This window comes from Myxocyprinus asiaticus, chromosome 22 (assembly GCF_019703515.2).
Source record: "Myxocyprinus asiaticus isolate MX2 ecotype Aquarium Trade chromosome 22, UBuf_Myxa_2, whole genome shotgun sequence".
Taxonomy (NCBI): domain Eukaryota; kingdom Metazoa; phylum Chordata; class Actinopteri; order Cypriniformes; family Catostomidae; genus Myxocyprinus; species Myxocyprinus asiaticus.
The window spans coordinates 6275020-6347108 of record NC_059365.1 but is presented as its reverse complement, the minus strand read 5'-3'; the positions used below and the strand labels follow the sequence as shown (position 1 = coordinate 6347108).

Sequence of the window (72089 nt, the reverse complement as noted above, 5' to 3'; positions counted from 1 at the left end):
TAAAGTGCTAAGGTGAAGAGGTTACTCACTTAGTGTGCTGGTCGGCTGTAATTTAAAACAACTAGCCCCTGGATTTCTGCCTGCTTTTTCCCCAACCTTCAAGGGCCTCCCTGAGCGAAAGTTTTCAGCAGGACATTACACACTAGAGCAGGCAGCAGATTGTGTGAGATTACGACAACATCCTAGGAGCAGTGTTGCCTCTGTAATATCTCCATGTTTGCAGTCATGGCCTGTCACCCCAGCTGACCAGTGGGGACGCCCGGTGGGTCGCGGCCATTCCTCAATCAACTTCAAGTGTTATTAAATAGTGACCTCCATGAAGAAAGGCACAATGTAATGATGGCTTAAACAAACACAATTTATCATCCTCCTCACGCTGACATTACTTTACCCTACCAAAGCCAGCCAAGCAGGCACAGTTCACTTGGCTGGGTGGCCAGGCTCTGACCCCAAAAGAGGCTCCCATAATCCTCTGTCAACAAAGAGTGATATTCAGCTCCAACAGAAACAAGCATTTCTATATATAGATAGATAGATAGATAGATAGATAGATAGATAGATAATTAATTTTTTAATTATTTGAATGATTTCAAAGTATATTACACATATGAAATGTGAGGGTCAAATTATTTCCAGGCACGTGAGCTTTTTTTGTTTGTTTTCCAGTAAAAATATCTAAACAAGATGAATTTATTTGTGAGGCAAAAACTTGTTTTGTATATTATGAATTTTTTATTTTGATAATTGTTATATATATATATATCTTGAAATACAAATATATTAAATATAATTGATGATTCAACAGTGCATGTAGTATTTGTAGATTTTTTTTCTTGTTTAAAGCATAAACCTCACTAATTTAAAATTGGTTAAATTTATGCTTAGAACCAGAAACACACACACACACACACACACACACACACACACATATATATATACACAGTGCATCCGGAAAGTATTCACAGCGCTTCACTTTTTCCACATTTTGTTATGTTACAGCCTTATTCCAAAACTGATTAAATTCATTATTTTCCTCAAAATTCTACAAACAATACCCCATAATGACAACGTGAAAGAAGTTTGTTTGAAATCTTTGCAAATTTATTAAAAAAAAAAGAAAAAAAATCACATGAACATAAGTATTCACAGCCTTTGCCATGACACTCAAAATTGAGCTCAGGTGCATCCTGTTTCCACTGATCATCCTTGAGATGTTTCTACAACTTGATTGGAGTCCACCTGTGGTAAATTCAGTTGATTGGACATGATTTGGAAAGGCACACACCTGTCTATATAAGGTCCCACAGTTAACAGTGCATGTCAGAGCACAAACCAAGCCATGAAGTCCAAGGAATTGTCTGTAGACCTCCGAGACAGGATTGTATCGAGGCACAGATCTGGGGAAGGGTACAGAAAAATGTCTGCAGCATTGAAGGTCCCAATGAGCACAGTGGCCTCCATCATCCGTAAATGGAAGAAGTTTGGAACCACCAGGACTCTTCCTAGAGCTGGCCGCCTGGCCAAACTGAGTGATCGGGGGAGAAGGGCCTTAGTCAGGGAGGTGACCAAGAACACGATCGTCACTCTGACAGAGCTCCAGCGTTTCTCTGTGGAGAGAGGAGAACCTTCCAGAAGAACAACCATCTCTGCAGCACTCCACCAATCAGGCCTGTATGGTAGAGTGGCCATACGGAAGCCACTCCTCAGTAAAAGGCACATGACAGCCCGCCTGGAGTTTGCCAAAAGGCACCTGAAGGACTCTCGGACCATGAGAAACAAAGATTGAACTCTTTGGCCTCAATGGCAAGCGTCATGTCTGGAGGAAACCAAGCACCGCTCATCACCTGGCCAATACCATCCCTACAGTGAAGCATGGTGGTGGCAGCATCATGCTGTGGGGATGTTTTTCAGCGGCAGGAACTGGGAGACTAGTCAGGATCGAGGGAAAGATGAATGCAGCAATATACAGAGACATCCTTGATGAAAACCTGCTCCAGAGCGCTCTGGACCTCAGACTGGGGTGAAGGTTCATCTTCCAACAGGACAACGACCCTAAGCACACAGCCAAGATAACAAAGGAGTGGCTCCGGGACAACTCTGTGAATGTCCTTGAGTGGCCCAGCCAGAGCCCAGACTTGAACCCGATTGAACATCTCTGGAGAGATCTGAAAATGGCTGTGCACCGACGAATTTAGGAAAATAATGAATTTAATCCATTTTGGAATAAGGCTGTAACATAACAAAATGTGGAAAAAGTGAAGCTCTGTGAATACTTTCCGGATGCACTGTGTATATAATATGCCAGTAGGATAAAACACAAACTTAATTTGACATATTGTACTGAATTTTGTCTTTGTATCTTATGCAATTTTGCTTCTCAAATAAATGTATCTTTTTTTAAGTAGGATAAATATTGTAAGACTGGTTTAAGATTTTTTTTTCTTTCTAGAAATCGATTTTGAAATATTACATTTTGATATGGTCTAATTTGGCCATAATCCCACACAGAATAATTACTCAAATCTGAATAACTAAAATTGAAGTGGTAAAATCCCACAGGAAAAGGGTTTATATTTCATAGCTCAGGAGACCAAATGGAGTTCTTAGATATGTTTCATTTAAGTATGAAATCTGTTTCATTAAATTACAGAGAAGAGATAAAAATACACTATGATTTACGCATTTTAATTTCATAGCAAAATTCCAGCAAATTGAATTAAGCAATCTTTAATAAAATACAAATTTTAAAACCTAAATATTTTGTTTTATTAATTTAATTTTGTTAAACATTACCCAACTCAATCTGATAGAATTTTACTATGAAATTACTATGAATTTTTTTTAGTGTAGCTCTAAAATTTTGCCTATTTTTAAGATTTACGCATTTTAATTTCATAGCAAAATTCCAGCAAATTGCATTGAGCTATCTTTAAAATAAAAAAAAATACATATTTTACATTTTATTTTGTTAAAAATTACCCAATTAAATTTGATAGAATTTTGTTATACAATTGAAATTGTAATACATATATATATATATATATACACACATATATTATTATTATTATTTTTTTTTTTATGTTGCTAAAACATTTATGTGAAATGCATGGATCAGATTACTTGGTCTTGGAGGAATTTGATGAGAAATGTTGAGTTCATATTAAAATCTCTGACTTTTGATTGCAGACTTGGTATATTTGCAAATTTGAGACATTGTCAAGATCTCTTCTAAAACTCTTCAGGATATAAATGTGAAATTACTCAAGAGAAACATTGAAGGAAGAAGGAAAAAGCTAAATCTCTATTTGTTCTCCATTTCATCTCATTGCTGTCAAGAAGAGTACGAGTACGTGGTCCTTTTGTGCGAGGAACGGCAGCTGGTGGAGTTTCTGGTGCCCCCCTAGGGTAAAATGGTGCCCCCGTAGGGAGTAGGTGCACTACCCAGACTGCGTTATATGCGTATAGAGAGCAGTAGTACTGGTCAGTAATACCACATTGAAGATGAATAATACCAAGAAATGTATTCAGATGGTTTCTTACCGCACCCTTCACAGTATTAGCATGTTTCAGCAAAATGTGTGGACTTTTCAGATGACCCCTAACACACCGTATGAAAAATGTCCAACTTATATCAATGTTAAATTAACAATCTGGAACAATTTTGCCATGACGCCATCTGACCAGCTTTACGGGACAAATCGTATCCCATATTGATTTGATACGGGATGCATTATTTCATATTTAAATACAGGTCGATCCCGTATTTTACGGGACGGGTGACAACCAAGGAGCGCTAAAATACCAGTGGCAACTCTACCTGGAGGTCTAATACATCCTCATGAGCAAAGTGTGGATGCAGAAAATCGTGAGTTTATCTGGAGAAATTGTAAATTGGGAGTACAGCGGGAGGAGGGATGGAAAAACAGGAAAAACCCTGTTTTGTGTTGGCAGGTATGCCCCAAAACCCAACCCTAAACCTAACAGTCAGTGAAGTAAAAATTTTATCTTAGAAGGAAAATGGAATCTCCGAATCACGGTCGTCACTGATTATGCAAACGCAATTACTTCCTGGTTTCAACGTGGGATGAGAACCCGAGTCTCCCACGATGCTGATGCAACATTCTTAAATTAAACACACGAGATGGCGCTTGTCAGTAACCCGGCATAATGGGGCCAAAATCAGGGTACTGGAACATTTGGAAGCAACATTCCGAGTTCCCGTGTGATCAAGTTGCAATATGTCATACACTATTGCTAGATCAATTTGTATTCATTTTATATCATTATTAAATTGACTTCAAAAGCAACTTATAGTGCATTCAATGGGACTCAAACCCACAGCCATGCCAGCGCTATGCTCTACCATTCAAGCTACAGAAACTCTACACTACGAAGTGTAGAGAAAATATAATTTCCAAAACACAACCAACCTGGCTTCTAGACAGCCTAAGGTTTGCCATAGTCCCTACACGAGATGAAGCACAACATTTGGCAAACACACACACAATTTGTTGACCATGACTCCTCTGCTAATAATACAATCTTTGCTACTTCCACAGTGTAGCCAAAGGTTTTAAGACTTTGCAGCCATAATCACTGCAAGTATAAAAAGTTTGCTTTATCAGTTAACCAATAAATGCATTGTATTGGTCAGACCCATCAAACAGGTCATTCGGGAAATTATGTGCCAAGTGGATCTTTATGACTGTATTTTCCAATGTAGTATACGCTGCGGGTCAATGCTAAGCCTGAAGTTGCCTGACACTTCATTCATGGTGCTATGATTTTTTATAAACACTATTGACTTGGCCTTTATTGATTGGAGTGAATGTATCACACAAATCATTTTGCACCAAATCAATAAAGAAATCTTGTGGAAAATTTATATTAAAAGACCTTTGTTTGCCTAAGTGACTTTCAGACAGGGTCTATAGAATGCTTTGCTGATTAATTGAATTTGTTTAAATTTGGGCATGGCAAGCCCATTAAACAATGCATTCTTAAATCATCCACTGCCACTTATGATTGAAATGAGATTTTCAACGCAGTGAGTGAGCTGTTAAATAAATCAGATATGCATTTTACACAGTAAAATAAAGGGAGCATAAATCTTATGAAGCAACATCTTTCAGTCTTACTTACTGATGGGCATATGCCTGCAAGTAGAGCCAAATGCTTTTCTCTTATGAATATTTGAAGTTTCAGACAAATATAAAGCACAAAAAATGTATCAGTATAGTCAGTGCAGGGAAAAATATAGAATGCTATAGAATGCGGTAAATTTAATTACTACAACTCTGCGTGATAATTTGTGCAATAGAAAAGCATGTACAATGCAAGGGGAAAAAATTTCAAATTCAATGAATGCAATATATATATTAAGAAACTCTGAAACATTAAATGTGAAGTGTAATGGTTTCGATGTTTTGAAAGTTTGTGGTTCAAACTAAAGGAAAATTAAAGGCTTAAAACTTCTTCAACTCTGAAGCATTTTTGGGATGCCAGAAGCAATTTTTCACACTCAAATTCAAAAGCTTACCATTTACACATGCTGTGGACAAACTGACAAAAATTGGTCTAATTTTTTTTTCAGAAACCCTCCACCCCAAATTTAAATAAGAGTTTAAAATATTCATAAATAATATTGTATATGTTTACAATGTTATGATGAATAGAATTTAAAAAAAAAACTTTTGTTGTTGTTGTTATCCTAAATTTGTAAACATGTAATTCTGCTTCTGTTCACCCCGTCTCACTCCAAATAGTCTTATTTTATTCCACTAGATGGCAAGAAGTACTAGAATTTGTTTTTTTCCTCTATCACCTTCCATCACAAAATGCCAATCTGAAATGTAGATGGTGCTATAACGCATTTTAGCCCTCGCAGTTGAGTTCGTCCATTGACATTCAGTCTAATTTTCTTGCGGCACCTTTTTTTTCATAGCATATCTCGGCCTCTGAGTGGACTAAAAGCTCAATCTAGGTGTCATTAGAAAGATGAGATCCTCCCTTTTATCATTAAGAGTTGATAACATATTTCTGATGATTTGTTTGGCATGCTTTTCCTATGGGTCTGCATCAGCAGCAGTTATCGGTGCAAAAAGAGACATTTGTATTTGATGTCTTACAAATATCACATTTCCCTTTGTGATTCTTTTGAAAATCTTTTAAACTTTGGAATTAGTGCAAGAAAATAAACTGAACAGTCACATTTATGAGAATAAGAGATTTCATTTGATATATGATTTATCTATTAAAGTGCTATTTTAAAGACTTTTATATTCATTTTAATATTTCTACCACATAACCACTAGGTGGCACTTATTTGCGATGCAGATGTTTTAAGGTCTTATTTTGTTATTTTACGTAACATAAATTCAAACGATACCACATATGCCTGACTTACAGTGCATTCAGAAAGTATTCAGACCCCTTAATTTTTTTCACATTTTGTTGCAGCCTTAAGCTAAAATGCTTTAAATTATTTTTTTCACATCAATCTTAACTTCGACGCTTGAAACTCAGGTGCATCCCATTTCTCTAGATCATCTTTGAGATGTTTCTACACTTTGATTGGAGTCCCCCTGTGGCAAATTCAATTGATTGGACATGATTTGGAAGGGCACACACCAGTCTCACACCTGAAAAATGCATATCAGAGCAAAAACCAAGCCATGAGGTCAAAGGAACTGCCTGCAGAGCTCAGAGACAGGATTGTGTCGAGACACAGATCTTAAGATGGCTAAAAAAAAATTTTTTGGCTGCATTGAAGTTTCCCAAGAGCACAGCAGCCTCCATAATTCTTAAATGGAAGAAGTTTGGAACAACCAGGACTCTTCCTAGAGCTGGCCGCCCGGCCAAACTGAGCAATCGGGGGAGAAGGGCCTTGGTAAGAGAGGTGACAATAACCTGATGGCCACTCTGGTTGAGCTCCAGAGATCACTTGTGGAGATGGGAGAAACTTGCAGAAGGACAACCATCACTGAAACACTCCACCGATCTGGGCTTTATGGCAGAGTGGCCAGATGGAAGCCTCTCCTCAGTGCAAGACACATAAAAAAAGCACCTAAAGGACTCTCAGACTGTGAGAAACAAGATTCTCTGGTCTGATGAAATGAAGATTGAATTGTTTGGCCTCAATTCCAAGCATCAATTCTGGAGGAAACCAGGCACCGCTCATCACCTGCGCAATGTTGGTGGTAGCATCATGCTGTGGGGGTGTTTTTCAATGGCAGGGACTGGGGGACTGGTCAAGGCTGAAGCAAAGCTGAACACAGCAAAATACAGAGATATCCTTAATGAAAACCTGGTCTAGAGCACTTAGGACCTCAGACAGGTCAACAGGACAATGACCCTAAGTGCACAGCCAAGACAACACAAGAGTGGCTTAGGGCAGTGTTTCCCAACCACTGTGCCATGGCACACTAGTGTGCCGTGAAAGATTGTAAAATGTGCCGTGGAAAATGATCAGATTCCACAAAATAAATCAGGGCTCTGGACTGAGAATAATTTTTCAACAATTTTTCCTAACAGTGCGATTAAACTTTGCAAGAGGTCGCATTAGTGCGACTATAAAGTTGGCTGACTCTCTGATTGTGCTCTGTCATTTTTTGTTCCATATGAGAAATATCAAACGGCAAACGTTCCAAACGCGAAAGGAAACAGCTTTACCCGGATCAGTCAGCGCTGCTCAATGGACAGATCAGCGCAGAGATGTGCATTTACACATGGACTGGTCTCGAGTGCTCAGCCACGCAGATCATCATAAACAGAGCTGCAAGAAGCACGGGCTGGGTCATGAATTCGGCATTGATTATTTGTTTAAAACCTCTATGAAAGTCCATAATGTGGGCCACAAAGTAATATTTTTCATGACTTATTTTCAACATTTTTATCAGGCATGAGCATTATTCAGCAAGCCGCACTTCAGCTCCCTGCGGTATGAATAAATTATGCAAATGACTATGTACTGGTCATAGCTTTACTGTTTTCAGATTTTACGCTGCTGTTATTGTAGTTGTTTTAACTTGCAGTTATTTGTCATTTTGTGATTGTTCAGAGCTCATCTTATACTTAATATGTTGTCTTTGGTTGTCACCATTATTGTGATTTGTATGTCAAATAAGGTATGAAGTTATGGTGTAAAAAACAAAGTCATTTCAAATTTCAAAATAAAAACCATTGTATTGGCTTTACCATACAGAGTATTTTGAGTGTTCACTCTGTAATAGGGTCCGCACGGACATGTTGGAGCCCAGGGTGGCCAGCAATATTGCCTGTAGGATGGACCAGTACTTTCGCAGCAAGGGGCCAGCCCAAATTACCCAACAGACCACCAGAAAAATGCCCGGTGCTTCCGATGGCCAGTCCACCCCTGGCTTGAGAGTATCTGCTGAGAAGAATGGCAGAAAATCCCCAAATCCAGATGAGCAAAGCTTGTCGAATCATACCCAAAAAGACTTGAGGCTGTAATCACTGCCAAAGGTGCTTCAACTTAGTGCTGATTTAAGGGTCTGAATACGTCAATGAAAATCTGTTTTTTGCTTTGTCATTATGGGGTATGGAGTGTAGATTGATGTGAATTTTTTTTTATTTTTTTATTTAAAGCATTTTAGCATAAGGATGCAACATAACAATATGTGAAAAAAATGAAGGGGTCTGAATACTTTCCGAATGCACTGTATGTATATGGGGACTTGAGCATTTTAAGCGTAACATTTTTTCGCAGTATAGTGCCCCTTTTGGACCAGCTGGCGGGTTCACAGAGTTGAAGAGGTTAAAGGAATGTTCCTAGTTCAATACAAGTTTAGCTCAATCGACAGCCTTTTTGTCTCAGACTTTATTTTGACTCATCCCTTTTTTATTTAAAAAAGACAAAAGTCGCAGTTACAGTAAGGCACTTACAATGGAAGTTAATGGGGATAGACCATAAAATCTAAATTTATACATTTTTAAAAGTATAGCCACAAGATGTAAACATGATACATGTTAACATGATTTATTGTGCTAAAGTCAGGGATTTGCCTGCGTTGCAGTAGGGTTTATCAGTCTTATGTCATCATGACAACGAAGTTGTAATATTGGATATAACCTTACACAGATAAGGTTAGTACGCGATTTTATCACACTAAAATCATGTTAAGACATACAATGTTTCTGTTTTGTTGCTATATTTTTGAAATAGTGTGCATTTTAATGTTTAAGGCCTGGCCCCATTTATTACCAATGCCTTAATGCAATCACAATTTTTGCTTCTTTTTCATAAACGAGGGAATGCTCAATTTTTTTCTGTTTTAATCAACATTATGCCACAAATGCCGTCAATTGAGCTTAACTTCTATTGAACCTGGAACATTCCTTTAAAAGTCCTGTTTTGTGAGAAAAAGTAAATTAGTAATTAGTAAAAATAGTCCAAATTAGCCGATTGATCTTTCATTCAGTCATTTAAAAGGAGATGTTTCGCTTCAATGGCACTGAAGGACTGTTGAAGGGGCCACTTTTATTTTTTTATAACTATCAGTTGATCGTTGCTGTTTAATTATGTCGGGTGGATTTTGGAGTAGATAACATGCTGTTATCTCCCGGTGAGAAGGCTAGAAAGGATATCAAAAAGATAAGTCCAATGCCAGTGCACACGGCTATACCGTTCAAATATTGTAATGTTCTTTTATCTTTTAAGATATATAATCTGCTGCCAAATGAATGCTGAAGAACATACAAAGAGAGTTAGAAAAATGTGAGCTATTTAATATATGTTTGTGAATCTAATAACTGCATTTACCCTTTAAACAGATAAAGCCAATAATGAAATAATTACAAGAGAGAGCGAGCAAGAGTGAGAGAGATGGGTAGAGGAGAGGCTCATGGCAATAATAATAGCCCAGAGGGATTAAAAGTTCACATGAGTCAAGAGGTGTGTTAAACGGCATAAAATGCAGAAATGATTAAGCTAGATATACCATGTGCAGTACAAAACGAGATACTGGGCAAAGACGTGCACTCTAGCTATAATATGATTTTCGGTACAGGGTTCATATCTGTTATGCAGTACATTTTCAACTACATATGTAAAATTACAAATAAATATGTTTGTGTTGTTATTTAAGGAAATTTTAAAAGGATATACAAGACTTTTGATAAATCTGGTCAAGCTCAGGGACTTTTTTATTAATAATAACTTGATTATATACACAATTGCAAGAAAATGAACGAGATGGAACCTAACAGGATAGAAATAAAGAGCTAAAGTCAGCCGCTGGGAGTTTGCTTACATGTAAAAGTAGTCAACGTTTTTAAAAGGATAGTTCACCCAAAAATTAAAGTTATCTCATTATTTCCTCAACCTCATGATATCCCAGATGTGTATGACTTTCTTCTTTTGCTGAACACAAATGAAGATTTTTAGAAGAATATTTCCGTTCTGTAGGTCCATATAATGCAAGTGAATGGTGGCCAGAACTTAGAAGCTACAAAAAGCATATAAAGTCAGCATAAAAGTAATCCATATGACTCCAGTGGTTAAATCCATATCTTCAGAAGCCATATGATAGGTGTGGGTGAGAAATAGATCAATATTTAAGTCCTTCTTAACTGTAAATCTCCACTTCCAATTTCTTCTTTTGTTTGTGGCGATTCACATTATCTGTGTATATCGCCACCTACTGGACAAGGAGGAGAATTTATAGAGCTGAAAGATTCTTCTAAAAAATCTTCGTTTGTGTTCTGCAGAAGAAACAAAGTCAGTCACATCTGGGATGGCATGAGTGTGAGTAAAAGATGAGAGAATTTTCATTTTTGGGTGAACTATTCCTTTAGCTATATTCTGATATTTTGACATCATCAAACCGATTTCTGTAATTTTATCAAACAAGATAGAATGTTGTTTTCGGTAAGACAAACCAACTAATAACACAAAACTTCATAGAATTGATAAAATCCATTGCTAAAACTTACTGATGTTTTTGCTGTTGTTTTCCCCCCAAAATGATGTCACTTTTCTGGAGGATGATGTCATTAAGGAACCACCTTTTGTTTTTAAAGGGATATTACAAAGATTAACAGGATGGAAAGTGAAATTGAGGACAGAGGAAAAACCTATAAATTCATTATCAATTTGGGAGAAAAGGGGATAATATATATATATACCCCATTATTATAACTTCAGAACAAACAGTAAACAATAAAGCATTTTATGACTCACCTGTAAACTTTTGCAGCCAGGAATTCATCAACTGCAGAGTGTTAGATATACAGTCACATTATGGCTAATCTATAAAAGAAACATTGGTTTGTTAGTGTGCATGTTAAAAACTGCCAAAATAGCCTAGATGTCACCAGTCAAACATACACGAATGAAGCAACTGTAAACATTTTCACTGTATACTACATATGCAAACTGCGAGAGAGACCAAGAAGAGAGAAAACACATTTGCTATTGAAGGGAAATCGGATGCTCCATTAGAAGTGGATTTATTCAATTAAGCCAGTTCACCTCTTAATTAAAAGAACTAATTATGCTATCGAAAGACTTCTCGGGTGGTGGCTCCAAAAGTGGGCTGGCTGGCACACCGTCCCCCTCTTACCTCGCCGAAGGTGATGACCTTGTGATAACCCGTGTGTTCATCAGTCAAATTACTGTCCCCGGTAATGGTAATGTCAAAGCACTGGAAAACTGGGGCCAACTAATCTGTATTCAAATGACATGCCACCAAACAGTAAGGTGTGCTCTGTGGCCATAACTCTCAACAATGTGCTCAACAATGGCCACGGCCCCCTCCCTGCCAATCACACATTATCATACATTTCCCAGGTGTGCGACAGGCCTTCTGGGGAGCGAATGATATTGGAAAAATTAATCATAGGTCTCACTCGCAGCCTTAATGGTCAATTTAAATTAATTAATTGTGAGGGGATGGGACGGATCAGTCTATACTGCACTCCAAGGTAAGTTTGGATGTAGGTGGCAAGTGATATTGTACCTTGGGTACAATATTATGCTTTGTATGTATCTGGACTGGTGTTTCAAAGAGAAGAATAGTTATTTCAGCTGTTTAAAGGGCTTGTGTTTGGGTTCAACACTTTATAAAAATGTTCATTAATAGCATTTATAAACATTATGACATTATGTAATGCTTAACAGATAGAAATCTCATGCAACAAAATGAAATATATCTTGTATGCATTCTTTATTGAATGCACATGAACTACTGATATGATTAGCATTTATAATGTTTATCAATGACTTATCAGGTATAATGAAAGTGTTATCTGAAACATTATAATGAAGTGTTGCATACCAAATGCATATCAAAATATTTGTAATTCCACACAAAAGGTCAACACATTGCTGTGAATCCTTTACACCAGAAATAAATTCACTAGCTACATTTATTTTAAGATGATATCTTCATAGGTCGCAAGCAAAGGGTTATTAAGGAAAGAGAAACGGAACTGAAATAAATCAATAAACATATAAACAATGCATTCTCCCTGAGCTCAACATTTCTTTCACAATGGTTACACACGTTGGCATTTTTGAAAGTTGATATCCTTGGTTGGATTTTAAATTGGATTATATATACTATAATTTTATTTTTAATTTATAAACTTAAAGTTGCTTATTTGGGGTCCTAGATCTCGATTATTCCAGTGTTTTTCTTTTATAGACAAACATCAAAGATTACCACTCAAAAAGTCCACTAGAAGGTGTGTACTTTTAAATAATCAGCGGTATTGATTAGAAATGATGATGACACGATGCTCTTGTTTTGACATTTTGACGTGTTTAATTCATGATGTTTTGTTGCCATCCTTCGGTCAGGCGCGGCATTGCGCTCACCAAATGCGAAAACACTTGCAGACTAAACATGAATGTTAAATATATATAAAAATATTTTATATATGTAATGTTAAACTAACCGTCATTCTGTGCTCTGACATACCAGAAAGTGGTGATTATTTATTAATCTTAATCCTCCAACCTCATCTCCTACTAGTATTCAACTCTTATTTTCAGACGAAGTTGAAGTCAGAAGTTTACACACACTTAGGTTGTAGTCATTAAAACTCATTTTTTAACCACTCCACAGATTTCATATTAGCAAACTATAGTTTTGGCAAATCGTTGAGGACACCTACTTTGTGCATGACACAAGTAATTTTTTCCAACAATTATTTACAGAAAGATTGTTTCACTTTTAATTGACTATATCACAATTCCAGTGGGTTAGAAGTTTACATACACTAAGTTTACTGTGCCTTGAAGCATCTCGGAAAATTCTGGAAAATGATGTCAAGCCTTTAGACAGTTAGCCAATTAGCTTCTGATAGGAGGTGTACTGAACTGGAGGTGTACCTGTGAATGTATTTTAAGGCCTAGTTTCAAACTCATGACATCATGGGAAAATCAAAAGAAATCAGCCAAAATTGTGGACCTCCACAAGTCTGGTTCATCCTTGGGAGCAATTTCCAAATGCCTGAAGGTACCACGTTCATCTGTACAAGCAATATTACGCAAGTATAAACACCATGGGACCACGCAGGATCATACTGCTCAGGAAGGAGACACATTCTGTCTCCTAGAGATGAACATAGTTTGGTGCGAAAAGTGCAAGTCAATCCCAGAACAACAGCAAAGGACCTTGTGAAGATGCTGGAGGAAACAGGTAGACAAGTATCTATATCCACAGTAAAACGAGTCCTATATCGACAAAACCCGAAAGGCTGCTCAGCAAAGAAGCCACTGCTCCAAAACCACCATAAAAAGCCAGACTACAGTTCGCAAGTGCACATGGGGACAAAGATCTTACTTTTGGAGAAATTTCCTCTGGTCTGATGAAACAAAAAAATTTACTATTTTGCCGTAATGACCATCGTTATGTTTGGAGAAAAAAAGGTGAGGCTTGCAAGCCAAAGAACACCATCCCAACCGTGAAGCATGGGGGTGGCAGCATCATGTTGTGGGAGTGCTTTGCTGCAGGAGGGACTGGTGCACTTTACAAAATAGATGGCATCATGAGGAAGGAAAATTATGTGGATATATTGAAGCAACATCTCAAGACATCAGCCAGGAAGTTAAAGCTCGGTCGCAAATGGGTTTTCCAAATGGACAATGACCCCAAGTATACCTCCAAAGTGTGAGTGGCCATCACAAAGCCCTGACCTCAATCCGATTGAAAATTTGTGGGCAGAACTGAAAAAGCGTGTGTGAGCAAGGAGGCCTACAAAACTGACTCAGTTACACCAGTTCTGTCTGGAGGAATGGGCCAAAATTCCAGCAACTTATTGTGAGAAGCTTGTGGAAGGCTGCCCAAAATGTTTGACCCAAATTAAACAATTTAAAGGCAATGCTACCACATACTAACAAAGTATATGTAAACTTCTGACCCACTGGGAATGTGATGAAAGAAAGAAAAGCTGAAATAAATCATTCTCTCTACTATTATTCTGACATTTCACATTCTTAAAATAAAGTAGTGATCTTAACTGACCTAAGACAGAGAATGTTTTCTAAAATTAAATGTCAGGAACTGTGAAAAACTGAGTTTAAATGTATCTGGCTAAGGTGTATGTTAACTTCTGACTTCAGCTGAACATGTGTTATCATTAACAGTCATTTAAAATTTTGCATTACAGTAATTTCCTGGGCTTGTTCCTTCATATGCAAAATTCACAGTATAAAAGTCTCTATTGGGTCATTATCAAAATATGACTTGAAAATGTAAAATAGTCAAGAAACACCATTTAAAAGGCATCTTTCTATAACCTAACCTTTTATCAAATAAAATGAAATAGTTTGACACTATAGTTTTACACATTTTTTAGAAAATATGTTTGAATTTGTCAATTGCTAGAAAAAGCCAATGTCCCCCTCATTTGGTACACAACTTATAAGATATTTAAATTTATATATGTATTTATTTTTTACTCATTTTGTTTTCTCATGTGAAGAATTAGTGCAAGGTCTAACAAGTGTGCAAAAAAGCAAAACAAATAAGTAATTAAGCATTTAAATAATTTAAAAAGAATGTTTTTCCCTTGATTTCATGTCATTAGTGTTATACATATTAAAAACTTTTTTGTTTCTGAAAATTCAAAAGTTGTCAAAAATAACTTCCAAGGTCAAAGTTCAGAGGAAGAAGAGGTGGCTCAAATGTGCATATAATGGTTTTCACACCATGTTGAAAAAGCTATAAATGTACATTTTAACTGAATTTTTTTAACATGGGTAATAATTTAAATATGTCATTGGTGTTACATTGTTTAATGTTCATGTGGAAGATTTTTATTGAAAAAAAAAAATATTTAATGGCATTAAATTGTGATGTAATTTACACCATCTTAGAAATGTAATCTTTTGAGAGAATTTGTCACTTGTGTAAAAACACTTGCTTCATTCGTGAAACATAATAAAATAATACAATGAAGAACAACAGTTGTAAAATGTAAAATGTAAAATGTAAGATGTAAAAATTTGTTTACCCTTTATTGGCGAAAACTGAACTGAATTGAAAATTGAAATTGAAAAAAGTCAGAAAGTCAATATTTAAAAAACTTACAACAAATAAATGCTAAATGATTATTTTAGGATAAGTGCTAAATCGCAATTAAAAATGTTTATAAAAAAAGAAAATTTGAAAAAATATATACATATACATATGAAACATTTTATTATTTTCACTGGTTTTTTGGGGTTTTTTTTTTTTCATAAAGACATTAACAATGACAATGTACAGTGGATATAAAAAGTCTACACACCCCTGATAAAACAGCAGGTTTTTGTGATGTAAAAAATTAAACAAAGATAAATCATAACAGATTTTTGCACCTTTAATGTAAAAATTACAACCTATGCAATGCCACTGAAAACCAAAGTGACACATTTCAGAGAAAAAATAAATAAATAGAATAACTTAACTGCATAAATGTGCACACCCTTTTATAATTGGGTATGTGGCTGTGTTCAGAATCAACCAATCATCAAGCTCATGTGAAATAGTACACACCTGTCTTCACCTGAAATGACTCCAAATAAATCTCAGCTGTTCTTGTAGGATTTTTCTGACATCTTCTTGGTTGCATGCTACTACAACAGCCATAGGCCACAAAGAGCTTACAAAGCATCAATGGGATCTCACTGTTGAAAGGTATCGCTCAGGTGAGGGCTACAAAACATTTCCAAGGCATTAGATAAACCATGGAACACAGTGAAGACAGTCATCAACAAGTGGAGAAAGTATGGCATAGCAGTGACATTATCAAGAACAGGATGTCCCTACAAAATTGATGACAAGAGAAAACTGGTCAGGGAGGCTGTCAAGAGGCCTACAGCAACATTAAAGGAGCTGCAGCTCTTTCTGGCAAGTACTGGTTGCTCCCTACATGTGACGGCTATCTTCAGTATTCTTCATCTGTCTGGGCTATGGGGCAGGGTGGCAAGATGCAAGCCTTTTCTGATGAAAAAAAAAACATCCAAGCCTGGCTAAACTTTGCAAAAACCTATATCCAGTCTAAACCATGTGGAAAAATATGCTATGGTCTGATGAGACCAAGATTGAACCTTTTGCTCAAAATTGTAAAAGGTATGTTTGGCGCAAAAACAACACAGCACATCAGCAAAAGAACACCATACCCACGTTGAAGCATGGTGGTGGCAGCATCGTGCTTTGGGGCTGCTTTTCTTCAGCTAGAACTGGGGCTTCAGTGACAGTGGAGGGAATCATGAATAGCTCCAAGTACCAGTCAATTTTGGCACAGAACCTTCTGGCATCTGCTAGAAACCTGAAAATTAAGAGATCTTTCATCTTTTAGCATGACAATGATCCAAAGCACACATCCAAATCAACAAAAGAATGGCTTCAGCAAAAAAAGATTAATGTTTTGAAATGGCCCAGCCAGAGCCCAGACCTGAATCCTGTAGAAAATCTGTGAGCTCTCAGCTTGGGTCAAGGCCTGCTGGCATGCTGCCTGTGTGTCCATACTCTCCAGGTTATTCAGACTGCCTGCTGCCTGATCAATAACCTGAACACCGTTTGGACCTGAGAGAACACAACACATGGGGATTAGAACAGGACTGCTGCCGTCTATTCCTCTGGTTAATTCAGCACAATTATTCAGTTACAAAGTGGATTGCTCATAGTTTCTGATCGCTCTACCTTGCATATAATTCCACAAACATAACTGCAATTTTGCAAACATTTTGTTGCTCATCTTTATTACAGTATGTATGCAACAGTAGTTATTTTAGTCATGTGACAAAGCACCAACTTTCACAATGCAAGGCCTGGTGCCCTGTTGTTAATTTTGTAAGACTTCACAATGTTTTGATTTCAAATACTCTGATGGGGAGCCAATTAGCTTAAATAGTCCAAGAACCACCGTTTTCCTCCTTGAAATGCCTTTTTGATGCACTTTGTTAGTATATTTTCTATTACATTTACATTTACATTTATGCATTTGGCAGATGCTTTTATCCAAAGCAATTTACAGTGCCCTTATTACAGGGACAATCCCCCCAGAGCAACCTGGAGTTAAGTGCCTTGCTCAAGGACACAATGGTGGTGGCTGTGGGGATTACATCCAGGCTCAGAAATTTCTGTTGAGTTGAAGTGCATACAGACAAACCAAGTGATACATTACTGCCACCTAATGGTGTAGAGCTTAATAACTATTGCTGGATTTTTCTACTTGCAGTCTCATAAATGATGCTGTAGATGTTTAATACACCAGATTAGAAGGTTTAAAAAATTTTGGAAGACACAAGCTCTGTTCCAAACACTAGTGAGCCACCTACAGTACCTAGACAACATTTTAAGGCATCATAGGCGCGTTCCCAACACAAAGCCAGTGATGGCTTAACCAGCAGTGTTTTTGTATGAATGACCTCTACCTTTTATAGGGATAGTTCACCCAAAAATGAAAATTCTCTTATCATTTACTCACCCTCATGCCATTCCAGATGTGTTTGACTTTCTTCCTTCTGCTGAACACACATGAAGATTTTTACAAGAATATTTCAGCTCTGTAGGTCCCTACAGTGCAAGTGAATGGTGGGCAGACCTTTCAAGCTCCAAACATCACACAAAGGCAGCATAAAAGTAATCCATAACTGGAGTCATATGGATTACTTTTATGCTGCCTTTATGTGTTTCACTTGCATTGTAGGGACCTACTTTTTAACTACAGCAAAACCAGTGTGATACATGTGAAGACATCTTTTTGATCAACATTTCTGTGAAATTTTATGTAAATATAATATACAATGTATATTAACATTTAATGTGAGAATTACTAGTAATTTGAAAGTATTTCCTATTACTCATAACTGCTCAATACAACTTGGTGGTCAAAAGTTATGAAACCAACATATAATTTTTTTTTTACTAAAAATAATCAAAACATCTGTACAAGTCAAGTATACAACATTAATACTTCTTTACTATGTTTTTAAGCAAAATCTATTCTATTTACTTGCGTGACCTGCCGAATGTTGATGCATGAGTATGCTGTCTGTAAGATGTTTTGGCATCAGATGGCTGCAGAGTAAAATGTGAACAATTTCCACTTTCAATTTATACTAATGTGTGCATGAACTTTTGCTCTCCTCACACCCTTTAGACAATAGAACCTTTGATTTTATTTGTTATAATTGTTACATCTGTCATGTCCGTTTTGTACGGGAATGTGTGTATGTTTGTAAACAAGATGCTGTTCCAGTTAGAGACAAAAAAAGTGTGCGAGAGATTATGGAAAAGAGGCTAAATGTAAGTGAAGAGTTTATAAGAAAAAAATCTAATTCATAAATGTACAAAAAAAAAAATCTACATAATATCACGTGTAAAGCCACAATTGATGCCCGGGTCAAAATTGACCCGCAAACGCAAAATAAAAAATTAAGTGGTTATATCTATTAAACAATTAGATTAAATAATACAGTGCATCCGGAAAGTATTCACAGCGCTTCACTTTTTCCACATTTTGTTATGTTACAGCCTTATTCCAAAATGGATTAAATTCATGATTTTCCTCAATTCTACAAACAATACCCCATAATGACAACGTGAAAGAAGTTTGTTTGAAATCTTTGCAAATTTATTAAAAATAAAAAACGAAAAATAATCACATGTACATAAGTATTCACAGCCTTTGCTCAATACTTTGTTGAAGCACCTTTGGCACCAATTACAGCCTCAAGTCTTTTTGAGTATGATGCTACAAGCTTGGCACACCTATTTTTGGGCAGTTTCTCCCATTCTTCTTTGCAGGACCTCTCAAGCTCCATCAGGTTGGATGGGGAGCGTCGGTGCACAGCCATTTTAAGATCTCTCCAGAGATGTTCAATCGGGTTCAAGTCTGGGTTCTGGCTGGGCCACTCAAGGACATTCACAGAGTTGTCCCGGAGCCACTCCTTTGTTATCTTGGCTGTGTGCTTAGGGTTGTTGTCCTGTTGGAAGATGAACCTTCGCCCCAGTCTGAGGTCCAGAGTGCTCTGGAGCAGGTTTTCATCAAGGATGTCTCTGTACATTGCTGCATTCATCTTTCCCTCGATCCTGACTAGTCTCCCAGTTCCTGCCGCTGAAAAACATCCCCACAGCATGATGCTGCCACCACCATGCTTCACTGTAGGGATGGTATTGGCCAGGTGATGAGCGGTGCCTGGTTTCCTCCAGACATGATGCTTGCCTCCAGACATGATGAGGCCAAAGAGTTCAATATTTGTTTCATCAGACCAGAGAATTTTGTTTCTCATGGTCTGACAGTCCTTCAGGTGCCTTTTGGCAAACTCCAGGCGGGCTGTCATGTGCCTTTTACTGAGGAGTGGCTTCCATCTGGCCACTCTACCATACAGGCCTGATTGGTGGAGTGCTGCAGAGATGGTTGTTCTTCTGGAAGGTTCTCCTCTCTCCACAGAGAAACGCTGGAGCTCTGTCAGAGTGACCATCGGGTTCTTGGTCACCTCCCTGACTAAGGCCCTTCTCCCCCGATCGCTCAGTTCGGCCGGGCGGCCAGCTCTAGGAAGAGTCCTGGTGGTTCCAAACTTCTTCCATTTACGGATGATGGAGGCCACTGTGCTCATTGGGACCTTCAATGCTGCAGACATTTTTCTGTACCCTTCCCCAGATCTGTGCCTCGATACAATCCTGTCTCGGAGGTCTACAGACAATTCCTTGGACTTCATGGCTTGGTTTGTGCTCTGGCATACACTGTTAACTGTGGGACCTTATATAGACAGGTGTGTGCCTTTCCAAATCATGTCCAATCAACTGAATTTACCACAGGTGGACTCCAATCAAGTTGTAGAAACATCTCAAGGATGATCAGTGGAAACAGGATGCACCTGAGCTCAATTTTGAGTGTCATGGCAAAGGCTGTGGATACTTATGTACATGTGATTTTTTTTTCATTTTTTATTTTTAATAAATTTGCAAAGATTTCAAACAAACTTCTTTCACGTTGTCATTATGGGGTATTGTTTGTAGAATTTTGAGGAAAATAATGAATTTAATCCATTTTGGAATAAGGCTGTAACATAACAAAATGTGGAAAAAGTGAAGCGCTGTGAATACTTTCCAGATGCACTGTATGTGCATTTTGATAGTCTTGAAAAAGTCATAAAGTTTGGTTCCTGTACTAAAAACGATGTGGTATTTAAAAATTATTATCTACCTCTCCCCGGTCAAAAATTACCCAAACACACTTAAGAGGGTTAAATCCTCTTAAAAGCACATGCAGGGAGAAAAAAAACGTAAGAGTGGCCATGGCCAGGTCCCCTAGATTTGCCTCAAGCCCCCCCCCCTTCTGATGCCCCCACCCTGACTGATAGCGAAGCGATAAAGGGGCACCCTGCCCCCGAACTGACACCGAAACAATCAACTTTCCCCCCCCTTAAACATCCCCCCTCAAACATCCAATCATTTAAGATGATTCGCTTATGTTTTCCTCTTTTGTAAGTCGCTTTGGATAAAAGCGTCTGCCAAATGAATAAATGTAAATGTAAATGAAAGTGCCCCACCAAAGATTGTAATCTTGTAACAGCCCTTAGTGTGGCCCTGAAACGCAACTGTCATTGTGTTCCACCACCAGACAACAAATCCAATTAAACTTCCCGTTGCCTTTGAAGGAATGCAATGTGAAGGTTGTAGCATTTATCTTTAACAATGCTATCAAAGAGGATAGCAGGAACAACAACGCTGCTACAAAATGGGCCAACGTCTTGATTGCTTTGGGTTGAATGACTGCATCACATGACAACAAATACGTCATTGTTTTCAATGATCTCTGTTTTCCCAGTCCACACTACAACGTGAATACGGCATTTTGAAATGTATCTATTTGAGAAAGCGTTTTTCAAAAAGCTCAGTTTTCGCTGGACAATAAACGTAGTCTTAGGCCAAAGCTTAGAAAAAAAATGTGTTATAAAATGCATCTGGATGAATGTGGACTACGTCTCAGACAGTCTTCTAAGGCACCGCAATGCCATGTCTAATTATCTAAATCAAATTCAAGTTTTTTACTTAATTTACTACTTTCAGTCACTTCAACCAACAACATTGGGATATCAAAGGTAGTGAAGGGCGCATCTATGCCACCTTCAAAACAGGGCCAGTACTAGGATGTAATTTTTGGAGGTGTTGCATTTTGACCTTTAGAGGTGGCAGTAGGTTCTCTCTTCGTCTGACCGGGGGGATCCCCCTTGGTCGTTTCACCGTCTGACTGAGGGGGCCCATGGAAAATAAAAGGGGGCAATACCCTAGACCCAGCTATCCTTCAAAAACTGACCAGATGAAGCCATCTCAGTAGACAGGATGATGCCTTCCTACTTTCCTATACAGCCTGCCAAGGCAGCATTTTTCAGCTTTTGGACACAGCCAATATTTACATTTATGCATTTTGCAGACATTTTTATCCAAAGTGACTAACAGTGCACTTATTACAGGGACAATTCCCCTGGAGCAACCTGGAGTTAAGTGCCTTGCTCAAGGACACAATGGTGGTGGCTGTGGGGATCGAACCAGCAACCTTCTTCTACCAGTTATGTGCTTTAGCCCACTACGCCACCACCACTCCAATATGAACTAGTACCAAATGTCTAATATCCAGCACCTGACCAGTCACACTCTGAGCTGCACATGCTGCATAATCACCAGGACTGCTGGGCAATAAATAGATACACAATGTCTACAAAGTGGAAGGTATTAATAGGATTCAAAGGACAAGAAGCCTTTTTCTCCCAATTTGGAATGCCCAATTCCCAATGTGCTTTTAAGTCCTCATGGTCGCATAGTGATTCGCCTCAGTCTGGGTGACGGAGGACAAATCCCAGCTGCCTCTGCGTCTGAGACCGTCAACCTGCACATCTTATCACGTGGCTTGTTGAGCGCATTGCCACGGAGACATAGCACGTGTGGAGGCTTCACGCCATCTACCACGGCATCCATGCTCATCTCACCACGTGCCCCACCGAGAACGAACCACATTATAGCGACCACGAGGAGGTTACCCCTATGTGACTCTACCCTCCCTAGCAAACGGGCCAGTTTGGTTGCTTAGGAGGCCTGGCTGGAGTCACTCAGCATGCCCTGGGATTCAAACTAGCGAACTCCAGGGGTGGTAGCCAATTGGGACTGTTTAATTAAAATTATGATTAATCAGAAAATACATATTTTTACCCAGCCATAAACAAAATTTTAGTTAAACTTAGATTTATGACTATTTTCCACCTCTCTCTGATCCTTAGATTTAAAAGTGTTGTTTTGTTACTGCTGTGCCTTTAAGACTGCTATGTAAACATTGGTCATTTGTGCATGTTTTCTCGTATATTCATCTGTTCGATGTCAGCAAGTTGCCGAAAGCTTCACTTCAATAATTGTTTAAACTCTTTTTTTTTTTAAATCTAAGAAAATTCGATGTTGTATTAAATGACCCATTAAATAATAGTTCGGCCAAAATGTCTAACAATAATACAATGTCTCACTTGATCCATGACTACCTGATACAGTAATTCTGTCTGTTGAATTATCAGAGGATGAACCGAATCTCTGCTGACAGCTCCGTTCAGCTGGACCAGACTCTCCACTGAGCCCTTGAGATCCTTCCAACAGAGAAAAACAAGTGTGAGATCAAAATACATATCCTCCATTCTGAAGATGCATGCATATGCATGGACACGAGTATACAAAAATGCATTCCTAGTCCAATTTGCCTGAAGATCTCCTTGAGTTACCAGCAGGAACTTACTGAGGTACTAGGAAACCAGAAATTGGTAGGCTTTACTCATGACCCAGAAGATGGAGGACTGAACAGTGGCAACAGACCTACACAACAATCCCAGATGATGATCCTTAAGGCTATTGCATCCACTGTCACCTAAAGAGACCAAGCACATTACAATAATATGAAGGATGGCCTGCTGGCCCGGGCCAGTGTGAAAGAGTTTTGGGACAGCTGACGGAACTGCCACTTGCCATATCGGGCCAGTGCTGCATTGTCACTAAATCTTAAATTTGTTTATCTTGTAAATGTTTTTACGTTTTGCATACTTAAACACTTGGATTTCTGCTATGTACTGAACATTGGTGTTGTGGATTCTGCTGATTTAAACAATCACCAAGATAATATTATCTAGCTGGCCAGCATAGATTTGTTGAAACTGCAGGCATAACTTAATTAAGGATGGGTTGAAATTTAAAAACCAAACAGTAATGATTTGCATTGTATGCCATAGTTTTCCAGCAAACCAAGTTTTGTTGTAAAGAAAGCTTAACATTTAATGAAAAAAACTAAACAAATATTATTTTTGGCATATAGACATACAAAAAATATTTGATAAAAGATTAAATCTTTACAGGGTGAATAAAAATCTGAACTACTATCCCGACTGGACCAGCAGAAAAAAAATCCTTTGTTGAGCCCTGCAATGAAAAACTCTTACACTCATTTAAAGATCACTGTGTAGATTAAAAGAGCTAAATATCACAATTTGGTTAATAAAACTCACTTTCGTCCCACCGTGTGAAGGCAGCAGAAGACAAAATATAAGAGCAGAAATTGCTTAAACTTTCTTTACATTCTTCAGGAATGAGATCTAGAAATATAGTGAGAAATAAATATTTTTTCTCTAATATAAAAAGTCCAAAATTAGAATGCAGCAAAGAGACAAAAAAATAAAAAATAAAAAGACAAGACAAAAAAGTATAGGCCTATAATTATGGTCATAATATAGAGCTGTTGGTGTCAATTTGTAGGCACATCTCTAAGGGTGTTTTTAACAATTCCTGTTTCAGTGGCATGCACAAAATTAAAGGCTTATAACTTGACAAAAAAATTCAAACAAAAAACAAAGAGGATCAAGTGTTTGCTATCATTATAAAGAAAACTTTTCAAAAATGTTAATTATATAGATTATGATAAATTCTGAGAATCTCAGCTAAGAAACTGCTGAAAATCATTAAAAAAAAAAAAAATTGAGCCAAAAATTTACTTTTTTTTATTTTTCTGATTTGACATTATATACCTAAGGGTGTAAATAAGGTGGCTCTGAAAAACTGCTTTTGTTTTGTTCCCAACCGTGTCAACTGTAACAGAGTAAAATTTTGTGTTGATACAACAAAGCAATCAAATTTATCCTAGTGTTCAAAAACATCTCCAAGTGTCCAAAAGCCTCTTCAAACAAATAAAACATAATAATTGTCCATAAGAACTAATTACACATGCAAACACAACAATGACTAAAGGTTTGCATAGCTTGCAGGCATGATTTTAGTAATGAGATTTTACAGAATGAGTTTCATTCTTTGCCATTTGAGTCATCATTGAGTCTGTGTCATGTACTTAGCATAATCTCCTGGTGGCCATATGTAACAGTCACCAATCACCAATCTCTCTGCCCTAATATGGATGACTTTTTGCACCCAATCCGACTGGTTTAGCATTCCATGACACTACATAATTTCCAGTGACGTCATCTGACCCAGGAAAGCTAACGTGTTTTCAGCCAAATTGCAAGATGATCTGGCTATCATTGCAAGATGATAGCCAGATGCTGTGTGCACTGAGCACATTGTGCTTTGTGTCAATTATCTAATGATCTATGCATCCGATTACCTTGTGTGTGGGCTCGTTCAAAAGATAATCGCCTCCTCTAAGTAATGGTATTTGATATTTTATGTTCTGTAAATATTTCGTGAAGTTATAGGCAAAAACGCAGCAAATGAGCAACACCTGTTAACATGAAACATAAATGTCAAAGACATATACTGTACTTAGCTATTACACAATATATTTTTGTCTGTGAGTAAAACAAATAAATTGTATTCTATTCTTTGAGATCTTTTCAACAATATATGACACATGGCTATTTGATGAGTTTGATGTTTTAACTGATTGCTATAATGTGTACAGTGCGAAATTATTAATAAATTATAAAAACAAACACTTCTGATTTGTCTGCAAATTTCAAAGCACTTGTTCATATATATATATAATATATTAATACATTTAAAAAATAAAAAGTTGTATACATTAACATGAATGCACTATGAACTAACATGACCAAACAATTAACCATTTAACTTATGTTAACTAACATTAACAAAGATTAATAAATGCTGTAAAAATATATTAGTCATTGTTAGTTCATGATACCTAATGCATTAATTAATGTTAACGATTTGAACGTTTTTGTAAAGTACAAAGAAAAAAGAAAAGATAAACTAACTGTTAAGAAACCACTTGAAACCGTCCTTGTGATTTAATCCAGTGTTTTGTTTTTAAGTCTTTCCCTGTGTCTGTGTCCACCATCATATTACACAGGTGCTAACAGTCTATCTGTTGTCAACTAACTAGTATCCACTCATCAGTGCGCATGACGAAACCCACAGTTCGATCAGTTATATGAAAACAGCTATTTTAAGGGGTAGGTTGGCGGTTAGTTAGTTAGTTAATCCTCAATTAAGGGCATACTGTATGCCAGAATTATCCTAGCATGAGGAGAGTCCATGAGAGGAGAGATTTCTGTCTCTGGCTGTTTTAAAACCTATTGAGTGGCCTACGTAGGCAGCAGCATTTTTGGGCATTAAGTGCATTGGGAGTCAACAGCATTTTTTGACACCATTTAAATATGATGACCAAAACGACCTCACGAACCTGTGAAGCCCAAATATGCACTTCGTACTTTTGATGCCCATAAATGCTGTCTAGGTAGGCAGCTCACTAGGTTTTGAGACAAGACTGTTTCCCTCACTTTATGTTTGATACTGAAGATTTTGGATAGCATCACGATAGGACAGCTGCAAACATTAGACAGATTTTAATCATTAGGGTTATTTCTGGATAAAAAAATAATAATAATAAAATAAAAAATGATAGACATGCACAAAAAGTCATTTGTAGACAATAAAATATTTCAGAAGGGAGCACAGCTTGTTAAAGGTGCACTCAGTAACTTTTGTCTTTGTGTCATCTTGGACTTACACTGACATCTAGCGGCGTGGATGCAGCATCATTTAAAATCAATAATTTTCAGTATCAGATGCCATTTTAGAAATGTATATTCAGTCAGCCATGATTACTTTAATCAATGACTGAAAGTGTCAAATAACAGGACGGTTACTGAGATTAAGCGAGTAGTATTCGGGTGGTCATGTGATTCTAACATGGCAGCCCCCATGAGGGGACCCTCTCCATGTAGAATAAAACAGCTTTTATAAGGTTACTGATATGACTGGAGTCTTCATTTTAATGCGAGTGCTCATGCAAAATTACAATGAGGAAAACAAATACTGTGTGCACCTTTAAAATCACAATTTAAATACTCCTTGATATTCATAGGTTGTTTTTATGGCAGTGGGAACCCTAAACCATATTTAGTTAACAAATACTTCTTTATTAATGAAACTGGGATATCAGAGACTATTTAAATAAATCTGGATGATATTCATTAGAACCATGCAATAGCTCAAGATAGCAAAAAAATAAAAAATAACATTTGGATTTTTTTCCCCCCATTTAAACCTGGACATTCATTTTTAGGACTTTGAAATAAGAAAAAAGACAAATAAGGATATTCTGCACTATTTCTGTCACTCATATGTAAGCAATCTTAAAACATTGATCATGTTAACACAAAAGGTCAGAATTTTTATTCAGTTTGCCTCAAAATTCTTGAAATAGCCCAGCATTGTTTTTTTTGTTTTTTGCTATACATCTTATTCCTTACACTATAAACAAGATGCCAACATTACATAAAGAAAAATACATTATACAGGATCGATAATGAATGTAAAATATAATCCATGTATACAATGTGAAGCACTGAAATGACAATTATTTGGTCCTTCCAGTTTAATGTTTATTTTCAAAAGGTTCTTAATAAAATAAATGAATAACAATCAAAACGCAATCTAAAAAAACAACAACACCTAAAACCACAAACTAATAACACTTGAAATTTGAAGCGAACCCGCTCTGATTTCACTTTAATTGATAAATACAAGAGAATGTCCACTGAGCAACAAATGGTTTACTACCATACAAAATTAATCAATTTCAAAATATACACATATACATTTTCTTTTGCAAAAGGCTAAAAAGGAGTAGGTGTAAAGAACATATTGAATTCAGTGATGACTAAACCTCTATAAAAAGGATAGTTCACCCAAAAATTAATAATTAACTCACCCTCATGCCATCCCAGATGTGTATGACTTTCTTTTTTTCTACTGAATACAAACGAAGATTTTTAGAAGAATATCTCAGTTCTGCAGGTCCATACAATGTCAGTGAATGGTGACCAAAACTTTTAAGCTCCAAAAACCACATAAAGGCAGCATAAAAGTAATCTACATGACTCAAGTGGTTTAATCAGTCTCTTAAGTGATCCAATCGATTTTAAATGAGAACAGACCAACATGTAACTCCTTTACTATAAATCTTGACATCAGCAGTCTCCCTGGAGATCATGATTCAAGCACTAGGAAGTGTAATCGAGCTTGAAATCATGATCGTTTCTAGAGACTGCAATGGAAAGATGTACAGTAAAAGATTAGTTATAATTTGATCTGTTCTCACACAAAACCAATTGGATCACTTCAAAAGACATGGATTAAACCACTGGAGTCATGCGGATTACTTTTATGTCCTTTTAGGAGCTTCAAAGTTCATTTGCATTATATGGACCTACAGAGCTGAAATATTCTTCTAAAAACCTTTGTTTGTGTTCTGCAGAAGAAAGAAAGTCATACACATCTGGGATGGCATGAGGGTGAGCACATGACAGAATTTTCATTTGGGGGGCGGGGTCACAAAACACCATAAACTGCTGGAAAAATTGAACAATGATAATCAAAATGAAAAGTGAATTAAAACAGTTAGTTTGCTCAGGAGTTCTCTCAAAGAACATCAGAATTTCGATGGTGCTCACGACATTTCAGCATCCTCCAATTTTATCATCTTTTTAGGAGTTCCTGTGAAGGAGTCCTGCAAAACAAGATGATTTGAAATATAAATAATATTTTTTTTTAAAGAAATAGCAAAGAAATGTAAAACAGTAATTAAATGTAATTTTAGTGTTTTCCTGACACCTTTAAGTCATACTGCCCATCCTATTGTGAACATTATTTAAATTAGGCAAATTACCTCTGGCAAAGACAACGATGCTCCATTGGACACTGCATTCTGTGATTCAGTCTCTGTAGTGGCTGAACACTCCACATCCAACTCAAAATCCATGATTTCTCCAAGGTCAATCTCCTCGCTGGAAAAATCAGTCGATTAGTTCTCAACATTCATCTGAATATGATTTTAACATTTCTTTTTTTTTTTTTGGTGGTGGTGTTGGTTATAATAAAACTCACATCTGCTGCAGGTCACTTCCCTCTTCCGCAGGGGGGTCCCACTTGTGAAGACTGACCCGCCATAGTTTAATCTGTTGGTCCCACGAGCGCCGGCTGTATTTCTTGAACTTGTTTGGAGTCTTTGGATGAATACCTGGCTTTCTCAGATGCCTAAATCAAGGGATAGAAATAATCAAACTTAAAGGGATAGTTCACCCAAAAAAAAAAAAAAATTCTGTCCTCATTTACTTTCAAAACTTTCTTTTGTCTGTGGATCACAAAAGGAGATGTTAGCCAGTATGTTCATCTCACTCAACATTCATTTTAATTGCTTGTTTTTCCCCATACAATGAAAGTGAACTGTGACTGGCTAACAATGTGCTGAACATCATCTTTTGTGTTCCACAGAAAAAAGAAAATCATACAGGTTTGAAACAGCATGCAGGTGAGTAAATGATAAAAGGCTGTCCTATAAATGAAATTCAAAACACACAACAGCCATGTTCATTATTGTTAGTATACTAGACTACTTTCAATCTTCATTGCCTTCTATTCTTCTACCAATATGCATTCTCACTTACTTAGGCACTTCTTTTATGTATCTGTCATAAGCGAGAGTGTTTTTCCCATAGTTGATCTGTTTTTGTCTTCTCATGAGTGTGTTCTCATCTGTCTCCATGTCACCTTTAGCAGGAGAGTCTTTGGAATCTCGGGAGTCTCTGGAGTCCGAACTGGGGGAACAAGAAAAGCATGGTTTACAACCAAAGCAAAGGCTGATGTACAGAGACAAATATATTATGATTGATATTATATTGTTGCCCCAACCTCATGCCAAAGGTTGAGGCCAATGCATATTAAACCTTGGATAGCAGAAGGTAACAAAACTAGAGAAATCAACTTTAAGGAGATTTAGAGCGACAGTTCACCCAAAAAAAAAACGAACATTCTCTAATCATTTATTCACCCGCATGCCATCCCAGATGTGTATGACTTCTTTCTTCTGCAGAACACAAACGAAGATTTTTAAAATAAAATCAGCTCTGTAGGTCCCTAAATTGCAAGTGAATGGGGTCCAAAACTTTGAAGCTTCAAAAAGCATATAAAGGCAGCATAAAAGTAAAGACTTGTTCATGATTTCAAACACCTAGTGCTTGACATGAAGATATGGATTTACCCACTACAGTCTCATGGATTACTTTTATGCTGCCTTTATATGCTTTTTAAAGAGTCAACATTTTGGTCACCATTCACTTGCATTGTATGGACTTATAGAACTGAAATATTCTTCTAAAAATCTTTGTGTTCTGCATAAAGAAAGTCAGAAACATTTGGGATGGCATGTGGGTGAGTAAATGATGAGAAAACTTTCATTTTTGGGTGAACTATCCCTTTAGTCACAGAAAGCATAACATGGTTTTTAATCACAAACCTTCCAGATGATGTTTTTCTCTCTCTTTGAGGAACATCTGCAGCGAGAATCCTTCTTCTATAGCTAAAAAAGGGGTACCTCAAATTAAAAATGTATCAAGGCAATCAATTATGTCTGTAAAATTATATTTGCAGAGAAACTGTAAATATTTTAAAGAGTTTCAAATCACATCCTGTATCCAAAATCAAGAGAGGCAACTGACCGATGCATGTCGCAACGGACATTTGTACGCATTTCCTCCGCCTCCACCTCATCGCCCCAGTTCTTTACTCTGGACACAGGTCCGTCACTCTCTGGGGTTGTAAAACTGCATGAAAAAATGACAATATATCAAACTTTGCCTCTCATTTTTTATTAACATTAAACATTATTGTTTATTCAACTGATGCGATTAGATTTCATTTGTGGTGAATATATAAGATTCCAAATGTCAACTGCAATATTTCAAAACAACTCCAGTTGACTCTCTTGAGGAATAAAAATTCTGAAATGCAGTTAAAAACATTATTTAAACTATTTAATCAATAATGAATGAAAAAGGAGGAACTTTACAGGTCTGGTCTGTGTGAACGCTGTGATCTTTGGTCTTTGCCAGCCTCTTCATCACCATGTGATCTCAAACTCCCATCTGCTCCACGTTTCCGACAATTGGACCATCTTGAAGGGCCTTTGTTCCTGTAAGACATGTTGACATGCATTTACACCAAAGAAAGAAAAAAGCTAATCTTACACTGAACATTTGACATGCTACTGTGCACTAAAATGAGCACATGTATTAGAAATATGAACAGGAAATATTGATAACTGCGAAATGCTCAAGCGAATAATTTTTGTAGGGACTTATCCACAACAACTACTTTCTAAAAACTGTTTTAAATATCTCCTACTTAAAAATTTACATAGTCCCCCAGAACAACCAAAAATTCCTTTTCAAATTAAGCTTTAATTATTTCAAGGACCTTTAAAATAACCCGTCAACACACACATGACTGCTTTTCTACGGCAAGTTCCTTAACCCTTGTGTGTCAATTTAAAAAAGGTTACTCAGAGGTCCTTAAAGAACAAAAATATCCCCGTCAAAAAACTGTCATAATAATATTGTATATTAATATTATTTTCCACTTTCAATGACTTAGATCAGTCCTGATCATAACTACCAAATATTCATTACTTTTCAGGATTTTAACCCTTTAAATGCCAGTTTGATTACATAATACAACTGTTGTTTTTTCACAAATTTCTCAACGCACACATACAAAACACACTCTGACATCCATTCCACCCACACAATTGGCCTACAGTGCTCTTGATACAGCAAACAGAAAATAGGAAAAAAGCATGTATTTGCTCCATAGGCTAAACATGAGGAAAATGGCGCCATCTGGTGGAAAATTATAAAAAATAATAATTTTGAAGTCAGGGCTCTGGAATGAAAACATATCACAGAATTCATGATTTTATGCTTTAATGGCACTGGGATCAAATATTGCAGTTTTAATGGATATCAATGGGGACATTTTTGTCCTGAAGGTCCTGAGTGTAACTATTTTGTGTCCACAGTGTATTATAGATGTATTATAGGAACTGAGGTTGAAATATCAAAATTCCCCCAAAAATACACACCTATAGCAAAATGTATGCCGTTGGCTTTAACACAGCCAAAATGATTAAAAATGTCCCGAAGGTCGCACAAGGGTTAAAATCGCAAAATAGGGAGAAAATTTGAGAACACTGAGGTGTAATGGAGTTTTAAGGTCTTAAAACTACTTTTTACTATAGCACAACTTTAGATATAGACCAAGTCTAGACACTCTTATGGCGCTTAAATTGTCATGTTCTGAACACAATACAGTGGACTGGCGGGAGAACTTCAACACGTCTGCAAATATTTCAAACACCTAGTTCTAAAAATAGACTTTACAGTTATACATTACACTTAATTTTAGAGTAGACTGAACGCAAATGATTCAATATAAATGATCACAATAGACTAAAACGGTGCAATTGTAGACAATGCTTTGTTGTTTTGCTATGCTAGCAAACGGCGGTTTCTCGACGGTGCAATAAAGTCTGGAAAACACGAAAACAAAGATAACTACAACTGTCATTCTACCTTTGATGATGTCTTACCCGTTTTCCTCAGTCTTGTGATCATTTTCGTGTCTGTATGTTTGATGTTTGGACATTGCTCTAGGTGAAAATAGCAACCACCACACGAACCAGCAACTCCGGGGTTTGGATTAAACCGCGCCAATGTCCCGCAGTGTACGTCAACATCGAGGTCACGTGACAGCTGGGGCCGGTGCTAATGACGTTTTTCATTGCCGGTCCGCCCTTTTGTGCTGATCTGCAAACTATCCTCAGTAGATTATATCAAAAGTCTATTGTGTGTAGATCTTATAAACTGTGCTGGCGCGTATTATGACGTATACGCTTCTTTCTTCGTCATCTGTTGAAGAGCTTAGTGGCGGGAATACAAACTGACAAGCTCAAAGCCCCAAATCCTCCATTTAAAAATAAAATGGTTTAAAAAGCATTTGGACTCTGCCATACAAATACATTTTATTTGTTAGTTTTCATAATTTTCATATAAATATGACAGAGGAAATCTTCAAATAACGATAAATGCTTGTTAAAAATTACTTTAAATATTAAATGAATGTAATTTGTCAATAAAAATCCCAACATTTAGTGGTAAATGGCTGGTGTGATGTTTAAAATTAAAATAAATGTAATTTGGTTCATCTATAATACTTTACATGTCTAACAGTATGTGGACACTTTCTTCTAGATTTGGCTATTTCAGCTACAGTTGCATAAAACCAAGAATATTGCCACGTAATCTTAGACAATTATTATTATTATTATTATTATTATTATAGGATAATAGTGTCATTGTCTGTGCACAAAGCAAGATCCATAAAGAAGTGACTTACTGAGTCTGGTTTGAAAGAACTTGACTGGCCCACACAAAGCACAGATCTGAACACCTTTGGGATGAATTGGAGCAATAATACCAAATATTCAAGATTAGGGGTGGACCATATCTCATCTTGGTCATAGGATGGACTACACTCTCTTAAAATGGAAAACACAGACGATAAATTAACGGCAAATAAAAAGAACACTTCATCTTGTTCACTTCCTCGGTCAATTCGGGGTGGAAACCCAAAATCATTAATCTTGCAGTTCATACAAAATCCTTTAGTTTTCAACATTGCCCACCAACATTTACTCAGCATACTCAGAACAAGACTTATAGGCTACTACACACAGATAACTAACATTGGCATTTTAGTCATACTGTATAGCCAGAAGGGAACTGGCTCCCCCGGTGAGCCTGGTTTCTCCCAAGGTTGTTTTTCTCCATTAACCAACATCTTATGAGGTTTTGCATTCCTTGCCACAGTCACCTTTGGCTTGCTCATTGGGGGCCTAGAGACAATTTTTAAGGCACGATTTTCAGTCGCGTTATTCATTTAGACTGCACAATTAGGACTTAAAAGACATTACAGTATCATTTTCTGTAAAGCTGATTTAAAACTATGTGCATTGTGAAAAGCACTATACAGGTTACACGCAAAATAACTTTTGGCAAACAGCTATTGTAATGAATGAATGATAAAATACCACCATTTAAAAAATAATCTGCAATTTAAGAAAAACACCCATGTCCTGAGAACACATTCTTTGTACCTCCTAATAAGTTGACTTATGCGTTTATCCCAGTGTGTTTTAATGTTATAAAACTGTGCTGTTCAGTGTGACTTTTAAAAGGTTAGTTCACTCATCATTTACTTACCCTCATGCTATCCCAGATTTGCATGATTTCCTTCTGCTGAACAGAGATTTTTAGAATATTTCAGCTCTGTAGGTCCACACAAAAAGGCAAAATAAATGTAATCTATACGACTCCATTGGTAAAATTGGTGTCTTCAGAAGCGATATGATAGGTTGGGGTGAGAAACCGATCAAGAAAGTCCTTTATCTATGAATCTCTACCTTTGACCAGCCCCAACCAGTAAGTGGCTGAATGTGAAAGTAGATATACACTTAAAATGACTTCTACGGTTTCTGACCTACACCCATCATATCACTTTGGAAGATGTGGATTTAACCACTGGAGTCTTGTGGATCACTTCTATGCAGCCTTTGTGCTTTTTGGACCAGAGTGCTTGTTACCATCCGCTTTCATAGTTTCAGCTATGTTGGTCCTCACATTCTTAATCTTCAGATGCTTTCACCAAAAGTCATAGACATCAGGGATGGCATGAGTGAGGGAAATGAGAACTTATTGAGTGAACTATAGCTTTAATAGGAAGCACCACTACCAATTTCCATTGTATCATTTACAGATTAAAATAAGATTACAACTCTGGGAAACTCACCTACACAAAGCCATGTTTAAAAAAAAAAAAAAAAAAAAAAAAAAAAAGTCTAAAACAAACCTTCAATTACAATTGTTCCACATTTGTCATCCACTTAGAAAAAGAAACCAAGTAAAAGTTCCACTTTTATTTGCAAATTTTAGATATTAAATATCCATATGACAGACACAGTTACATTCATACCATGTATGAACAGTACCCTCCACACACGCAATAAATGGGATAAAACCACTTTACATTAGTCTAGAGTTCCATAATGAACAGTATTCCCCTTAAACAAGTAGTCTTTGATGGGGTTTTTAAAACAATCAATACACATTATGCAAGTGTACGTAGAAAGACAAAACCACTAGTTAACTCAAACACTGCATTTTAAAATGTTTACAGCATTATGAAAATGTATTGAAACACTCAGCAAGAACAGTTGCCATTTGAAAGCTCCTCCGACATCTTTCCTATAACATAAAAGGACATTAAACAAAATAATTTGACATTTAACAAGTTTAAAGTGAACTGTGGCAGGCTTTTTAGTCAGATTTTTGTAGACCGCAACAACAAAAACCTGTGCCAAACCCTGCATTTGCTATCCCAAGATAAAAAGGCATCACAACAGAGGAAAGCTTCTGCCATGATGGTATCAACTTGGGTTACAACATCGAAGTGCAAACGTTACCTGTGCTACAATGACATCGTTGGACCCTTCAACTCCTTGCTCATTTCCTGTAGATGAAATGACAAATTAGAATAAAAACCTAGTTATCAAGTAGATAAATCACAGTAACATGACTGTGATCAGTGATCTTATGTCTGCACATTACATTTAAGAATGATGTGTTAAGGTTCATCACACCACAATCATTAAGTCTCTCAAGAAACATCAGAAGCTTACCATCAAAGAGAAAAAAAGTTATCACAGGTCCTGAGACGCTTTACAGCTGCTGCGGTAGACAGAAAATGCATTGTGAAATACATTTTATACGCACTTCAAAACACATGCGTTAACTGTACTCAGGGGATGAAGGCTCATCATTTTAATAAGCATGATTACACTAACATTATTGCACATTACCTTGCAAGTAAATCACTATCAGAAACCCAAAATTAAACACTTACCATTTCTCACAACTGCCCATTTTGTTCAGTGTACTCTGGGATATTGTGTGACCTGTAACAACAATCATGATTACATTCCAGATCACACCAGAAACTATAATATAACCTTTGATTTGACTGTTCGCCCCCAGACTAGGGCTGCCCCATTTTGTGAGCTCAGCCCGCTCTCAGAAGGCATGGCATGACCGGTGCTGAACATCAGGATTCACTAAAACAGCAAAAGCAGATGGAGCACAAACGGCAGTGCCTTTCTCTTCCAGCAGAGTAACACTAGCTCAGGCATGGGAAAGGCCTGTACAGCTGACTGCCGCCGGGCTTTGAGCAAAACATATGAAAGAAAACCAACTTACATCACGTGCCAGTAATAGTAGTTGTGGATTTTTGCGTTTGAAGTAAGTTCAATCATATTCAGCCACCTTAAAGTGAAAAATAAACGCAATATAAACAAACTTAAGCAGTGTTGCTTTTATCATGCGCACTGAACAACTTAGACTCGCGAGTAGCATTTGACGAAATATGTTTATAGTTTACATCTGGCTAAAACATAAAGTTCGCCAAATTACCTTCTTGTGGCCAGTTCTCATTCTTCTGTGTTCTGGTAACACTCCTCCACCGTGCCATTATAACATGAGAGACTGTGCTGAGCAGCGCGACGGTATTTATACCACTGCTACGCACCATAGAAGAAGAGCAAGGAGGCCTTCACGTGCTGTGGTGATGCCCGATTCGAATGATTTGTTCATTTGAATCGATTCATCTGAATGATTCGGTCAAATCGGTTCGCAGTGTTGGATCGCTCAACGAAAGGATATTTATAACTTTATTGTAAGTTTAGGAGTAAAACAGGAGTAAGTTAGGATAAATGAACACAACGCACACATATTATTAACCCTTGTGCCGTCGGGACATTTGTGTCTGTTTCATGTTTTTTTTTATTTATTATTTTGGCTGTGTTAATGCCAACGGCATACCTTTTGCTAAAGGTGTGTATTTTTGGGGGAATTTTGATATTTCAACCTCAGTTTCTATAATACATCTATAATACACTGTGTACTCAAAATAGTTACACTCAGGAACTTAAGGACAAAAATGTCCCCATTGAAACCCAATAAAACTGCAATATTTGATCCCAGTGCCATTAAAGCATAAAATCATGAATTCTGTGATATGTTTTCATTCTGGAGCCCTGACTTAAAAATTATTATTTTTGTAACTTTTTCCACCAGATGGCGCCATTTTTCTCATGTTAAGCCTATGGAGCAAATACATGCTTTTTTCTTATTTTCGGTTTGCACTGCAGGCCAATTGTGTGGGTGTGTTTTGTATGTGTGTACTGAGAAATTTGTGTGTGTGTGTGTGTGTGTGTGTAAAAAACAATAGTGCCATTATGTAAACAAACTGGCATTTAAAGGGTTAAAATCCTGAAAAGTAATGAATATTTGGTAGTTATGATCAGAACTGATGTTGGTTAAACACTAATTCAGTGAAAGTGGAAAATAATATTAATATATAATATTATTATGGCAGTTTTTTGACGCAGACATTTTTGTCCTCTAAGGACCTCTGAGTAACGTTTTTAAATTGACGCACAAGGGTTAAGCATCACTAATTGCTTTGATGATAATTTGTAGGTGAACCTGGAAGGCTTATTCGCCATGGGTTCGCTCTGAAATTTCAGGCAGAAATGTGAAGCTTATAATTTAATAAAAGCACTTTTTTCTGTACATTTTTCTGTTAAAACTCATTTATTATTTGAGCTCCGAACGAACTGATTCCTTAAAATGAATTGGACATCCCAGTGCTCCTCCCCTCCCGAGGATAGCGTGGTGTGCTCGTTTCGTCATTTGGAAATGTTTTTACACTAAAAGTATAATCGTTTAATTAAATCATTTCAAATGATTGGTACGCTATTCTGACGTTACAAATATACCATAATAACTATCAGATAGTGTGATATGGTGTGAGGCTGTACTAAGACCTAACCCTACCCCAAAACTATGCGAATATAGCATTGGTAGCACATCCTGATTGGTAGCATATATATTCAGGACACAGGTCCTACCCCACTCGGCACCCTAGGTGAGACCCTCCAGCACAAATTAACACATAATTAAATACATTCCAAAGTGTATAAACTCAAACTAGCAAAACATTAATTAAAATAATGTTGGGAAGAAATATGCAAGTGCATGTTATGGCTTCTTAAGTAGGCATCATAAATGGGTATTACTATATAGAGGAATAACTTTTATGTAAAGTGCAGGTAAACCAAGTAAAATGGTCAAAGATGTTCTAAATAAAAAAAAAAATATGCAAAGATCCTAAAGATATATGCAAACTGTACAGTATATTTCACAGCAGGCACATTTATTGGCTTTCATCATTACTGGGAAGTCTGGGACCCATCAAGTACACAATCTGTTGTCTACTTATTTACTTATTTAAAATTATTTATTTTATTTATTCATTTATTAGTTTTGCAAAAACAGCACCAAAGCATTCACTTCTGGTGATTTTAGGAGCATCATTTGAACATTTTCTTTAGTACCCTATGCAGTATATTGTGTAGCATTAATGAGTGGACTAAAACATATTTTAATGTGATGTAATGTGAAACCATTTTCACATTACACAGCACAAGTTGAAGTTATCACTTTTCTCAAAAGTTTGCTGTGGCAGTATCACGGTACAGTGATGGTACAATATGGTAAAACCTTGGTATTTTTATTATATACAGTAGGCCTATTTCATGGTATTTACACTGGTGGCCAAAAGTTTGGAATAATGTACAGATTTTGCTGTTTCGGATGGAAATTGGTACTTTAATTCACCAAAGTGGCATTCAACTGATAACATAGTATAGTCAGGACATTACTGATGTAAAAAACAGCACCATCACTATTTGAAAAAAAGTCATTTTTGATCAAATCTAGACAGCAGCCATCACTCCAACACCTTATCCTTGAGTAATCATGTTAAATTGCTAAATTTGGTTCTAGAAAATCACTTACCATTATATCAAACGCAGTTGAAAGCTATTTGGTTCATTAAATGAAGCTTAACATTGTCTTTGTGTTTGTTTTTGAGTTACCACAGTATGCAATAGACTGGCATGTCTTAAGGTCAATATTAGGTCAAAAATGGCAAAAAAGAAACAGCTTTCTCTAGAAACTCATCAGTCAATCATTGTTTTGAGGAATGAAGGCTATACAATGCTTTCATACAAAGGTGTACAGTACAGTCTTCAAAGACAAAGGACAACTGGCTCTAACAAGGACAGAAAGAGATGTGGAAGACCAGATGTACAACTAAACAAGACGATAAGTACATCAGAGTCTCTAGTTTGAGAAATAGATGCCTCACATGTCCTCAGCTGACAGCTTCATTGAATTCTACCCGCTCAACACCAGTTTCATGTACAACAGTAAAGAGAAGACTCAGGGGTGCAGGCCGTATGGGAAGAATTGCAAAGAAAAAGCCACTTTTGAAACAGAAACACAAAAAGAAAAGGTTCGAGTGGGCAAAGAAACACAGACATTGGACAACAGATAATTGGAAAAGAGTGTTTTGGATCTTAACCCCATTGAGCTTTTGTGGGATCAGCTAGACTGTAAGGTGCGTGAGAAGTGCCCGACAAGACAGCCACACCTATGGCAAGTGCTACAGGAAGTGTGGGGTGAAATGTCACCCGAGTATCTGGACAAATTGACAGCTAGAATAACAAGGATCTGCAAAGCTGTCATTGCTGCACATGGAGGATTTTTTGATGAGAACTCTTTGAAGTAGTTTAAGAAGTTCTGATTTTTTTTTTCTTCAAATTGTAATAGTAATTTTTCATGTTATTAATGTCCTGACTATATATTGTGAACAGTTGAATGCCACTTTGGTGAATAAAAGTACCAATTTCTTTCCATAAGAGCAAAATCTGTACATTATTCCAAACTTTTGGTTGCCAGTGTATATGGAAGGCTATTCCAAAGAATATGTCCAAAAAGCATGGTACTGGTTTGGTAATTTTGGTACTTTTAAGCACTTTCATGTAATGTAAGTTTTTTGATACACTTTTATTTAGAAAGTATCTTTACCTGCACTAGACTATCATTCACAGGCTGCACTCGCACATTATCTACATCGCTGGTAAACGATTGAATGCAGCTGCAGATATTGTTTCAGAATTATATTAGTATATATTCACTTATTAGTATATATATATATATATATATATATATATATATATATATATATATATATTAGTATATATTCACTATATTAGTATATATTCACTTCATTCAGCGTTGTTTTTGCTCTCTGTATTCTAAAGCATCCCGTTACTGTTTTACTGCATGACATTGTGACACCGGTCATGCCATGCCTTCCAATGTCATTGGGAAGAACCGACTCAAAAGACTGATTAATTCACGCATTGGGCATCCAGGGGCGGATTATGACTAGCAAGGGCCCCGGGGCCAATTTTCTTTTAGCCCCCCGCCCCTTCCTTTTTTCCAACCACTTAAGCCAAGTTATTTTTGTGTCATGTTTAATTCAGCGCATGCCAACCAGTTATCGCGAAAAAGTTTTTTAGCATTTTTAATCAGGTTTTGTGTGAACATTTCTTAACTTTTGGCAGTCAGATCAAATAACGAGTCAAGAAAAAGATATTAAGAATTGTGGCCATGATTACTTCTGGTTCATTCTTTACATTGGAAATGGAAAGTGAAATAAGCTTTTTGCATTATAGGATACAGGATTCTTTGCTGTGCACTCTTTTACTGCACATTTTTACAAATAAAGCAGGTCATGTATGTCTTCCATGGACCCCAGAAAATGTGCATGCAGTGCACAGTATACATACTGCAGAAATGGTAAGAGCAGTATGGTAGTATGCTATTCCCATGTGACAGGAACACGTTATTTGACATTTTAATTCCCAGAGATTGCACATTCGGCCACATTCAGCATTTGCTGAATTGCAATAGGACTGGAAAGAAGACATGCATCAACCAGTTTGACCTAACAAAGCACCGTTGAGTTGCTTGCCTCCAACTTGGACCTATTTTGTTCTACACATGCAAAGCTTCACTTGAAGCAACATCACAATTCCCCCAGCATAATGATGTCACTCACATGGATTCATCAAACCAGCAACACACTGAATGACATCTGGGTGCATGGATACACAGACAGAACCAGTTTATTGCTTTTGCCAAGAGTTCTGGCGTCATTATGTGCTATAAAAGGACCTTTCCCACTGAGACCCCCAGACTACCATCTTCCCCATCCCCTCTCCCACTGTTCTGCTGCGGATTCTTGACCATGCCCAAAGCATCACCATGACAACGTTTACAAGTTGGGAGTGACTGTGTCAAGATATGGGGATGAGGGTATAGGGGCCTTTGAGTGCAACAGAAGGGCATCAAACAATGAGCCGTTAATGAAGACAGCAAAATGGGAGGAAGTTTCAGGACCTTGAAAATGAGCCAGTCTGGTTAATTTGCCCACCCTGATCCCACCAGTTTGGCAAAGTCATTAATGGAATGATAACGATAAACAATTAGACTGTTATAGGTATAAATGAAGATACACTCACTGAGCACTTTATTGGGAACACCTGTACACCTACTTATTCATGCAATTATCTAATTTGCCAGTCATGTGGCTGCAGTGCACTGCATAAAATCATGCAGATACGGGTCAGGAGCTCCAGTTAATGTTCACATCAATCATCAGAATGGGGAAAAAATGTGATCTCAGTGATTTCGACCGTGGCATGATTGTCAGTGCCAGACTGGCTGTTTTGAGTATTTCTGTAACTGCTGACCTCCTGGGATTTTCATGCAAAACAGTCTCTAGAATTTACTCAGAACTGTGCCAAAAACAAAAAACATCCAGTGAGCCGCAGTTCTGTGGACAGAAACGCCTTGTTGATGAGAGAGGTCAACGGAGAATGGCCAGACTGGTTTGAGCTGACAGAAAGGCTATGGTAACTCAAGTAACCCCTCTGTATAATTGTAGTGAGCAGAATAGCATCTCAGATTGCACAACACGTCGAACCTTGAGGCGGACGGGGTACAACAGCAGAAGACCACGTCAGGCACTTTATTAGGACCATAGTGTTCCTAATAAAGTGCTCAGTGAGTGTAAGTGTCTGATTAAAGTCCCAAGACCACTGTTAGATCAGCCAACATAAAGCATACTTAGTGCACCTAAGTAAACATAAAACATTCACAACCAACTTAACTTTTGTAATATAACATTACAGTGTAAAACTGGATTTTCAATGACAAAAAGTGCAAGACAGGACTTGATTTTATCTGAAAGGAATTGATTGGATTGTAAAAAGAGGGTGTTTAATATCAATATTCTGTCGTTATTTACTTTTATTGCTGTATCCTCTGTTACACAGTATTAAATGGCACTGCATTAACAATTGGCACATCTTCACAGTAGCCTAAAACAATGCCTGACAAGCCATTTGAGTCTTGGTAAACAAACCAATACTAAGCGCAGCCTTTGTTATGACAGTCAAGAAGGATAGTCATTTCAGAAGCGAGCGAGTTGATACATTTTGATGAAAGACAGCCAAGACAATCATCTTTTTTCTTTGGAATAACAATATGGTGAGGAACATGTATTGAGAAGTAAAACAGGGTTAATTTTGATTTTTATACTCACTTTAAAGTCATTCCTGCTTTCTATTTCTTTAAAAGAAGCAAAAATCTAGGTTACAGTAAGGTACTTACAATGGAAGTCAATGGGGCTTATTTTTTGAGGGTTTACAGGTAGAAAAGTGAAGCTTATATTTTTATAAAATCACTTGCATTAATTCTTCTGTTAAAACTGTTCTAGGCGGATGAAGGTTATGTCGCTATGGCAACAAAGTTGTACAATTGGAAATAACTTTACACAGAAAAGGTTAGTTAGTGATTTTGTACTGACATACAGAAGGGCTAACCTTCAATTCATTCTTTATTTCAAATTCTTATTTACAAATACAAATATTAAAGAGGGCATCAATGTTTTCAATTCTGTTAATTTAACATTTCTTTAACACAAAACACATAAAAATACAGCAGATTACCCCGGAGACTATTTCTGCAAGCATTGAAACTCATTCATCTTTAAAGTGCATCAAAGTGAGGGAACCCAACCTGTACAGATGCAGGCATAATGCATTTTGCTTCACCATATTTGCTTTGGGATCTTGTATTGTACATTTTAACTGATCACATGTCGATTTCTACTCACTATTTTGTACCCAAATGCAAAATACACAGTCAATTTGACCTGGGCAATTTAAGGTCAATTAGACCACAGAGGACTGTATTACACGAGAATTCAGTTTTCAGTCATTTACTATAGGATCTATTTGCTTCGACACTGAATAAAATGTCTCGTGATAGCAAGCTAACATTCTAGCAAAAACATTGCAAGGCAAACGCTTTAAGTTAGATATAAAACAAAGTTGTTGTAAGAAGGTTCTCGGAGGAATTATGTTCAACTTCCCCTTCTGAGGTGCGCTGTTACCTGCACAGGGCACACAAGTGTTCAGAGGTAGAGTATGCAGAAAGAGACAGTACTGGATGAGTTTCTCCCAATAGTTTCAACTTTAATGAGAATCAAAGTCTTGAAAAATTGGAGATTCTGAATGAGTGGAGAACTCTGAAAGTAGCGGTCATTCTGCCCGGGATCCCTTACAGTGCATTGTGTACTGTCCATTCTGAGCGGACACAATGAATAGCTTCTTTTATTTAGTGGCATTTTGGAAGGAGAACACAGTTTGAGTTGACAGTTCACACAAAAACATTAATGTCCACTATCGGAAATCCATTAGTTTTCTACATCATATATTCAAAGGAATAGTTCACCCAAAGATGAGAATTATGACATTATTTACTGACCGTCATGTCATTCCAAACCCATATGACTTTGTTCTTTCCGTGGAACACAAAAGGAGGAATTCTGAATTATTTACTGGTCACTCTTTTCCATGGAATAACAATAAATCGGTCCTGAACCTTGCAAGCTTCAAAAAGGCGCAAAAGCTTTATAACAAAACTAAGTCAGTGAGTTGAACAGATGACTCGACACACTTTTTTTGTGAACGGGATCAGCTATTTCATTGAAAAGATCAGACTCCGAAGAATGCTTCGTTCTTGTTTCATTTGTATGGCTTCAGAAGCGCACAAGTCATACTGACTACTTTAATGATACTTTAATGAGCTCTTGCATCCTTTTTGAAAGCTTCAATCTTCATCGTCTTAACTGCATGGAAAAGAGTGATCAGTCACATCAGATTCTTCAAAATGTATTTTGCGTTCCACTGAATAAAGACTGACATACAGATTTGGAAAAACATGATGGCAAGTAAAACTACAGAATCATTATTTTTGGGTGAACCCATCCTTTAATTTAGATGCTTATGCATGCTACTCGAAGAGTTCAAGCAACCAAATATTATCTCCACATGGGTTGGGCAGCAGGTCTGGGAAATTTAGGGCCTGGGATTCGGGAACCCAGGCTCTTGGTGAAGGCAGACTCTGGACTCTTGGCGGTCTTGGCTTTGGCTGCACTGATTATGGCCGTGCGAATTGTCTTTGCGGTAGTAGCAGCGGTTGGACTATGTATAGCGTGGGCTGTCTGGGAGTCCGAATTGGGCGCTAGCCGTTTGGACACGCGTAATGGCGAGCCACGAACAAACGGCTCGCGACATCGGTCCTTGTCCTGGTTCACAGTCTCATTGGCGTTATGCTTTTGTTTCATGTAAGACTGGGCATTCGCCTTTTGTCGTGCACTGGCATTTTGTTTGAGTTCATTTTGGACGGCGTTGAATCGCGTGATTAGCGTTGAGCGGACAGACGTGGAACGAATAGGGGAAGGACGCGATACATTACTAGCTGACAAACCATCAGCAGGAACTGGCTCCGCCTTAGTGCGCACCCTTGGAATGCCACTACTATTCGAAGCCCCTCCACGAGGTACAAGTCCTCTTTTAGTTGGTCCTCGAGTGGGCGTTTTTATCGTACGTGAATTCTCCTTAGCATGCGGCGAGCTAGCACCATCCCTCTCCTCAGCTTCTCGCTCTTTTTTCCATTTAGAGCAGTGATTAGTTGCAGGGCGCACTACAGTTGGCGAAAGGCTCTCGTATGAGCGGAGGCCACTCACTAGGGTGTGGCACTCAAGTGTCTCGCCAACTCGTGGGTAAACGTGGCTTCTATCTGGGCTAGAGGGCTCAGGTTCACGGGTAAGCGGCGGACTAGCGTCAACAGGGCAAGAGGCGTTCAACAAAGTCTCTCCCAACAGACTTGTGGTGGTTTCAGCATCTGTCTGTGGCGTTACTCCTCTTTCAGATGGAGTCTCTTTGCCGTTCTCACAATCCTGCTTCTCAGCGTCCTCTGAAGCCTCTGTTGCTATCTGCGTCAGCCTTTCACAGGCTTCTTGAACCTGTTTCTCAACTTTCAAAACATTGTTAGAGGATAGTCCTGTGAGCGGCAAGACATTCGCTACCCCCTCCTGATGTGACGTGATACTTGTTTTTCCTAAAGCAACAAAAGTGCTATCACTGGGGACTGTCCTTGTATTCAACGTAGAATGGCTTTTCATACCGTTTGGTGTAGCCATTGCGCCTCGCTGAAGGCCACACGTTGAATCTGTGCCTAACAAACACTGACCTTCTTTTAGTTCTATGTTTAAACCTTGTTCAATTTGTTCAGCGGCACTCTTGCATAGTAAATGTCTTCTTAGCTCTGAATCTTTACTAAATCCTTCAGGACTAAGAGCATGAAGGCTTTCGCTCTCTGAGTTGAAATGCTGCTGGTCAGATTTCATATTTCTCTCGTCAGAGTACAGGATGTACTGAGAGTGTTTGCGGAGACTGCGACGGGTCCCAGTGTAACTTAAGCTTCTCTGTAGGGCGTGATCAAGGTCGTCCGATTCGCACTCCACTTCCAGACTGGTGCACAGGGCCAGGGAACGACGCTTTTCTACTTCCAGACCGGTGCACAGGGCAAGGGAACGACGCTTTTCCACGTTCTCACGCTCACGTGCCACACGCCGCTGCTCCTGTAGCTCCCTTTCTTTATTCTCCTGAGAGGAAAAGAAATCATTTGATAGTTTATTGGCAGGCTATTCAATTTCATCAGTTCAAAAAACACATGCCACAAACCGAACTAACTACATTTATCCATTTGTTGTATTATCTTGCTGGTACCACAGTTATTGAAATCATTTAATTAGAATGAATATTATTACGTTCACTTTGTTACGGTGTATGCATGGGCGTTATATTGAATAGTCACAATAATTGTGATGATTTTAAAATGTAACATATGCAACATTGTGAATATTGCAATATTTTTAATTTGCTTTTGAAAAAGGAATGAAAAAGGAATATTTCAGTTTCAATAAAAGTTAAGCTCAATAGACAGCATTTGTGGCATAATATTGATTACCACAACAATTTATTATGACTTGCCCCTCCTTCTCTTAAAAAATAAAAAAAAAAATCTTGGTTACAGTGAGGCACTTAGTACAATGGAAGTGAATGAGGCCAATCTGTAAACGTTAAAATACTCACTATTACAAAAGTATAGCCACAAGACGTAAACAATGTATTTTAACATGATTTTAGTGTGATAAAATCACTTACTAACCTTTTCTGTGTAAAGTTAAAGCCAATTTTGCAACTTCGTTGCCCTGACAATGTAAAGTCAACAAACTCTAAAACCCTAAAAATTATGTTTTTAAAAACTTTACAGCTCAAACAATTCATGAGTTTTAACAGAAGAATTAATGTAAGAGCATTTAAAAATTAAAAGCTTCACATTTCTGCCTTTAAACCCTCCAAAATTTGTCCCCATTCACTTCCAGTGTAAGTATCTCACTCTAAAATCCATTTTAGATTTTTTTTTAAGAAAAGGAGGGACGAGTGACTCCAGCCAGGTCTCCCAAGCAACCAAATTGGCCCGGTTGCTAGGGAGGGTAGAGTCACATGGGGTAACCTCCTCGTGGTCGCTATAATGTGTGGTTCTTGCTCTCAGTGGGGCACGTGGTGAGTTGTGCGTGGATGACGTGGAGAATAGCATGAAGCCTCCACAGGCGCTATGTCTCTGCGATAACGTGCTCAACAAGCCACGTGATAAGATGCACGGATTGACTGTCTCAGACACGGAGGCAACTGAGATTCGTCCTCCGCCACCCGGACTGAGGTGAGTCACTACGCCACCACGATGACTTAGAGCGCATTGGGAATTGGGCATTCCAAATTGGGAAGAAAAAAAAAGAAAAAAAAGGAGGGACAAGTCTAAATAACTTTTTGTGGTAATCAACATTATGCCACAAATGCTACCGATTAAGCTTAACTTGTATTGAACCTGGAATAATCCTTTAAGTTTCCTAAAGACCATGCTGTTAAGACTAATTTTGCAATCCTTCCCTGTATCGCAACTTGCAAGTAAGAACGTTAAACTGCAAGATGTTTTAATAGCATCTCTGATTTAAACGTAGAATCGGGAAGTTTGATTCTTTTAATGATTTCAATGAATTGTTTAAAAACTCGACAATTCATTTGCGTAATCACTAAAAGATTCATGGAAGTAATTTTTCATATATTAAGATGTTGTATATATAATAAACACTGTACTATGTTGCACTGGTGCATAATAAAATAAATAAATAAAATAATTCTTCCTTGAGTTCATTTAGCTTTTTTCAGACATTTCAGATCAAATATAGAAATGTCAAGACATACAGTAAATAAAATTTTGTCAAAAGACTGAAAATATCAAGATATAAACTTTTGTAGCTATTATGTAGTAGAAAAACACAAGGTAGCATGCTCACCAGCACGGCTCTTTGGAATCGCTGGCAGAAGCACTGGAAGATACGACAGGCCTCCTCTAGTTTGAAGGAATTCTCATCTTCACAGAAGAACTCCATGAGGGCTTTACTAGTGTTTTGTAAGATTTCCACCTCACCCATAGCTTCCTTCAGCCTCACCTCTGCCACCTGAACAAAGAAATTATGAACTTACATATTGAATTTTAATATCAATTATTTGCATCTGGAAGTCAATGGGCGCATACCTCCAGAAAAGTTCTCGTCTGTTGCTCGATTTCAGTGTCGGTCTGAGCTCTGATTCGGAGTTTGGCAACTCTACTCCGCAATCGTGATAGATCCTCTGCCACAGACTCTTCTGATAACCTAACCAGAAAAAAAACAACAAAAAAAAAACCAGATGATTATACATTTTTTTTTATATCTGTCCTCAGTGGTTTATATAACAAAGTGTGCTACTCGTTTTTTGGCCACAGCTTATGAATCCCACGAAGCATGTCAAGAAAATGTGCAGGTCATGTTTAACTCCAAAATCAAAAGAAAAACAAAAACTTAACAGGCAGTACAACAAATGGTACCTTGCTGTATAAATACTCGATTTGAATCTATTAAAACTTTTAAAGTTTTGCAAAGTTTTCTGTGATTAATCATGGTACATTAAAACAAACATTAAAATATAATCATAAATATATTTACTTTATACTTTGTCTCAGAGAAATTGGTTATTTTAATTATTTAAACATGCACGTTAAAATATTCAGTTGTTTTGCAAACAGAATTAATCAGACCCATTTTACAGATATAAATCTTTGATACAACTATATGTATACATCCCATAAAATCAGTGGAAATGTTGTAATTAAATGTTGAGCAAAATGTTCTGACGTTTTCCAGTAGACTTTAATTATAAGATCAAATGGGCAGATTCAATTTAGAGAGATTTATTGGCAAAAGAAATTATTGGTGTACTTTGCCAATGCAGTTTTAGACACTATAATACAGATATAAAACAAATTGAATGCTGAGGTTTAATTTGCTGAAGTTTAAAATCTCAAAACTATTATTTTCACTGAATGCCGTTCAGTCTCTATTGTGCACACGTTGGGTCTCTTTTAGGCGATTTCGCTTTCAACACTGGTTCAGATGACAGTGAGTGAGTGTTTTCGGGTGATGCCAAGAGATATGGCAGTTTGCCCGTATCTCTCCCACACCTGGCTCACCATTGTGGGTGAAGACTCCATTCTCCATACAGTAAATCTGCTCCCGTGTTCACTATGCACATGATATGCAATGGCAGAATGGAAAAGCTTGCACTGCACCACACAATCAGTTTCTGTGCTAGTATGTGCAATCGAGCATGTACCTCCTGAAAATGTAAATGTATCAATTTTAGCCATAGGAAGTGGGGTAAAACATAAGTTTAAGGAAGGACAAAAAATGGATACTGCATTAACTGCCTTTTTTTTTTTAACCTGTTAAACTAGGGGTGGGAAAAGTATTTTGGCACAGGGGCCACGTCGTGCTTAAAGTAGTGCATGGGGGGCCACAGAAAAAGTTGTAAACTCAATTTTCTGAAGTGTATATGTGACTAATGGGACAATTCTACAATTGCCTAAAGTATTGTATTGCTCTACATAAGGCAGATACTTTTCTATCAGCCATTAAAAAATAATGAATATTTTTTGAATATGAATATTATGCTCCACCTGAATAAAGGCGGAGCATAATTATAAATTATTATTTTACCATCTCTACTTCAATTTATTATTCAAATGAACACTCTGTACATCAGGAATCTGTTTTAATAATAAATAAATATAAAATGGAAAATTTTAGAACTTTTAATGTTTGTTGCAAAGTGGGCCAGTTTACTTCTTTTATTCTCAAAACATTACCATTTACGTGCTAAAACGGTCATGATGCGGGTCTCGTCAATAGTTTGTCCACCAATGGTTTAGCTTTCAATTTAGCACACAAATGAATAAAACAGGAGCAGGTCTATGATAATCGATTACTGCAAGATTTAAACTAAAATACAGGGGCGAGGGACTTCAACATTTCAAAATTGCACAAATAAAAAAAAATACATACAGGTGCATCTCAATAAATTAGAATGTCGTGGAAAAGTTCATTTATTTCAGTAATTCAACTCAAATTGTGAAACTTGTGTATTAAATAAATTCAGTGCACACAGACTGAAGTAGTTTAAGTCTTTTGTTCTTTTAATTGTGATGATTTTGGCTCACATTTAACAAAAACCCACCAATTCACTATCTCAAAAAATTAGAATATTTAGACATGCCAATCAGCTAATCAACTCAAAACACCTGCAAAGGTTTCCTGAGCCTTCAAAATGGTCTCTCAGTTTGGTTCACTAGGCTACACAATCATGGGGAAGACTGCTGATCTGACAGTTGTCCAGAAGACAATCATTGACACCCTTCACAAGGAGGGTAAGCCACAAACATTCATTGCCAAAGAAGCTGGCTGTTCACAGAGTGCTGTATCCAAGCATGTTAACAGAAAGTTGAGTGGAAGGAAAAAGTGTGGAAGAAAAAGATGCACAACCAACCGAGAGAACCGCAGCCTTATGATTGTCAAGCAAAATCGATTCAGGAATTTGGGTGAACTTCACAAGGAATGGACTGAGACTGGGGTCAAGGCATCAAGAGCCACCACACACAGACATGTCAAGGAATTTGGCTACAGTTGTCGTATTCCTCGTTAAGTCACTCCTGAACCACAGACAACGTCGGAGGCGTCTTACCTGGGCTAAGGAGAAGAAGAACTGGACTGTTGCCCAGTGTTCCAAAGTCCTCTTTTCAGATGAGAGCAAGTTTTGTATTTCATTTGGAAACCAAAGTCCTAGAGTCTGGAGGAAGGGTGGAGAAGCTCATAGCCCAAGTTGCTTGAAGTCCAGTGTTAAGTTTCCACAGTCTGTGATGATTTGGGGTGCAATGTCATCTGCTGGTGTTGGTCCATTGTGTTTTTTGAAAACCAAAGTCACTGCACCCGTTTACCAAGAAATTTTGGAGCACTTCATGCTTCCTTCTGCTGACCAGCTTTTTAAAGATGCTGATTTCATTTTCCAGCAGGATTTGGCACCTGCCCACACTGCCAAAAGCACCAAAAGTTGGTTAAATGACCATGGTGTTGGTGTGCTTGACTGGCCAGCAAACTCACCAGACCTGAACCCCATAGAGAATCTATGGGGTATTGTCAAGAGGAAAATGAGAAACAAGAGACCAAAAAATGCAGATGAGCTGAAGGCCACTGTCAAAGAAACCTGGGCTTCCATACCACCTCAGCAGTGCCACAAACTGATCACCTCCATGCCACGCCGAATTGAGGCAGTAATTAAAGCAAAAGGAGCCCCTACCAAGTATTGAGTACATATACAGTAAATGAACATACTTTCCAGAAGGCCAACAATTCACTAAAAATGTTTTTTTTTTATTGGTCTTATGATGTATTCTAATTTTTTGAGATAGTGAATTGGTTGGTTTTTGTTAAATGTGAGCCAAAATCATCACAATTAAAAGAACCAAAGACTTAAACTACTTCAGTCTGTGTGCACTGAATTTATTTAATACACGAGTTTCAAAATTTGAGTTGAATTACTGAAATAAATGAACTTTTCCACGACATTCTAATTTATTGAGATGCACCTGTATTCGTCTCTCGCTTGCTTTTGCTCGCGTCAATGATTACCCCTCCGCATGTCGATGCGGAGATCTATGTTTATATTTTATTAAAGTTTATCACCGAGATGGTTTGCCTGCAATTAAGTAACACCAAACAGCACAAGCAGCCTCAAGAATGGACACATAGGGGCCATATCACACTTTTCCTTGAGCAGAAGAATATCGCACTTGAGATCAGCAAGTTTGTTCAAAGGAGAAAGAGAGAATCACTGTTATAAAAATCAACAGCTTTGGCAATATTGTATGTACTACAGTCAAGTCAAAAAAGCGAATTGAATTGAAATGAAAAGAGCACACTCCCATGCATGGTTGCCAGATTGCACAAAACAAGTATAACATTTGGCAGAATATTTCCAATTTGCGCAAGTATAAATCTTGAATTGGGGGGTTTCCATATCTTAACTGGCAACCCTGAGCATTTTAAATGCTTGTGGAGGCATGTTAGGTCCCAATGCAATATAACTGAAATCTCCAATAAAAAAAAAAAAGTTTTTATATGAATGAGCCACGGTCCAGATTAAACCATGTGGTGGGCCACACCAGGCCTGCGGGCCAGAAGTTGCCCATGTCTGTGTTAAACGGTCAACTATTAGGGGGCCTGGGTAGCTCAGCAAGTAAAGACGCTGAATAACACACCTGGAGGCGCAAGTTTGAATCCAGGGCGTACTAAGTGACTCCAGTCAGGCTTCCTAAGCAACCAATTGGCCAGGTTACTAGGGTGGATAGAATCACGTTGGGTAAACCTCCTCGTGGTCGCTATAATGTGGTTCTCGCTCTCAGTGGGGTGCGTGGAGAGCTGTGCGTGGATGCCGCAGAGAATAGCGTGAAGCCTCCACACGCGCTAGGTCTCCACGGTAACGCACTCAACAAGCCATGTGATAAGATGCGCGGATTGACCGTCTCAGACGCGGAGGCATCTGAGATTCGTCCTCCACCACCCGGATTGAGGCGAGTAACTACGCCACCACGAGGACTTAGAGCGCATTGGGAATTGGGCATGCCAAAACTGGGGAGAAAATAAAAAAACAAGCAAAACAGGTTTCATTTACTTTTAATTTTGGGGTGAAATCTGACCCAGACCTGTTCTTGACTGGTTTCATGAGATTCCTCCATAGATATTCTGCTAGATTGGAGAATTTTAACGCTGTCAAAGGTGTGTTTGCATTCTGACCTCGAAGCTGGACCGACGTGACTCAAGCGGCTGGGAAACATCAGCAAGTCTTTATCCTTCTTCACAGCCTCCTGTAGTGATAAATCAAAACACTCATGTTGATTTGGATCAAGTCACAATTATTCTGTTCCAATGCACTTAGTTTAATTCAAGTCTTAATGAACTCATTTTTTTTTTCTTTATACAATGTGCAGTTTGCAGTACGCTAGCATTCGATTCTGAACATAGCCATGGACACCCTGAAAGAATTTCTTCCTTAACAGCCACAGCTTGTTTGCCTTCAAAGTGAGTAATGTTGTTACGTGAATGAAGTAATGAAAGTGAGATTACCGAAGGCACGTACCATGGCAACAAAATGCAGGAGGTTCATGCTTGGTTTGTTGGCTTTGGTGTCGGCCAGTTTGAGTAAAGAGGAAATCCTGAATCCAGCAGCATTCCCAGCGTAACCTCCCTGTGGGCACAAGAGAGTGGGCACAATATTACTACAAAAAGGTGCAGATTTCTTTCATATGATCCTTCTCAAAAATGGCATAATAAAAGACTTTGAATCATAAACTTTTGGGTTCCACAGAAGGACATGAGATGAATAAATAATTTTTAAACTTTAACGTAAATGAATTAATGCAAACACTTACAGCATTCATATAGTTTCCCGCCTTGAGCACCAGACGCAGGATGCAATGAAGCTCAGGGCAGCTCAGCAACTCTACACAAACAACACATGAACATCAACCACATCAAATGAAACCTTCCATAAGGTTCCACTTATTCCATTAAATATCAGATCTAAAATTCCATAAAAGGCTCTCTTGCAAAGAACAATATCTCTGATACTTTGGCTCACATGTGAGATTGATTTACTGTAGGAGGCAAGCTAAAGGTTTCAGAGGTGCAACAGGACCAAACAAACCCACCGAAAGGAAAACCGCTGCCCCCCAACTGACTGTTTACCTCGAGCTGCCTCCCCCAGACATCTGGCTGCCTCACAGAGAGAGGTCACTGCAGGGTCAAACTCCTGCTGGAGGATCATAGCATCCAGACGCATGCGAAAGCTGGTGGGGTCACATGATGATGATGATGATAATGAGAGAGGAAGAGCTGATTAATCAACGGTCAGCAAAAGATAACATGATATGTTTATGCTGAAGGCTTAAGTAGATGAGCTCAGATGGTTTAAGACATATGAGGAGAACATTTACTATGGTAAAAGGTTAAAAAGTGACAAATTATATTTTTTTGGATAAGGGAATAAATAGGTGAGCATATATGAATTCTTACCTTGGTAACTCCACCAGCAACAGCATGAATAGATCTGGTTCTGCCAGTAAACTACGGTCACCACTAAACTTTTTCAATCTAGCCTCCTGGACAAAAGAAAATATAAATACAGTTAGATGTATTTATAGATTTATGTTCAGAATGGAGTTCTAGAAATGCAATACTTATTGAATTTATTGCCTCAGCAGCCAGATACCAAATTATGAGAACATGTGCGATTTTAACAGATTACTGCAAAAGGTTTAATGAATTTATTTTGATTACTACAAAACTAATATTGTGTTATATTTAACAACACATTGTGATTTCAACAATCATCCAGTAATTAGCCACTCTGACTTAATTCTCACAAGCCTTAAGTAGCCATAACAGTAACAGTTCTTGGTTCATTTTGAGACAGACCTGATGAAATGAATGACTTGCGGTTCACTACGTTTTTCAAATACTAAAAGCCGGCCAATAAGAGTCATTCGGGAGGTCGCGCTGTACGTTTCGAGCTGTAGATTCAGAAGAACCGACTCATGAAAAGAGTCATTTGTTTGGGAAATCAGATTGAAGTCATGCTGTATTTTTTGAGCTGTAGATTCAAAAGAACCGACTCATGAAAAGAGTCATTTGTTCGGGAAATCAGATTGAAGTCATGCTGTATTTTTTGAGCTGTAGATTCAAAAGAACCGACTCATGAAAAGAGTCATTTGTTCGGGAAATCAGATTGAAGTCATGCTGTATTTTTTGAGCTGTAGATTCAAAAGAACCGACTCATATAAAGAGTCATTTGTTCGGGGAATCAGGCTACACTGGTCACGCTGTATGTTTTGTTCTGTAGATTCAAAAGAACTGGCTCATAACAGTCATTTGTTCGGGGAATCAGATTGCAGTCACGCTGTATTTTTTTAAGACCAGTCTCATAAAAAGAGTCATTTGTTTGGGAATCGGGCTACACTGGTTGCGCTGTTTGTTTCATGCGGTTGATTCAAAAGATCTGGCTCATAAGAGTTATTTCACGCAGCCAATTCAAAAGCGGAACTGCAATGCCACTGAATAGTATCACAGGAAACACTGTCAGAGTATTTTAGCATGTGGTCCCGTCCGCATCGGCAGAAGAATGCACATTCATTCATGAACCAATGAAAATAATACAGTTCTGGATTTTTAATGGAACCGGTTCTGAATAAGAATCAGTTCTTGGTACCCAACCCTACGGTCTACTATTTTTTAAGAAATACAAAACTTTGACAAACCGCACCGCCATGATGCTAGGGTGTTGTGGGTGGTTGCTATGGCATTGCCATGAGGTTCCTAAGGTTTCTGAGTGGTTCTTAGCGCTTTGCTGTATGGTTGCTATGGCGTTGCTAAACGGTTGCAAGGTTGTTGTGTGGATGGCCCAAGTCATAAGAGCCCACCCCCAAATCTACGATATTCTGGTTTCTGAACATTGCTCAGGTCCCTCCTTTAATTTTCTTTTCACCCGATTTATCGCAAATTGTAAATCTGATCGCTTAGAAAAGTAACAGCACACCTCTCCATGACAAGCCGTATGATTTTGGGTACAATTCATGTCTTTATCACAAACGGTGTGAGGCGAGTTAACCACAGAAGTTTAATACTTAGGGTTAGGGGTTTGTTCAAATCCTTAACCCAAATATGAGCAAGAGGGAAAGTGATGCAAGCCTATAGCAAACGCTTGCCAAACTAATAACTTCCAATCATCAGTCCAACAAGATTTTTCCAACAGAGTGGAAAGTGTCACATTCCTAAAAATAAGAAACTGTAATTTGAGATTGCGTGGCGTAAACGGGAGATTCCAAACAAGCAACATCATGTCGAATATGCACTCTCTAATATGAAACAGACGGAATCGGGAAATGACAGATATCTCCATTTGTGTGGAAATATTGCATGTGAGAGAGGACACGATACCTCTTCATTATCAGGCAGCAGCTTGCAAAGTTCTGTCAGTTTCTCAGCTCCATACCGCTCTCCGGCCCCCTGCCTCACATCCTCCATGATCTCCTTGGCCGCACTGAGAGAACAGGAAACACTCCATGAAAATGACTTTCTAAAACACAGTTTCTCTGTCCATCTGTAGTAGAAATCTCTGACCAAATTGTAGGTTTGACTTTTTGTCCTGATCCCTCAGAAATATGAAACTCATTTTTTGTTAAAACGCTTAATATTTTTTTAAGTAAAAAGAGCATAAATGTTAAGTCTTGAGATTATACTTCGCAAATCCTTGCCCCATAGACTTCCATTGTAAGTGCATTACTGTAAACGTGATTTTTTTTCTTGTTTCTACAAACTGAGGGATCGGGGAGTAACAAAAACATTTTTTAGGTATATTGTTATTTATCCTGTGTTGGTCCTTTCAGATCACAGAAAAAACATTTTCAAAGGTTATCGAAAAATGACCAGTTGAAAAGGGACGATACAAGAATAGGACAATAGTATCTGGTCCTCTTGGCCGAAATGACATCATAGTCTACCTAGTTGTCACTTTGCACCTTAAAAGCCAAAAGAAAGTGTCCTCATGTGTTATGCACATGGTTGGTTTTAAAATAGGTTTGCAAGGCCGTACTAGTTTAACAATTACAGGCCATAAAAACAAAAACATAATGTTAGAGAAGGGTCATGCGGTTTCACCTTAGAGTTCAAAATGAAATAATGAAAAGGCATGAGGGCTCACAAAAAAGTCCTGCTTTGGCCACGACAGAGTATAATTCATACTGGCACTTCAAAAGTATGCGCTTCTGTAAGGTTACATAAATGTCTGTGGGAGGATTTCTCTTTAATTCCTCCACAAGTTGTGACAGATATCAGTCTCATGGAAAAGCTTTTCAAATGAAATGGGCACTGCTTCCCTCAAATGCAAACTCAGAATTCAAGTGCTGACATGAAAACGCAGATCTTTTTGTATAAAAACAAAGACCAGTGTATTCAAAGAGACAAACAATGATGTATGGCTTATGCTTTCCTGTCTGAGCTGAGTCAATCTCTGTAACACATTTCCTCGGAACTAGACTAATCAAATTACTGTAGACATATTCTCAGAGCTGTAAACGTAAATTTTTTGTGGAGGAACACTCAGGGCCCAAGTTAAAATTGTAATCTCTTTTAAAAGACTGCAACTTTAAAGTTTAACCAAAAATGTGTAAATGCATTTGCAAGCACAGAAAACTGAATTTACATTTTCAACAGAATTCAGAAACATAAGATATACTTGATACATCAAGAATATTTCAAGTTTAAAATATTCAATTAAAAGATCAGTAGTTAATTTGAATATAAAATAATCTAATAATATTTTCACGAATAATCTGTCAAATATACATTATATATACAGTTTATATCACATTATTTATTGGAGATATCTGTATGCTGTAATTTACAAATCCTAGTAAAGTGAAGGCTATGCTAATGAATTTTGGCCTGTTTCAGTGACGTCACTGTCGCAGCCACCATATGACCATCGGCGGGAGGAAACAATGACAGTGAATGGAAAAACACCCGTAAAACAATATCAAGAAAAACCTAAAAAAATGCTTTTGATTCATGCCAAGTCACAGGAAAGGTGTGTACAGGTCTGAGTTCAGCACAAATATTGCCAAATTTGACTTTAAATTGTATCAAAAATTGAAACCAAATCTAACATAAAACAAAGGCAATCTGAGTAAACACAAAATAAAGTTTTTAAATGATAATGTTATTTATTGAAGCAAAAAAGTTATCCAATACCAACTGGGCCTGTGTGAAAAAGTATTTAGTTACTAAATCCCCAAATCTATGAAACTGCATTCATAATGGGGTTCAGCTGGACTAGACCCACCCAGGCTTGATTACTACCAGCCCTGTTCAATCAAATCACATAAACAGAAATTTTTCAGAGGCATGAAGTTGGCTAAAAGGCCTCACCCAGTAGCATACTATGCCAAGGTCGAACGAAATTCCAGAAATAAGGAGGAAAAAGGTAATGGGAAGGGTTAAAAAGCCATTTCAAAGGCTCTGGGACTCCAAAGAACCACAGTGAGAGCCCTTATCATCAAATGGAGAAAACTTGGCACAGTAGTGAACCTTCCCAGAAGTGGCTGACCTTCCAAAATTCCCCCAAGAGCACAGCGACGACTCATCCAGGATGTCACAAAAAAGCCAAGGACAACATCCAAAGAACTGCAGGCCTCTCTCGCATCAGTAAAGGTCACTGTTCATGACTCCACTATCAGAAAGATACTAGCCAAAAATGGCATCCATGGAAGAGTGGCGAGGCAGAAACCACTGCTAACCCAAAGCTTGTCTGAATTTTGCCAAAACACACCTTGATGATCCTTAAACCTTTTGGAAGAATGCTCTGTGGACTGATGAGTCGAAAGTGGAACTGTTTGGAAGACAGGGGTCCTGTTACATATGGCGTAAATCCAACACAGAATTCCACAAAAAGAACATCATACCTACAGTCAAGCATGGTGATGTTAGTGTGATGGTGTGGGGATGCTTTGCTGCTTCAGGGCCAGGACGACTTTGCAATAATTGAGGGAAACATGAATTCTGCTCTCTACCAAAAAATCCTAAAGGAGAACATCCAGCCATCAGTCCAATACTTGAAGCTCAGGCGCAACTGGATTATGCAGCAAGACAGTGATCAAAAGCCTAGGAGGAAGTCCACCTCTGAATGACTCAAAAGAAGGATTTTTCCCCTTTTTCTCCCAATTTGGAATGGCCAATTCCCAATGTGCTTTTAAGTCCTCGTGGTCACGTAGTGATTCGCCTCAGTCCAGGTGGCGGAGGACGAATCCCAGTTGCCTCCACGTCTGAGATCATCAACCTGCGCATCTTATGTGGCTTGCTGAGCGCGTTGCCACAGAGACATAGCGCGTGTGGCGGCTTCACCCCATCCACCGCGGCATCCACGCTCAACTCACCACGTGCCCCACCGAGAACGAACCACATTATAGCGATCACGAGGAGGTTACCCCATGTGACTCTACCCTCCCTAGCAACCAGGCCAATTTGGTTGCTTAGGAGACCTGGCTGGAGTCACTCAGCACGCCCTGGGGTTCGAACTAGCGAACTGCAGGGGTGGTAGCCAGTGTCTTTACCACTGAGCTATCCAGGCCCTCTCAAAAGAAGCTAAATTAAAGTTTTGGAGTGGCCTAGTCCAAGTCGTGACTTGAACCCAATTGAGATGTTGTGGCAGGACCTTAAACAGGCAGTTCATGCTCGAAGACCCTCCAATGTGGCTGAACTAAAGCTGTTCTGCAAAGAAGAGTGGGCCAAAATTCCCCCACAGCGTTGTGAAAGTCTCCAGTTATCAGAAGCATTTGGTTGCAGTTGTTACTGCTAAAGGTGGCACAACCAGCTATTAAGTTTAAGGGGGCAGTTAGTTTTTCACATGGGTGGTATAGGAGTTGGATAACTTTTTTTGCTTCAATAAAAAAATATATATATTTGAAAACTGTATTTTGTGTTTACTCAGGTAACCCTTTGTTTTATGTAATATCTCGTCTGAAGATCTAAAACAATCTAGTATGAAAAACACACAAAAATAGAAGAAATCAGGAAGGGGCAAATACTTTTCACAGTGCTGTATATACACATAAAATATATACTATATGTTCACATTACAGTGCTTTTTTATTTATTACAATGCGTTACAATTATTGCATACCTTTATGCTGTCTGGGTGTTTTGAATAACATCGTCCTATGTGCATTTCCACTTTAACTGTATCCGAATCAATGGGTTTATAAATATAATTGACACGTGTACAGATAACTGACGTCTGAATAAATGAGCAAAGAGCTCATTAAAAAGTGTTTTTATGCCTGCTCTCTCCCTTCATCGCTGCTTGTCTTTGGCGAAATTAAGCCGTGTCACCTTTTCAAGATTTATAAATAGAAACAAATTTCGCTGACTTTTGCCATATCCTACTGCGTAGCACAGTGACGGTAAATGGAATGCGCGGTCATACAGTGACGTCACATGAAACAGGTCAATTAAAGGCGCTGTAATCGATTTTAGCCATTCTACAATTTCCATGAGCTGAGACACTGGATTAGCCACGCCCCCTCTTTCCAAAACCCGCACTCCAAAGATACCAAATGAGACTGACATTAAGCAAAATAACACCCTCAACTGGCAACTGTTATGAGCAACATGGCATTAAAATGGCATTAATCCTCAATAATTCGCTGCAACTAAAAATCCTATGAGAAAATGCAAAATGATTGACAAGCAGAAAGCGTCAGAGACGGCATCCCGTGGACACTTTTTTTGCTGTTTACAGAGTCTAGAGCTGTCACAGAGAACAGTGAGAAATCTCACAACACTTATTTCATTAATATCTTTCAGGGAGTAGGAATTTTTTTTCATACCTTTCAATGAAAATTTTTTCAAATTTTTGGAGGGTTTAAAAAGCAGAAATGTGAAGCTTTTAATTTTATAAATGCACTTTTCTGTTAAAATTGTGTACTATGAGCTGTAATGTTGTTTTAATCATTGTTTATCAGGATTACAGGGTTTACGCGTTATGTCGTAATGGCAACGAAGTTGTAAAATTTTATTTAACTTTACACAGAAAAGGTTAGTTAGCAATTTTATCACACTAAATCATATTAACACTCATATTGTTTACGTCTTATGGCTAGTATTTTAACGTTGTCAAATTGGCCCCATTCACTTACATTGCACCTGTAAAATAATTCATTTTTGTAGTAATCAACATAATGTCACAAATGCTGTCAAATGATCTTAACTTGTATTTGGCCTGCACGATTATGACAAAAATCATAATTGTCGATTATTTCCCTTGATATTGTAATTGCGATTATTTCGATAAATATCATTTACATTAAAATACTTATTTTGTGGGATCACATGCATGCCATATTTTTTTATTACTACACAAACTGAGAATTGCGTTCTTGAATAATTATTTGCATGGAAAACAAAAGAGTTATAAACATTTTGAATAAATTATACACAAAGTGAGCAACGCAACAATTATAGGTTGTTACTGATATGCCAACAGACTATTTTAAACACTTCTGATCTGTCATTGCATTCTTGCAATTGTACAAAAAAAAAATATATATATCGTAAATTTTAAATTGACGCAATCGAAATAGACCTAATTTTAGTGCTGTAATTGACACTTTTCACAATTCGTTAATTGCAGCAGATGTAATAGTAATCTCGATTATTTTTTGCGATTGATTCAGTCCTAACGTGTATTGAATCTGGAACTGGATGCTTGTGATGTCTGCATTACCCAATATTTACACACTATGCCTTAATTTCACATCATGTTACACAGTAGCATATTTTTCCACGCTTTCTCTGTTAACTTAAATAAGAAACAAAAGCAGCCAATTGCAGTTAAACGTAATTTGCATATCAATCTACACTAAACGTAAGAAGTACAATGCGACAAACTAGATTATCAACACCATTATAATCAACGAGGCCACCAGCACTGAAAGCACAACGCAACAGTCACTCATTCTTGCCCAGATGATTCTCCACATTTGCACAGACGTAATTTCGCAAATGCGAGTGCAGTCTTTACTCTGTAGAAGTTGTTCTAGAGATTAAGGTTCCACACATCCTCATGGTTCGGTTGGGTGCAAAGCAGGCGAGACCTTTAGTAGTGACCTTTGAACACCTTGACTGACCGTCAAAACCAGCTGTTCCTTTTGGATGGAATAGTCTCAGCACTTGTCTTCTGCCCCCAAATATCTTTTCATTCACACATCTACTCTTCTCATTAGAGCAATCAGCAACTCAAAAACAAACACACCCTGCAGCTACTGCCTGTCTAAAGTGTTAAGAAGACTTCCTCTATTTCAACACCTTCCTGTTTCTAACAAATGGGACTATATGGCTGCCCTCACATGCAAAGTTTGACTTTAAATGCCCCAAGAAGCAACTGTGTTAAAACTAGTGGTCAACCATTATTTTAATTGTAATTTTTTTTTAAATGGCAGACACCAATACCGATATATAGACAAGAGGATGGCCGATATGTAATACTCACAATACAATTTACTGACAATTGTGGAAATTAAATTAATTATAAAAATTACACAATATTTACTCCAGTCACACATTTTTCAGTAGATTTTGGAACCAACACACTTTGCCAATAAGCTCAAAATGCCAAGTCAATCATTAGTAATACTAATCCAACAACTTACATTTTCAACTGCCGTAGAAATATTCCAACATTCATGCTGCGTTTTGAGTCGAGCAGTGTAACCTGCGAAGAAAAATAGGTAATTTGCTTGATATATGAAAAATTTGGCAACAGTTACCTAAATGTGATCCATTCTTGACCTCTTTCTCTGATTAATGAAACTTGTTTTGTTTACTATGAGTTACATGACAAACAGTGCCCTAAATCTTGAAAAATATCGCATTAACAGTTTGTACCTTAATCAAAAAAGATAAATAAGAAAAGTACTCTGTAAGACACAAAAAGGCCTTTGAGAGAGAGCTTAAATTTCAATATGTTCTACTTTCAGTGGTGTTTTTAAATTTCGATTTACCAAAGCACTGCAGTGTTTTGCATTTGTGGTAAGTAATGTAATCTGAATTTGAGCTTACTTTGTTAACGCTAGTTTCTAGGGGAGATCTGCAGCGCAGCAAACCTCGCCGAAAGCTGTTGGCCCTGTCTGGCTTGCCGCCTTCTTTCTGCCCAAAGAGCTCATCCAGAGAGTTCAAGTCAATACGGAAGTCATCGTCCTCATTCAGGGACCCACTCCACACACTCTTACGGCCCTCCACACGCTCTTTGGGTATCCGCTCCCAGTTGATGTTGCGAAGCCTGTGTTTGCGGCTGGAGTCCACGCTGGTCAGGCTGCAGGCTGGGGCAGGAGGGGGTGGTGGCGGTGGCGGAGGAGGAATTGGGGGTGGTGGGACAGGGATGGCGGCCATTAATTTCACTTCCGGTTCCTGGGTGCCAGAATTGTCAAGATATGTGCCATGAAAAGTCCAAGACTTCTAATGGAAACGATGTGAATAACTACTGATGCAAAGTCGGCAGCAGAGGCTCCTCGCACTAGTTTGTGACTGCCTGCTGTTACGTTTCTGATGTATATCTGTAGGGGAAAAACAAGATTGTTAGTATGATATAGGCAACAATAGAAGCAAACACAACAGATGGGAAGTTGACATGAAATTTTAAGCAGTGACAGCAATGTGACATGCTATACTTCAATCTAAAAGTGTTTTTTAAAAACACTTGTCCAATTACTGTAAAAATATCACACATGCAGTTTTTTAATACTCATAATAGTTATGGAATAATACATGGAATATTTGTACTTTTGGAACAATATTTTTTATTTATCAAACATACTGAAGAGCAGAACTTTGAAAATTTATTAAAAAGAAAAAAACTGAAATATCACATTGACATAAGTATTCAGACCCTTTGCTATGACATTTAAAATTTCGGCTGCACTGAAGGTTCCCAAGAGCACAGTGGCCTCCATAATTCTTAAATGGAAGAAGTTTGGAACAACCAGGACTCTTCCTTGTGCTGGCCGCCCAGCCAAACTGAGCATATGTCAACGAAAATCTGGTTTTTGCTTTGTCATTATGGAGTATGGAGTGTAGACTGACGTAAAATAATTTTAAGCATTTTAGCATAAGGCTGTAACATAACAAAATGTGGAAAAAAAATGAAGGGGTCTGAATAATTTCTGAACACACTGTATTATATACACTCACTGGCCACTTTATTAGGTATACCTACTTATGCAATTATCTAATCAGCCAATTGTGCGGCAGCAGTGCAATGCAAAAAATCATACAGATACGGGTCAGGAGCTTCCGTTAATGTTCACATCAACCATCAGAATGGGGAAAAACTGTGATCTCAGTCATTCCGACCGTGACATGATTGTTGGTGCCAGACTGACTGGTTTGAGTATTTCTGTAACTGCTGATCTCCTGGGATTTTCACGCACATCAGTCTCTCGAGTTTACTCAGAATGGAGCCAAAAACAAAAAACACCCAGTGAGCAGTAGTTCTGTGGACGGAAAAGCCTTGTTGCATTACAAGTCTTGTGGATTACTTTTATGCTGCCTTTAAGTGATATTTGGAGCTTCAAAGGTCTGGTCACCATTCAGTTGCATTGTAGGGATCTACAGAACTGAGATATTCTTCTAAAAATCTTTGTTTGTGTTCTGCTAAAGAAAGAAAGTCATACACATCTGGGGTGGTATGATGGTGAGTAAATGATGAGAGAATTTTCATTTTTGAGTGAACTATTCCTTTAATAGGTCCGTACCAAAAAATCTCGAATTAAGCACAGCACAAGTAGCATATTAAACCTCTACAAATTTGGTATTTTTAACAATTCATCTGTCTCAAAACAGAACTACTTAAGTGAAGGACATGTTGACCAGTTACAGCACCTAAAATATACACTTTTCCTAATGTAAATGTTAACCCAAATGTTGATATACTGCAAGTTCATGGACATAGTACTTTTCAATTAGATATCAGCTTGAATTGATTCTCAAACTCAAACCCAAAACGAAACACTGTACATCTACTGTACTGTTCGCTGTTCATTTAAAGTCATCCTGACCATCCAAGAAGGCTTCAAAACATGCCCAGATTGGATGTTTATTACCCTGGTTTCACAAACTACTGCTATCATCAAACGGCGGTAATAAGATGACATCATGCAATTCATCCCCACCTGTGTGCTTTAAGCACATGAGCTCCGATCAACATACAACTGAGGTTGTTTACACCCGTACCGCAACCCAAAGTGACCCTATGGGCTCAGGCACCTGGCAACTCTTGTCCCCCAATTAACATGAGGGTGTCTATAAAGAGTATGCACTTCCCTCTCTACTTGTGATGTTGCCAGTGAATGTGAAGCTCTTTCTTTATGGTTTAACCTGAGGTTCATTTTTCCAAATGGTTCAAGGTGTGGAGAGTTCACAGAACGTGAGTGAGCTCAACCTCTTCTTTTGAGAAACTCTTGCCACATGTGCACTGTGTATCTCCCCACCCTACGTGCTGTTCCTTCCTGCAGTCCAGTTTTCTAATTAATGTGAATGAGGTCACAGGACAATGACAGAAAAGAGAAAAAGTGGAGCTGACACAGATTCAGGGGTACTGGCAGAGCAAATAAGAGTTTCCACAGCCCAAAACATAAACATGCTGCACTGGAATTGACATGAACCATGTATTTGTACTTCCAAATCTAGTTAATCACCATAAACAATGAGGGGGGCACATCTCCTCCAGTATTCAGAACAGTGGTCCATCAAGATGGGTTTTCAGTGGCAGATTCTTAAACTTTTGGGTTGGTCCCCACAAATAGCCTCCATGTTAATGTATCTGTAGAGTAGGCCTATGCGTTGAAACAAATAACATACTAAATAGAGGTAGACCAATATATCGGTTTTACCGATTAATCTGTGCCGATAGTTGCTTCTTGGAACTATTGGTTATCAGCAAAAAACTATACCGATAGTTTTTGTTATTTCTCCATGTACCTCTGAAAATTACGTTTTTAACATTGAAGCGAGGGCATGCAAAGAAAAATGTGACATCAGACACATGCATTGTTTCTCCAACTCATATTGTGAATAATAACAAAAATATATAGGTTATAAAAAACTAAATTTGATAAATATTAAATATAGAGCACTGTAACGGAGCCAAGTCTACGTCATTTCAAAATAAAAGTCCCTGGTGTGTTTCAGGCTTGTTTAGTGTTAAAAGTCCCATGTTATGCAACCTATCTTTTTTTTTTCTTTTCTTTTTTTTTCTGATTATTATTAGGATTTTGGTTGAAAAATAAACTACATCTGGGATTAGATTCATTTTGGATTCTGACCTCTGTTTCTGTGCCGACAAAGAAAATGTTGCAACATTCTATAAATCGATTTTTAAAACTATCTGCCTATTAATCGGTTATCGGCCTTTTCCACCACCTACAGTTGAAGTCAGAAGTTCACATACACCTTAGCCAAATACATTTAAACTCGGTTTTTCACAATTTTTGACATTTAATCGTAGAAAACATTCCCTGTCTTAGGTCAGTTAGGATCACTATTTTAAGAATGTGAAATTTAGTGACTCCAGCCAGGTCTCCTAAGCAACCAAATTGGCCCGGTTGCTAGGGAAGGTAGATTCACATGGGGTAACCTCCTCGTGGTCGCTATAATGTGGTTCGCTCTCGGTGGGGCGTGTGGTGAGTTGTGCATGGATGCCACGGAGGATAGCGTGAAGCCTCCTCATGCGCTAGGTCTCCGCCGTAACGCGCTCAACAAGCCACGTGATAAGATGCACAGGTTGACAGTCTCAGATGCGGAGGCAACTGAGATTCATCCTCCACCACCCGGATTGAGGCAAGTCACTACGCTACCATGAGGACCTAGAGCGCATTGGGAATTGGCCATTCCAAATTGGGGAGAAAAAGGGGAGAAAAAAAAAAGTAAAAAGTGAAATGTCAGAATAATAGCAGAGAGAATGATTTATTTCAGCTTTTCTTTCTTTCATCACATTCCCAGTGGGTCAGAAGTTTACATACACTTTGTTAGTGTTTGGTAGCATTGCCTTTAAATTGTTTAATTTGGGTCAAACATTTTGGGTAGCCTTCCACAAGCTTCTCACAATAAGTTGCTGGAATTTTGGCCCATTCCTCCAGACAGAACTGGTGTAACTGAGTCAGGTTTGTAGGCCTCCTTGCTCGCACACGCTTTTTCAGTTCTGCCCACAAATTTTCTATCTGATTGAGGTCAGGGCTTTGTGATGGCCACTCCAATACCTTGACTTTGTTGTCCTTAAGCCATTTTGCCACAACTTTGGAGGTATGCTTGGGGTCATTGTCCATTTGGAAGACCCATTTGCGACCGAGCTTTAACTTCCTGGCTGATGTCTTGAGATGTTGCTTCAGTATATCCACATAATTTTCCTTCCTCATGATGCCATCTATTTTGTAAAGTGCACCAGTCCCTCCTGCAGCAAATCACCCCCACAACATGATGCTGCCACCCCTATGCTTCACAGTTGGGATGGTGTTCTTTGACTTGCAAGCCTCACTCTTTTTCCTCCAAACATAATGATGGTCATTATGGCCAAACAGTTAAATATTTGTTTCATCAGACCAAAGGAAATTTCTCCAAAAAGTAAGATCTTTGTCCCCATGTGCACTTGCAAACTGTAGTCCGTCTTTTTTTATGGAGGTTTTGGAGCACTGGCTTCTTCCTTGCTGAGCAGCCTTTCAGGTTATGTCGATATAGGACTCGTTTTACTGTGGATATAGATACTTGTCTACCTGTTTCCTCCAGCATCTTCACAAGGTCCTTTGCTGTTGTTCTGGGATTGATTTGCACTTTTCACACCAAACTACATTCATCTCTAGGAGACAGAATGTGTCTCCTTCCTGAGCGGTATGATGGCTGTATGGTCCCATGGTGTTTATACTTGCGTACTTTTGTTTGTACAGATGAACATGGTACCTTCAGGCATTTGGAAATTGCTCCCAAGGATGAACCAGACTTGTTGAATTTTTTTTTTTTTCTGAAGTCTTGGCTGATTTCTTTTGATTTTCCCATGATGTCAAGCAAAGAGGCACTGAGTTTGAAGGTATAGGCCTTAAAATACATCCACAGGTACACCTCCAATTGACTCCAATTAGCCTATCAGGAGCTAATTGCCTAAAGGCTTGACATCATTTTCTGGATTTTTCCAAGCTGCTTAAAGGCAGTTAACTTAGTGTATGTAAACTTCTGACTTACTGAAATTGTGTTATAGTCAATTAAAAGTGAAACAATCTGTCTGTAAACAATTGTTGGAAAAATTACTCGTGTCATGCACAAAGCAGATGTCTTAAACGACTTGCCAAAACTATAGTTTGCTAATATGAAATCAGTGGAGTGGTTAAAAAATGAGTTTTAATGACTTCAATGTAAACTTCAACTGTAAGTATCGGTATCGGAAAAATCCACAATCAGTCGACCTCTAATACTAAATAAGGAAATTTAATTTAAGGAAATCCATGAAACTGAAAAGAAAAAAAACAATAAGTAGCAATAAGATTTTTACAGCCTTGAATGTTCATGCTATATAGGCCTAAATACTTTAGTTCTAGCCTACTTCATATTTACATTAGCGATCCACAATTTGTTTTAGTTTTTTTAATGGCTGTTTCCGCCATCGATTTCTAGATAGCTCTGTGGCCAATGGCTGATATTTTCCCTAACACAATTCAATTTACATATACCACATTGAATGAACACTTGTTACACAATACTCTAAAATATTTGAAACCAGAAAATGTGCACTCTCAATTGACAAAGCAGTCCGTAACTGAAACTGACACAATGAAGAGCTAATTTGCAATGCTGATAATCTTAAAAGAACTAAACATCTGCACATATTGCCAAGTTAGGGGCTGTTCACACAAGACACGTTCTTGCATTCAAAAAAAGCAAGATGGAATGCAACGCATTGGGTCACGAGACACGCAGCGCTCGAAGCACAACAACAGCCCGTTTGACGCAAGTGTACATAATAATAAAATGGAGTGACTATGTGCACTAGGTGTAAATAGCACCTGCCACACAGCTAGACTGGTGGAAACACAGAAATTAAAAACAAAGAATAAAGTCGCTACAATGGTGTGGTTTATAAAGACGATGTGGAAGTGACAACCGGGGTTCGATTCTGCATCTTCGTCCTACTTTTCCCCATCCTGTTTCCTGTCTCCACTCTTGATATTTTCTTAATACAACTTATAATAATAATAAATAAAAATTAGTATAAAAGTTGATTTCCTCCCAGTTATTTGGTCACGGTTACAGTCGAGAAGTTGAGAGAAAGGATTGATCCAGGTCAAATTTAACCATGGTTTTACTATAGTAATATTGTAGTAACCATTTTTTTGGCGGAAGCCATAGTTTTAATGCAATTAACCATGGTGTTACTACAGTAATATGGTGTTAATATAGTAGGGTCCAATGGGGGTAAAGGAAAATTAGCTTTTTTTCTGGTCACAAAATGTATCAAGATTTAAATAAATTATTTATTTGTATTAAATATTGATGGAGCAACATAATTTGTGTGAAAATAAATAGTAACAGAAGGTTGTTTTGATTAAAATTACGTTTTTTTAAAAAGGCGGTGAGGAAGCCTTTTACCCCACACTTGGGGTAAATGGCCCAAACACTTGGGGTAAATGGCCCCTATAGGTGGGTTTATAGTGATAGTGTGTAGATATAGTTATAATGTTATAATAGTTATAATGCAAAATTTGTCAACAAATGCAAATAATTTTGAGACATCAAGATGCTTTTTGAGTAACAAATCAAGATATGCTTCCTCAAAATAACTACTTCAGAAAATGGTGCATGATTTCCTGTTAATTTCAATCACATTTGGCATTTTATAACATCTCAGGTATTCTATAAAAAAAATAAAAAAAATCTTCATTGTGATTGGATCAGTCAATATGAGCCCACTTTGAACATTTTTAATAACAAATCTATTTGCCTCACTTTAAAAAACCAATGTGTTTTTATATTTAACACCCCAAATACTATCCTTTCACTTATTGGACAGTTACTGAAAAACGTTTGATTTAATGACCTTTAACAAAACTGAAAATGATAAATAAGTATTCTGTCTCAAAATAGATGTGATAATTTCAGGGATTTTCATTAGCTACACAAATTAGCAAAATATTAAAAAATATATAAAAATTTGATCAAATTGCCTCAAAATGGATCAGGAAATTTTTTGAAGTGCATAGTGACAAATAGCTGTTTAGGAAAGTGCTGTGGTAGTTTTGTTGCTATTTAGTGTTTTGGGAGAAAATAAAATAAAATAAAATAAAAGGAGCCTTTTTCCCCGCGGGGCATTTAGCCCTGTTGTATCCTTACCATGTTTAATTTATACAAAATACCATGGTGATACTATGGGTACTGTAGTAAACCCAGGTTTATTTTTTAAGCCTCTGCCTTAAAATAAATAAATAAATAAATAAATAAATAAAAACTTGTGAACGGTCCCATTTTAATTCCCTTCAATGCCACCTGAGCGCGCCATATCAACCTTTGAAAAACGAAACATCTGCAAAAGATCAAAACAGATAAAAAGAAGAAAAAAAGAAGACGCCTAATGGCCCACAGTGATCATCTTTTACAAATACATTTTATTTGAATACAAGTTGCATGAGTAATTTTTTTCATAAAGGCTTTGGAAATAAGAACCGTGTGCCTGCAGCAAACTTTTTTAAATTATTTGTTTAGTGAGCGCTCTATTATTATTTTGGAAACATGGAAAATACATTGATACAAGTTAAAAATGAAAACTTGAGAACTCGCAACTGAAAAGCAACTCAAGGCAATATTAAAGGTCAGCAGAAAAAGCAGCAAAGAGGGAAAATCACACATATAAAAAGTACTTACGTTTTGTTTCGAATCATTACGCATGTAATCCAATTTAGAACAAAATAAAAGAGTTATAAAACAATTTTCCGTCTGGTGTGAGTAATTCTCACGCGCACCTAAGAGAAGAAAATCATTCTAAACACTGACTGAACGCCGGGGCGTCCCATAAATACAACTCAACTGACTGGAACAAAACTCCCAAACTTTTGGAACGCTCTTGACTTGCACATGCGCAAAAACACCTGATGCGCTCATTGGGTTTCCCCAAACGAATTTACCAATCCTACTTCGGCGAAGACTTGGTTCATGAATATTAATCCCGCATTGTGACGTTCGCCTATGTTAGCTGAAAGGCATAACGAATCATATTTTGATTGTGATTGTAAGAGTATTACTTTCTTTCTTGTACAACCTTCTTTGGACGTTATTAGATATTAAAAAAACATTTTTTTTTAAAAAAGCAAAAAAGACTCACGAGGCACTTCTATTAAATGTTTTGTAACTTTAATTTTTCAACTTGACCCCTAGCATAAAATATACATTTTTATTTTATTATTTTATTTTATTTCATTCACAATAGTTGTGAGTTATATGTTTGAACGCATTTTTTATATGTAAAACAATAATAAAAAAAACAAATAACGAATCCTATTTACGAATCGCAATTACTATTACATCATGAATATTAATTACATCACGTAATTAATATTCATGAAGCCTTCGTCGAAGTAGAATTCATATTTCGCTTATTATATATAGGAATCCATAGGCATGGAAAATACAGAATACATTATGTATTAATAACAAAGATGAAGAAGTATCATATATGAAATATTGCATTTATCAATACTTTCTTCAAAACATTCTTCTTTTTTTGTTATCCTTGTCCTTATGCAAGACTGTTTTGGAAGTATGTGACAACTTATACTGAGAGAAAATTGGAGTAAAAAAAAGTATATTGTAAAGTAGTATTTTACAGGTATTAGTTTTATTGGGTAAATACCATAATCACAAGAAGTAATAGGCTCTCACATTTTGTAAATTAAGTTGAATCATACAGTATATTAACCTTTTGGGGGGGAAAGCCTATAAAGGAATTGAAATTTATGTAAATTTGTTTTCTCTGCAAATGTTAGTGGCGTTATGCAAATACATACGCATACATATGTTCTTGTGTCACTGAATAAACAAATGATTCACTGTGGTGTATAGATTATAGTTACATTTAATTTAAAAAACCACAATCTTTATAAATGAGAATATAGGCTACATATGATGCAACTTTGATCACGGCTATAAATCTTATACACATACACACAGATAGTAGATTAAAAATAACAACTGGAAAAAAATTATATTTTTCAATGGGGTGAGTTTATTATGTTTATTTCATTTTAAAGAAAACACAATAAGGATAGTACTCTTAAATCATGAGCATGACCAACACAAAATCTGTTCACATGGTAATGGTGACAAAGGTGAATTGTCTCAATACACACCTTTTCACTGTAGGAAATTAGAGATTACCACACGATTAATCCATCTATTATCACCACATGCAATCATGTAATCAGGAGTCCTGACTATGCACTGAGAAATCACAAGCCAACATTATTCAGCCTAAAACCTCTGATCTCAGGTCAGCTTCAACCTTGATTCAAAATACTCTCCACCGAGATACTACAGAAAAAAACTGATCGGGGATCAATTCTCACATGCGTGCGACTTCTGATCTTCTTGTCAGTTCTGTTATCAATGTAAGCCCAGTCACCGTAATCTTCCCACCCTTTGTGGAAGGCTTTGATCAGTTCTGGTGATGAGAACCCAAGATGAAGTGAGCTGAGCATCGGTCATGGGAAACAGCATGAGGAGCTTTGGAGCTTTAGCCAGCTCCTGAAAGGAAAAACACAGGAAAAAGAGAATCCCGAGAAT

At 37.6% G+C, this 72089-nt stretch overlaps 2 protein-coding genes, 1 long non-coding RNA gene and 2 other non-coding genes across 7 annotated transcripts; all 5 read right to left on the bottom strand.

Annotated features, from left to right (window-relative positions):
- Positions 1–27109: 27109 nt before the first annotated feature.
- On the bottom strand, positions 27110–32527 carry LOC127412856 (histone RNA hairpin-binding protein-like). The gene is made up of 8 exons (XM_051649534.1): positions 32389–32527; positions 30811–30933; positions 30461–30565; positions 30259–30321; positions 29411–29560; positions 28851–29000; positions 28633–28750; positions 27110–28473 (listed from the first exon to the last, which is right to left on the bottom strand). Exons 1-8 carry the CDS (start codon positions 32442–32444, stop codon positions 28414–28416), a joined length of 825 nt encoding a protein of 274 aa, XP_051505494.1. The 5' UTR covers positions 32445–32527; the 3' UTR covers positions 27110–28413.
- A 2231-nt stretch (positions 32528–34758) lies between these two features.
- Positions 34759–36450, bottom strand: LOC127412863 (uncharacterized). Its single transcript, XR_007892494.1, has 6 exons — positions 36323–36450; positions 36110–36175; positions 35760–35811; positions 35536–35584; positions 35320–35366; positions 34759–35101 (listed from the first exon to the last, which is right to left on the bottom strand). It is a non-coding gene; the product is annotated as an uncharacterized LOC127412863 (long non-coding RNA).
- On the bottom strand, positions 35434–35499 carry LOC127413481 (small nucleolar RNA SNORD63). The gene has a single exon (XR_007892599.1). It is a non-coding gene; the product is annotated as a small nucleolar RNA SNORD63 (small nucleolar RNA).
- On the bottom strand, positions 35876–36074 carry LOC127413480 (small nucleolar RNA SNORA74). The gene has a single exon (XR_007892598.1). It is a non-coding gene; the product is annotated as a small nucleolar RNA SNORA74 (small nucleolar RNA).
- A 5680-nt stretch (positions 36451–42130) lies between the features above and the next one.
- LOC127412838 (inverted formin-2-like) lies at positions 42131–70327 on the bottom strand. Of its 3 annotated transcripts, XM_051649501.1 has the most exons (12): positions 70176–70327; positions 62340–62833; positions 61931–61992; positions 55665–55767; positions 53745–53830; positions 53418–53518; positions 53102–53172; positions 52810–52917; positions 52467–52537; positions 47840–47957; positions 47598–47762; positions 42131–45842 (listed from the first exon to the last, which is right to left on the bottom strand). In XM_051649501.1, the coding sequence occupies exons 2-12, from the start codon at positions 62667–62669 to the stop codon at positions 44214–44216; spliced, it is 2844 nt and encodes a 947-aa protein (XP_051505461.1). In that variant the 5' UTR covers positions 62670–62833; positions 70176–70327; the 3' UTR covers positions 42131–44213. The 3 variants fall into 3 exon arrangements, with proteins under 3 accessions (XP_051505461.1, XP_051505462.1, XP_051505463.1); XM_051649502.1 differs by lacking the exons at positions 61931–61992; positions 62340–62833; positions 70176–70327 and adding an exon at positions 61303–61542; XM_051649503.1 differs by lacking the exons at positions 61931–61992; positions 62340–62833; positions 70176–70327 and adding an exon at positions 61409–61532.
- Positions 70328–72089: the final 1762 nt, after the last annotated feature.

What these genes read in the sequence shown, in the direction of transcription:
- LOC127412856 (XM_051649534.1), bottom strand. Translation starts at nt 32,444, where the DNA reads ATGTCCAAACATCAAACATACAGACACGAAAATGATCACAAGACTGAG. An exon ending in CGTTCACACAGACCAGACCT is followed by an intron (nt 30,566 to 30,810) that starts GTAAAGTTCCTC and finishes TTTTTCATGCAG; the next exon opens with TTTTACAACCCCAGAGAGTG. An exon ending in AGAAAAACATCATCTGGAAG is followed by an intron (nt 29,561 to 30,258) that starts GTTTGTGATTAA and finishes TTGTTCCCCCAG; the next exon opens with TTCGGACTCCAGAGACTCCC.
- LOC127412838 (XM_051649501.1), bottom strand. Translation starts at nt 62,669, where the DNA reads ATGGCCGCCATCCCTGTCCCACCACCCCCAATTCCTCCTCCGCCACCG. An exon ending in TCTGGGGGAGGCAGCTCGAG is followed by an intron (nt 53,173 to 53,417) that starts GTAAACAGTCAG and finishes TTGTTTGTGTAG; the next exon opens with AGTTGCTGAGCTGCCCTGAG. An exon ending in GATTCCAAAGAGCCGTGCTG is followed by an intron (nt 45,843 to 47,597) that starts GTGAGCATGCTA and finishes TTTTCCTCTCAG; the next exon opens with GAGAATAAAGAAAGGGAGCT.